We start from the raw sequence: 72,089 nt of genomic DNA, 5'->3' as shown, positions 1-72,089 counted from the left end.
AGGTGGGGTGAAACTGAAGGGAGCGACAATCTGCTGCTCCCTGCCCGCTAAGTTAAAAAGTTCCCACGCAAGACTCACGATACACTGTGTATCGTGAGTCTACCGTGGGAACTTTTTAACTCAGTGGGCAGACATCAGCATATTGTCAATTATTAACCCTCCCGCGCAATATACCCTCACCTCTTTTATGAATGGGGATTTAGTTCCCCTTTCTTCGAGGACCGACCGGAGGTTCCGCTGTCACCTCTGCGGGCCGCCCTCGGTGAACGTTTTCAAGGACCTTTCTTCAAGGACTGAAAAAATGTCCGCTATTCGGAGGTTTTCGTTATTTGGATCTTCGGATAAAAGGTTGTGCACCTGTAGTAGAATTAGGCCTTTTGGCCCATCGAGTCTACTCCACCATTCAATCATGTAGCAATATTACAACATTTTGAGATTTTAAAAATCAAGTCTGCAATTTATCCCATCAGATAAAGCATACAAAGAAGTTTAATTTGACACCTAATTCACTTTTATATCTTCAGTATTAAAAAAGATATGGCCATTTTCATACTCGGAAATTAACATCTTGTTCCCTATTGCTTTTCCATTGACTTAACACAAAAGCTATGATCGAGGACAGTCAAAAGCCCATAACTTTCTTAAAAATTAAAAGAACTGAATGAAATTTTCAGTTATTATAGATTGAAGCATTCTGAAACAAATATAAAACATCTTACTTGGATGACCTGAAATCAAGGCATATAATTAGTTAGTTACCTAATTGTAGTTAATTACAAAATTGACCGTTGTGATGGAAATCGTAATAAACACCCAGACTGCCTTGAAAATTAAAAAATGGGATATTCTCAAGATCAGAACTTTAATATTATTGTATTATATGCTGTAAGTCCATAACAGATAGGTAAATAAATTACAATTTCTAGCAATAGACCAAGTCTTTATGGAGAAGATCAGTTGCTAGCTGGTACATTGGCATATCATAATCAGTAGCATCATCATACTCCTCAGATTGCAACCAATAAGCAACTCTGTACACCTTGTTTTTCCTCAACTTTTCAATGTTGGCATTGTAAACTACAAGTTTTTGCTCTTCAAACCACGCATGACATGCCTTTCTGTCCACTACTTTCCCATTAAGAATGTCCTGTAGATTCAATTTCTTAAGAAAATGTTTTTTTTTTAAAATAGCCTAAGTATCCAAATAACAAACTAATCCCATTCACACACAAATTCACAATATAACATGATTTTAAATCTCACTTATATGCAAGGAATAGTGGTATGCAAATTTAATGTTTAATTCCCATGAATTAATCTAGAAACATTCACTTTCAATATAATCAAAATTATAATTATTTTGCACAATATCCCTGTTGTGGATATTTAGTATAAAAATATTGACTATGGATAGACAATTACACAACATATAGACGATTTAGATGCTCTTATGACATGATTGTCCAAAGTAAAAGAGGATTTATATCATCTTGCAAGTGTGGGAATGTGATTGATTGGAACGTTGCATTTGCCGTGAATTTGAACCCAATATCAATAGACAATAGGTGCAGGAGTAGGCCATGTGATCATTGCTGATCATCCCCAATCAGTACCCCGTTCCTGCCTTCCCCCCATATCCCCTGACTCCGCTATTTTTAAGAGCCCTATCTAGCTCTCTCTTGAAAACATCCAGAGAGCCCGCCTCCACCACCCTCTGAGGCAGAGAAGTCCACAGACTCACCACTCTCTGTGAGAAAAAGTGTTTCCTCGTCTCTGTTCTAAATGGCTTATTCCTTATTCATAAACTGTGGCGCCTAGTTCTGGACTCCCCCAACATCGGGAGCATGTTTCCTCCCTCTAGCTTGTCCAAACCCTTAACAATCTTATATGTTTCAATGAGATTCCCTCTCATTCTAAACTCCAGAGTGTATATCGGCAGGAAAGACACTGCTGAATCATATGAGGCCCAAATAACATTTTTGCAACATAAGATTAGATTAAAGCCACCCCAAGAAGCAAGATTGTATGTAAAATACAATACGACTTACCCTTCGTTTTGTCCTGTTTTTGTGATCCGTCACGTTGTGGGCGTTGAGGGCGTTCAAAATCGCTTTTTACTTTAATCCAACTATTAAATTGTCCAGCAATTTCTTTATTAAAAAAAACGGGAACGGATGTCCGATCGATTTTTCTTCATCGACTAGCAGCCTGAGGAAATCCCTCTCCGACAAGCGATACAAACCTGCATTTTAATCCCACCCCCTTCCCTCAAAGACGCCAAAGTCACGCACACGACCAGTGGCAGAAATGCAGCGCTGCTGAAGGTAGGTTTTGTAACATCGCTAAATCATGGCTGATCTCTAGCTCTTAATCCCATTTTCCCGCCTTCTCCCCATAACCTTTGACACTCGTTCTAATCAAGAATTTGTCTATCTTTGCCTTACAAATATCCACTGACTTGGCCTCCACAACCCTCTGTGACAATGAGTTCCACAGATTAACTACCCTCTGACTAAAGAGGTTCCGCCTCGCCTCCTTTCTAAAAGAATGCCCTTTAATTCTGAGGCTGTGACCTATGGTCCTAGACTCTCCCACCAGTAGTAACATTCTTTCCACATCCACTCTATCTATGCCTTTCATTATTCTGTAAGTTTCAATGTCCCCCCTCAACCTTCTAAGCTCCAGTGAGTAGATGCCCAGTGCTGTCAAACGCTCATCATATGCTAATCCACTCATTCCTGGAATCATTCTTGTAAACCTCCTCTGGACCCTCTCCAGAGCCAGCACATCCTTCCTTAGATATAAGCCCAAATTTGCTCTCAGTACTCCAAATGCGGTCTGACCAGCTCCGTATAGAGCCGCAGCATGTCGCTTGTACTGAGACATTGTCATAGAGTGACACAGTGTAGAAACAGGCCCTTCTGCCCAACTTGCCCATACCGGCCAATATGTCCAGCTATACTAGTTCCACTTGCCTGCACTTGGTCCATATCCCACCAAACTTGTCCTACCCATGTACCTGTCTAACTGTTTCTTAAACGTTGGGATAGTCCCAGCCTCAACTACCTCCTCTGGCAGCTTGTTCCATACACCCACCACCCTTTGTTACCCCTCAGTTTCTTATTAAATCTTTTCCCCTTCACCTTGAACCTATGTCCTCTGGTCCTTGATTTCCCTACTCTGGGCACGAGATACAGTTAAAGTACAGTTTTGTCATCTATTCAATCAAATCAGATAATACTATACGTAAATCCAATCAAGCCAAACTCCAGTACAATAGGATAGACACAAAATTCTGGGGTAACTCAGCGGGACAGGCAGCATCTCTGGGTAGAAGGAATGGGTGACGTTTCAGGTGTGACGCAAAACACCACCTATTCCTTCTATCCACAGATGCTGCCGTCCTCCTGAGTTACTCCAGTATTTTGTGTTTATCAATGGTGTTAACCAACATCTACTGTTCCTACACATTCCTATCCAGTACAGGGTTCTATATACAGTATTCAATACAGGTAGAGGGTCTAAAGAAGGGTCTCGACCTGAAACATCACCCATTCCTTCTCTCCAGAGATGCTGCCTGTCCCGCTGAGTGTAAACCAGCATCTGCAGTTCCTTCCTACACATTCCTAGAAAGGAGATTTAAAAGAGTCGAGTGATTTTATCGCATGGCGGTAGATCCCTCTCTGGTAAGAGCTCGTGAAGAGTCACCACACTCCAGCACCATCTTGCAATGAAGACTAGAAATGTGAGGTCCTTGTTGGAAATGTCTCTTTTTATTATCCTTGGTGCACATCTGTCCATACATTCTCCTCCATCCCTTTCCCCAAATGAAAGTTGTTTTCTGCTGCCCACCAAATTCCACTGAGGTTACATTGAAGTATTTTCACAACTTTTCTCGCCCAGCAGCATTCCCTTCAATTTCTCATCTTCTAAGATTTCATCTTCACGTCAATCCATCAAGCATTATTTAATTTGAATTCACTGCCTCCTGTATCCTTGCATTTAATCCTGCATATGACCTGCCACAATACAGACCCTGCGCTTATCACGTTTCAGTAGCTCTTGACATCAATTTCCTCTTTCCAGCCTTAATACTGTCTCTACCTGCATTGTGGAGGAAAGAAGTTAACCATTTCAGTGGTTACCAATCTGTTCCATACATATGTTAAGATATCTGTTTTAAAATAATTAGTGCTAATTCCTGGTAACCCATTGATACTTTACTAGCAGTCCTGATCAGCTCCTCCATAATCAAACTGTGTTTTTCTTGTTTTACCATTCCTCTGTACTTTATTAATGTCCACTAAAATATTTTATTACTTCATTTTTGGTGGCCATGCATATGGCCAAGGCTGAATGCTCTGGAAGTCCCTCTGCAAATCTCTCCAACTTTTTAAGACGATCCTTAAAATCTACCCTTGACCAAATATATTAATCACCTGCCCTGATACCTTGTTTGCCTTGATGGCAGCTATTGCTAGAAGGTCATGCATCATTTTGGTATGTTAGAAACATAGAAACATAGAAATTAGGTGCAGGAGTAGGCCATTCGGCCCTTCGAGCCTGCACCGCCATTCAATATGATCATGGCTGATCATCCAACTCAGTATCCCTTACCTGCCTTCTCTCCATACCCTCTGATCCCCTTGGCCACAAGGGCCACATCTAACTCCCTCTTAAATATAGCCAATGAACTGGCCTCAACTACCCTCTGTGGCAGAGAGTTCCAGAGATTCACCACTCTCTGTGTGAAAAAAGTTCTCCTCATCTCGGTTCTAAAGGATTCCCCCTTATCCTTAAGCTGTGACCCCTTGTCCTGGACTTCCCCAACATCGGGAACAATCTTCCTGCATCTAGCCTGTCCAACCCCTTAAGAATTTTGTAAGTTTCTATAAGATCCCCTCTCAATCTCCTAAATTCTAGAGAGTATAAACCAAGTCTATCCAGTCTTTCTTCATAAGACAGTCCTGACATCCCAGGAAGCAGTCTGGTGAACCTTCTCTGCACTCCCTCTATGGCAATAATGTCCTTCCTCAGATTTGGAGACCAAATCTGCACGCAATACTCCAGGTGTGGTCTCACCAAGACCCTGTACAACTGCAGTAGAACCTCCCTGCTCCTATACTCAAATCCTCTTGCTATGAAAGCCAACATACCATTTGCTTTCTTTACTGCCTGCTGCACCTGCATGCCTACCTTCAATGACTGGTGTACCATGACACCCAGGTCTTGCTGCATCTCCCCCTTTCCCAATCGGCCACCATTTAGATAATAATCTGCTTTCCCGTTTTTGCCACCAAAATGGATAACCTCACATTTATCCACATTATACTGCATCTGCCAAACATTTGCCCACTCACCCAGCCTATCCAAGTCACCTTGCAGTCTCCTAGCATCCTCCTCACACCTAACACTGCCCCCCAGCTTAGTGTCATCCGCAAACTTGGAGATATTGCCTTCAATTCCCTCATCCAGATCATTAATATATATTGTAAATAGCTGGGGTCCCAGTGCTGAGCCTTGCGGTACCCCACTAGTCACTGACTGCCATTGTGAAAAGGACCCGTTTACTCCTACTCTTTGCTTCCTGTTTGCCAGCCAGTTCTCTATCCACATTAATACTGAACCCCCAATGCCATGTGCTTTAAGTTTGTATACTAATCTCTTATGTGGGACCTTGTCGAAAGCCTTCTGGAAGTCCAGATACACCACATCCACTGGTTCTCCCCTATCCACGCTACTAGTTACATCCTCAAAAAATTCTATAAGATTCGTCAGACATGATTTATCTTTCGTAAATCCATGCTGACTTTGTCCAATGATTTCACCACTTTCCAAATGTGCTGCTATCCCATCTTTAATAACTGGCTCTAGCAGTTTCCCCACTACCGATGTTAGACTAACTGGTCTGTAATTCCCCGTTTTCTCTCTCCCTCCCTTCTTAAAAAGTGGGGTTACGTTTGCTACCCGCCAATCCTCTGGAACTACTCCAGAATCTAAAGAGTTTTGAAAGATTATTACTAATGCATCCACTATTTCTGGAGCTACTTCCTTAAGTACTCTGGGATGCAGCCTATCTGGCCCTGGGGATTTATCGGCCTTTAATCCATTCAATTTACCCAACACCACTTCCCGACTAACCTGGATTTCACTCAATTCCTCCACCTCCTTTGACCCGCTGGCCCCTGCTGTTTCCGGCAGATCATTTATGTCTTCCTTAGTGAAGACGGAACCAAAGTAGTTATTCAATTGGTCCGCCATATCCTGGTTCCCCATGATCAACTCACCTGTTCCTGACTGCAAGGGACCTACATTTGTTTTAACTAATCTCTTTCTTTTCACATATCTATAAAAGCTTTTGCAGTCAGTTTTTATGTTCCCTGCTAGTTTTCTTTCATAATCCATTTTTCCTTTCCTAATTAAGCCCTTTGTCCTCCTCTGCTGGTCTCTGAATTTCTCCCAGTTCTCCGGTATGCTGCTTTTTCTGGCTAGTTTGTACGCATCATCCTTTGCTTTGATACTATCCCTGATTTCCCTTGTTATCCATGGATGTACTACCTTCCCTGATTTATTCTTTTGCCAAACTGGGATGAACAATTTTTGTAGTTCATCCATGCAGTCTTTAAATGCCTTCCATTGCATATCCACCGTCAACCCTTTTAGAATTAATTGCCAGTCAATCTTGGCCAATTCACGTCTCATACCCTCAAAGTTACCTTTCTTTAAGTTCAAAACCATTGTTTCTGAATTAACAATGTCACTCTCCATCCTAATGAAGAACTCAACCATATTATGGTCACTCTTGCCCAAGGGGCCACGCACAACAAGACTACTAACTAACCCTTCCTCATTACTCAATACCCAGTCTAAAATAGCCAGCTCTCTCGTTGGTTCCTCTACATGTTGATTTAGATAACTATCCCGCATACATTCCAAGAAATCCTCTTCCTCAGCACCCCTGCCAATTTGATTCACCCAATCTATATGTAGATTGAAGTCACCCATTATAACTGCTTTGCCTTTGTCACAAGCATTTTCTAATTTCCTGTTTGATACCATCTCCAACTTCACTACTACTGTTAGGTGGCCTGTACACAACACCCACCAGCGTTTTCTGCCCCTTATTGTTTCGCAGCTCTACCCATACCGATTCCACATCCTCCAAACTAATGTCCTTCCTTTCCATTGCGTTAATCTCCTCTCTAACCAGCAACACTACCCCACCTCCTTTTCCTTTCTCTCTATCCCTCCTGAATATTGAATATCCCTGGATGTTCAGCTCCCAGCCTTGGTCACCCTGGAGCCATGTCTCCGTGATCCCAACTATATCATAATCATTAATGGCTATCTGCACGTTCAACTCATCCACCTTATTACGAATACTCCTTGCATTGAGACACAAAGCCTTCAGGCTTGTTTTTACAACGCTCTTACCCCTTATACAATTATGTTGAAAAGTGGCCCTTTTTGATTTTTGCCCTGGTTTTGTCTGCCTGCCACTTTTACTTTTCACCTTGCTACCTATTGCTTCTACCTTCATTTTACACCCCCCTGCCCCTCTGCTCTTGTACCCATCCCCCTGCCACATTAGTTTAAATCCTCCCCGACAGCACTAGCAAACACTCCCCCAAGGACATTGGTTCCATTCCAGCCCAGGTGCAGACCGTCCTGTTTGTACTGGTCCCACCTCCCCCAGAACTGGTTCCAATGCCCTAAAAATTTGAATCCCTCCCCCTTGCACCATTTTTCAAGCCACGTATTCATCTGCAATATCCTCCTATTTCTGCTCTGACTGGCCCGTGGTACTGGTAGTAATCCAGAGATTATTACCTTTGAGGTCCTACTTTTAAGCTTATCTCCTAGCTCCCTAAATTCATCCTGTAGGACCTCATCCCTTTTTTTTACCTATATCGTTGGTGCCAATATGCACCACGACAACTGGCTGTTCACCCTCCCCCTCCAGAATGTTCTGCAGCCGTTCAGTGACATCCCTGACCCTTGCACCAGGGAGGCAACATACCATCCTGGAGTCTCTTTTGCGGCCGCAGAAACGCCTATCTATTCCCCTGACAATTGAATCCCCTATTACTATTGCCCTTCCACTCTCCCCCCCCCCCCCTCATGTGCCGCAGAGCCACCCATGGTGCCATGAACTTGGTTGCTGCTGCCTTCCCCTGATGAGCAATCTCCCTCAACAGTTTCCAAAATGGTATACCTGTTTAGGAGGGAGATGACCGCAGGGGACTCCTGCACTACCTGCCTACTGCTTTGCTGACTATTGGCCACCCGTTCCCTTTCTGTCCTCTTACCTTTTACCTGCGGTGTGACCAACTCACTGTACGTGCTGTCCACGACTTTCTCAGCGTCGTGGATGCTCCAGTATGAATCCAACCGCAGCTCCAATCGTTCAATGCGGTCTGCCAGGAGCTGCAGCTGTACACACTTCCTGCAAACATAGTCACCAGGGACACCGACCATATCCCTGATCTCCCACATGTTGCAGGCTGAGCAAACCACGGGGCCAATCTCCACCGACATATCCTACTCCCAATTTAACTATATTAAATATTAAAAAACACAAAAACTTTATCCGTTAACCTTTACTAATAAATAGTGTACCCTTAACTCCCAGAATCCTTAGCCTAAAGGCAAAAATGTAAAAAAGTAAACCAATCAGAGGCTTCCTCTGAACCAATCAGAGGCTTCCCCCAGACTCCTTCTCTGGAACGTTGGCGATTTGGTCGCAGGTTCCAGCGCAGGTACTCCTCCCCTCTCACCAACGGCTCCCTGGGCCTCTGTGGAAACAAGCCCCGCGGTGTATTTTATACTTACAGCGCAGGTACTCCTCCCCTCTCACCAACGGCTCCCTGGGCCTCTGTGGAAACAAGCCCCGCGGTGTATTTTATACTTACAGCGCAGGTACTCCTCCCCTCTCACCAACGGCTCCCTGGGCCTCTGTGGAAACAAGCCCCGCGGTGTATTTTATACTTACAGCGCAGGTACTCCTCCCCTCTCACCAACGGCTCCCTGGGCCTCTCTGCCTTAGAAGTATGTAAATACAAGTTGTGGATCCTATTCAAATATTTGGAGTACTTTATTAGCATAACCTGTTACATTAGATATTGGTCCCATTTCAAAGGAAGTAACAGTAACTGAATGTTCATGTATGTGATTTGCAATAACATGCAAAGCCCAAATAGTTATTCTGTTTGCCAGTATGTTTCTTTATGCGGAGCAGTGGGGGCACGGAACGCATTGCTGGGGTGGTGGTGGAGGTGAACACGATTATAGCGTTTAAGAGCTTTTTAGATTGGCATGTACATGTGCAAATATAAAGAGAAATGGATCATGTACAAGAGTCAAGTAAAGAATCAAGAATGTTTTCTTGTCATATGTTCCAGAGTAGAAAAATGAGATCAGTTTAACGGCATCATGTTCAGCACAAACATTGTGGGGTTGTTCCTGTTCTGTACCATTCTATGAATCCTTTTCAAAGGCTAGAGTCATAAAGAGGTACATAGTGGAAATAGGCCCTTCGGTCCTTTGAGTCATCAATTGCCCACATATTAAACCTACATTAATCTACCATTCATATTATTACCCCCAGATTCAATCACTAACCTACACATGAGGCACATTACACAGTAGCCAAATTACCTACCATCCCATACATATTTGGAATGTGGGAGGAAACTGGAGCATCCGGAGGAAACCTATGTGGCAACAAAGAGAATGTACAAACTCCACGCAGACTGCAGTGACAGAAGGCAGCAGCTCTACCAGTGATGACACTAAGCTGCCATGGAGGGGTTTAGTAGTGACTGGATCACGAGAGAAACGGAGTGCCAGCATCTAACTCCTGAATTCTTCACAGAGCAACTCCGTAGAAGAATAAACAGGTCAACTGAAAAAAGAGCAGAGTATGGAAGAAAAAATAGGAAAAAAATTATGACTGGAAGCCAAGTATCTGAAGTAAAAGTGACGACGTCTTGAATCTCCAGGAAACTGAGAACATTGACACAAAAGGAGAAGTTCATCAATCCCAGGAAACTGCAGATGCGGATCTGCAGATGCTGGAATCTAGAACAAAAAATAAAATACTGGGGGGACTCTACGGGCCATTCACTGACTGTGGAAGGAAACAGTCAGACAATGTCTGTGGTTGGACCCTTCGGTCTGATGCTTCCTGACAATGCTGAGCTCTTCCCGCAGTTTGTTTCTTTGGAGGAATAAAGAACCCCAGCCCTGTAAATTCTGGAATAGTAAACAAAGCTGGAGGAAGCTTCAAAGGTCAAGTATATCCTGCCTTAACAACATCTGCTTCTCCACAGAGTAAGCCATCATTCAAATCAGATCAAGACAGTCTCCACCCTGAACAAGTGCAGCCATCCTTGCACACTGTAAGCATACTGGACAAAGAAACTAATCATCACTGTATTTTATCATTAAAAAATGATTTTACATTTTCAATTAATAACATATCATAAGCACAACATGTTGTATTGAAGAAGGGTCTTGACCCGAAACATCACCCATTCCTTCTACCTAGAGATGATGCTTCTATCTAGAGATGAGTTACTCCAGCATTTTGTGTCTATCTGTGATGTATTGCAACATTAATTTACTTTGCAAGGTCAAGGCTGACCTGTTATTTTACTGCATCTCAACAGCGATTAAATGTGGGGGATAAAAAGCCACCAAGTGCTGGAGTAACTCAGCAGGTCGGGCAGCATCTCTGGAGAACATGATAGGTGATGTTTTGGGTTGGGACCCTACTTCAGCCTGAAGAAGGTACTGACCCAAACCATCACATATCCATGTTCTCCAGGGATGCTGTTTGACCTGCTGAGTTACTCCAGCCCGATGTAGAGGGGGAGAATCCCCACCAGGGCCCCCCTCACGACCAGAAGGCAACACCGACCGCCAATTAGTGTCCGGACGGTGGACCAGGGCGATGGTAACCAGCTTTTTTTTATTTATCAAAAAATGTATTCAACTATTAAAAAATAATATTTACACTCCAATAAAACAAACCAGAACCCATCACCATAATACAATACAAACAAATATCCTAAATAAACTACTATACAACTATATTACAATCCTCATTGAGGATGCATTCAACCCCCTGCGGTGCCCAGTGGTCCCGGAAATACCCCAGGGTGCCCATGGACAGGGCGTAGTATGGTAACCAGCTTATTTATCTATTTATTTATTTGTATTCAAAACATTTATTCAATTATAAAAAAATAATATTTACACTACAATAAAACAAGCCAGAACCCCCCACCATGATACAATACAAACATATATCCATAAAAGACTACTATACAATTATGTTACAATCCTTATTGAGGATACATTCAACACCCTGCGGAGCCCAGCCGTCTCGGAACTCCCTCAGGGTGCCCGTGGACAGGGCGTATTCCCTTTCTAACCTTAAACCCCTTTCTCACGGGGTGACTTGACGCGAGAGGTAACCAGAGTTTAACATCGTGGGAACCTCGTGCGATAACAGTACGGCATTCGTGGACCACCGTGGCGCTAACGGCAGGTAATCGTGTAACTTGGTGACTCGGGAGAAAATTCAAGCAAGCTTGAATTTCTCCAAGAGTGACTTGTACACTTGTGGTTGAGCATTGCAAATTTTTATGAACGTAGTGGCCAGTGCGATATCTGTAATAACTCTTGCGGTTACCGTGGGAACTCCTGCGAACGGTGAACCCGGAAGCTGGACAGAGGGGACAGAAGGTGAGTAAAAATTGTCTTCTGTGGGATTGAATTTAAAAAGTAAAGATTTGCATCTGCATATGGACATCAACTTATTCATGAGTTATGTTAATGTGATTCAAGAAAATGTCTAATCTTTAAAAGGGACTTTACTGAAAGGTCCCGAATTTTTATGGTCCGTGAGAAATTTTTCACATGTACTTCTTTGCGAGATACAGCTCGGAGTCCTCACCGACTAGCGATCGATGCCTTTCCGAAGCAGGGTCCGGAACGCTACCAATCAATGTTCTCCGGAGACCCGTGTAAAGGAGTGAACTGCACATGCTGGTTTAAAACGAAGACAGACACAAAAAGCTGGAGTAACTCAGCGAGTCAAGCAGCATCTCTGGAGAAAAATAGGTGTTGTTTCGGGACGAGACACATCTTCAGACTCAATTCCGATTAGGATGTCTGAAGAAGGGTTCCGATTCGAATCGCCACCTATTCTTTTTCTCCAGAGAAGCTGCCTGACACGCTGACTTACTCCAGCTTTTTATGTTTTTCTTCCCAGATCTGACTTACCTGCTGAGTTACACCAACATTTTGTGTCCTTTTGTGCATATTAACCAGCATCTGCAGTTCCTTTAGACATGACCTAACTTCAGGTTTTAGAGATATAGCGCGGAAACAGGCCCTTCGGCCCACCGAGTCCGCGCCGACCACCTATTCTTATACACTCCAGGGACAATTTTACAATGTTACCGAAGCCGATTAACTTACAAACCTGTAATCTCTGGAGTGTGAGGGGAAACCGGTGCACCCATAGTCAGGATTGAACCCTGGGGCTGTGAGGCAGCAACTCTACCATTGTGCCGCATGTAGTCAGATTTAATAAATTGCTGGTGTTGCTTCCAAAGACAGAGGCACTTATAATATTAGATCAGAATTGCATCTTTCCGCTAATAGAGTCAATTATTAGTCAATTAATAATAGAATCAATTATTGTTGGTGACATTTCACCTACGAATATCAGACTATTTTCGCAGAGGTAAGGGCTAATTAGGCATAGCAAAAGGTATGAACACTTTTAAACATTTTTTTCTGACTATTTTGTCAAATGCAAATACAGGGAGAATGATCAAAGCGCTCACATGGCTCACTCTGTTAGAAGCGTTCTGAGTTTAAATGTTCCGTGTATTCCTTCTTAAAGTATAAATTTTTGTGTGGCCAGGGGTGCGATTGAGAACAGCTGGGAAAGGGCGGAGGGGGCGTCACGAATAACAGCGTTTCCCTGGCCATATTATGGCCCATTCCCCAACCGTAACATTAATCAAGCTCTGTCTAACTCCGCCTTCACACCATCCCCCTGTGAGATGGGTTAGTCATCGCTGGGCGGGCTGTGGGCCGAATGGCCTGCCAATGGGAGTCAGAGACTTGACACTGAGATCCATTGTGCAGGAAGGAACTGCGGATGCTGGTTTTTACCGAAGATAGACACAAACGCCACCTGTTCATTTTCTCCAGAGATGTTGCCTGACCCATTGACTTACTCCAACATTTTGTGTCTGTGTTCACTATGAACATTGAATTATTTAATTTTAGGTAACTTTACACTCTCTCTCTCTCCCCCCGCCCACCCCCTCCCCCCCCCCCCCCCCCTCCCCCCTCCCCCATGCAGTAAATGTTGGTTAACCAGTCCAAGTTTTGCAACGCTGGGTCCCCTCTTGGGATCACACTATCCCTAGCCAACAATTGGCCTATCAGGGAACCAAATATAGACATAAAATGCTGGAGTGGCTCAGTGGGTCAGGCAGCATCTCTGGAGGAAAGGGTTAGGCGACATTTCGGGTCGGGACCCCTCTTCAAAATACCCTGCTGAGGTCATCTGTTGTTGGCCCTGATTTGTCCCGGTCTTTTCTTGCTTCCAGTTCCCCCCTACAATCATCCCGAAGAAGGGTCCCGACCAAAAATGGAATCTATTCCTTTTCTCCAGAGATGCTACTTGGCCCGCTGAGTTACTCCAGCATTTTGTGTCTGACTTGCTGATTCAGACAGTTTTTGATTATCAAGGATTCTGCACTGACTTTAAACTTGGGCGCAACTAACATCGTCTTACTACCGTGGGAACTCTTTAACTCAGCGGGCAGGCAGCAGTTAATTGTTGCTCCCTTCAGTTTCCCAGGGGGTCGGGACAGGACTGGAGTTGGGAAGGAAAGGTGGGGGAATCGAGGGAGAGGAGGGGAAGACAGATGGGGGTGTCTTCATTTACTGGCGGCGGGTGTCTGTCACTGAAACAGGCAGGTGAGATTTCACATCCACCTTGTGTGTGCCTCTCTCTCTCTCCCTCCCTCCCTCTCACACAGGCTGAGAGACTCTGCCTCTGTGAGTGTACATCTCTTTCTCCCCCTCCCACACACAGTAAGACCGAGGTACTGTGCTCAGTCCATCTGTGTCTCCCACATACACAGATAAACTCTGCTTTGTGTGTGTATATACGTCTCCCTTCATTTCTCTCTCTCCCCCCCCCCCCCTCTCTTTCTCCCCCTCCCCCACCTCTCTCTCTTCCCCCTCCCCCTCCCCCCCCCCTCTCTCCTCTCTCCCCCCCCCCCCCCCCCTCTCTCTTTCTCCCCCTCCCCCCCCACCTCTCTCTTTCCCCCCCCCCACACACAATACACACACGATGTATTCTGCTTAGTCTCTCTTCGCTCCCACACACACAGATAGACCAAGGTCATGTGCGCAGTAAAGTCACGGCATTAGTACAGGCATGTCTCCAAATGAGCCAATTCAACCAAGGGAGGATATTTATAGTGTGTGAAAAAAAAGTGACATCATTTGTGCCACGTGATGATTTAATTACACTTGACAGTTTACAATGTCATTCAAGATTTAACGGGAAAGCTCGGGAGACGGACAAGTCACTCGCACAAATAACAAAAATGCCGAGTACCGTACCGGGGGAACTCTTTGTACCCCCCCCCCCCCCCCCCCCCCCGTTATATCGTGTGATATCGTGCTAGACCACGACCACGTCACTCTGGTTACATCTTGCGTCAAGTCGCCCCGTGAGAAAGGTCTATTACCCGGGCACGGACGTAACCCCAGAAAAGGGGCAGACAGCCGGCTCGGGTAGAGCCCTCCACCGCCTGGCTCCTTGACTCGCGGATGGCCAGCTTGGCCAGGCCCAGGAGCAAGCCAAACCAGGACATCTTCAGCCCTACCCTCTCCCCTACGCACAGGGTGTTGGTAACCAGCTTGGAGGGGATTATGGTATTGAACGACGAGCTGTAGTATATAAATAACAGCCTGAGGTAAATGTTTTTATTGCCCAAGTGGTCCAGTGCGGAGTGGAGAGCCAGTGAGATTGCATCCTCTGTTGACCTATTGTGACGGTAGGCAAACTGTTGTGGGTCGAGGTTGTTATTGAGGTAGGAGTTGATATGCACCATAACCAACCTCTCAAACTACTTAATCAGATGTTAGTGCCACCAAAGATACTAGAGCAAGCCTTCTACGATCTTTGAGTGCCACTGGTCGATAGTCACTGTCACCTTACCCTTCTTGGGCACCTGTATAATTGATGCCCTCTTAAAGCAGGTGGGAACCTCAGACCTCAGTAGTGGGAGGTTGAAAATGTCCACAAAAACCCCAGCCAGTTGGTCTGCACAGGTTTTACGAACTCGACCGAGTATACCATCAGGTCCAGACACTTTCCGCGGGTTCACCCCCCCTGAAGGATCTTCTGACGTTGGCCTCTGTGACTGACTGTAATACCAGTATGGGGGCTCGGAAAGGCACATCATTGTTCTCCCTATCAAAGTGTGCGTAGAATGTTTTGAGCTCGTCAGGGAGTGATGCTTCGCTGTCGCTTGAGCTGCCTTTGTAGGGGGTGATGGCATTCAAGCCCTGCCACAGTTGCCGAACATCTGCCTCATCCTCCATCTTGGATCAAAAGTTCCTTTTAGAATTTTTGATGGGCTTGTCAAGGTTGGATCTGGACTACATATAGACCTCAACTTCACCATACCTGAATGCCCGGGATCTGGTCCTCAGAAGAATGCGGGGTGCGCTGACTGGCTCATCCAAGGCGTCTGGCTAGGAAACACTCGGAAGGTTTTTGTAGGCAAACAGTCCTCCACACATTTTCTTATGAAGTCTATAACGACTCTGGCGTATTCATTCAGTTGCCGAGTCCTTGAACATTACCCAGTCTACTGACTCCAAGCAGTCCTGTAGTTGTTCCTCTGCCTCACCAGACCAGCTCTGTGCAATCCTCACCTCTGGGGGTGCGCTCTTCAATTGCTGAATTCAATCAGGAAGCAGCAGCACCGCTGAATGGTTGGATTTCCCAGTGAGGACGAGGGATGGAGCGATAGGCATCTCTGATGGTCGTATAGCAGTGGTCAAAGGTGTTTAATCCTCTGGTGCTGCAGGAGACATGGTGGCAGTTCGGGAGTGATCATCTCAGATTAGCTTTGTTGCCAGATTTGGTGGGAAAAGGCTTCGGGGTACGCTGACTGGCGCTTGTTGACCACGGCGTGTAACTCCTCCAATGCAAGACAGATGTCTGCCTGGGGTGGGATGTAGACCGCAGTCAGGATGATGGAGGTGAATTCCCTCGGGAGGTAGAAGGGGCAGCACTTCACCGCCAGATGTTCCAGGTGCGGTTACAGCGCTGGTTTCTGCTGTTTCTTTTATACAGTTAAGCTGAGAACTATATTTGATGATTTTCTGCTGTGCTGTTGGCAACATGTCGTCACAGACAGGTGCCATTTTAAGTCATCTCTAATGCAGTAATTTGGAGAAAAATCTGAATAAATGTTGTGGCATCTGTTCCAGATCTGACTGGCAAAGTCACATTCTCTAGGAAATGGCAAATGGTTTCATTTCCAGCGCATCAAAACCTTTATCTAGGGTAGATAGAGACTGTCTATCCAATCCATGTCTCACGTACAGGAGCTTGAATGTGCAATCATTCAGACTTAAGAACATCTTGTTTCCCATGGCAGTGAGACTCGTGAACCGTCAGCTCTTTCACACTCCGCTTCCGCCGGTTCTGCCACATACACATATTCTTAACTACCTTATTCAGTTATTGGCCTTCATTATTTTTGTTGTACCACTTCAGTTTGCACTACAATCTGTTGTTGCATACGTTCTATTATTCATGCCAACCAGGAACTAGTGAACCATTGAATTTCATTGCACCCTGCTGTCTATGATCACAACAAAGTAAATCTGAGAATGTTGCTGCAGTTATGTTTATTGTATTCATATTTTAGACTTTTAGATCATAGTTTCTTTGCCGTGTAAGCAAATGAAAAAACAAATTCTAATTATAAAATATTATAAAGAATGCCAGTCATGAAACTGTTTTTGTGGTCATCTATGATCATTATTACTGTGGTAAGGTTTTCAGACACATCCTGTCTGATTGAAAGCTAGTTTTAACACCCCCATTCCCCCCCCCCCTCCTATTTTAACACGCATCGTGTGAAAACGAGTCATGATTAAGAAAATGTAATCAAAAGCTTTTTATAAACAAATGTAGTAAAGCTCAAATGTTCCTTTGATCAAGACTGCATCTTTGCATTGCATGCCTGAATAAAATGTGGTAATGGTTTCTTTTATTATTTTCAGGCCAGGTGAAAGTTTACAGAGCTCTGTTTGCATTTGAGCCCAGAACAGTAAGTACATTGTTTTTGTTTCTGAAAACAACAGCTGATTTGTGTGTGGTACAAAGATCTAGAAATAATTAGAATTTATATTTACATGTGAGTGCTTTGTTTCGGATAATACAAATTCGAGCACTGTTTGCCATAAAACACAAATCCTCAAGTATTTTTTTTAATATGTATGAATTAAATCTTACATTGTTTAGCATAACCATGAAAGCAAGTTTGTGGGGAAAACCATATCATACAAGGTAAAACGTATATATAAGACAAAGGAATATTAGGGTGGGGGGGAGTGATAAAATGAGAAAAACAAGTTTAAGAAAATAAAAATGGCTAAGCAATACAATAAATCCTCATTATAACGGACCATGGGGGGAGGGGGGTGATATGTTATCCGTTATTGCCAATTGGCTGTTTGTCGCGGAAATTGACAGAGGCAAAATGGAGACCAAGTTTTGCATCGAGGCTTTATTGCATGATATCATAGAGCGATAGCTGCAGTTAACTGCTCACCAGTTCTTTGTCTTAGCAGCAGAATTAGCCGAAAGTTATACAGTGCAGTAAACAGCGTTGTTTTTGTTAGATACAATTATACGAAAACATACCTCGTCCTTGGCTATATGGTTTTCCTGTTATTACTATCTACTACATGGGTATTAATTATTTAATTAGTCATAATATACTTTTTGTTTATGTTAATCTTATTCAACAATGGATGGTTAATACAAGTCAACCATAATATAAGAGCATCGTGACATTATTCTCTCATCTTTCAAGCAGACCGCACCACTGCCCCCTCCCTGAGCCAATCATAAGCCCCCATTGTCTGCAACGTCTCTGCACTACTAGCGGCAGGGGGGTGGCCTACCCAACGATTGCTGTTTTGTTTTGTTCACCAACGCTACGCTTTCCCATAGAATGACCTGAGAAAGGCTATGCTCCCAGACAATAAATATAGGTGCAAGATAACGTGCCTGAAATTTGTTTTGCAAGATTCTCATGATCATCTCTGCAGCTGGTCAACAAGAGATGGCAATTGCCACAACCGCTCACCCTTTTGTTATCTTATTTAATTTCGACCATAATTAAGTATCTGGAGATTTTCATTTTTGTTCCACACCATTATATCCAAGTATGGCGGTATTGTGTGTAGTTGAAACAAAGGACTGCAGGTGCCGATTAATACATACAACAAACACAAAGTGTTGTAGTAACTTAGCGGTTCAGACAGCATCTATGAAAACCAAGGATAGGTGACGTTGGGACCCTTCTTCAGACTGATTCAGTCTGCTGAGTTACTCCAGCACAATGTGTCGTTTCAACGAAGGACTAGAAGCCCATGCCTCTAGTCTGCACCAGCCAGCCCTTCTTCACCCGCAACTGCAATGTCAGGTTGAAGCGGCTGTTGTTGCAGCTCATGTTGTAGCCCCTGGGGACAGTACCTCAGGCTGCCCCCACTGACAGGACGCACTCGGTCACTGTGGGGGATCCCTCCCCTCTCACCTACTGCTGCTTCATCCGATCAGCCTGTCACTTTGTCTGCTCCCCACCGCCGCTCTCTCCTGTCGCTCTGTCCACTCCGCCTCTTCTCTCTTCCCCTACTCCACCGCCACCTCCTTCTACTTTTCCCCCACAGTTGCCGACATCTTCCAAGGGGAGGGGAGAGGGATGAGGCCGAGTGGGTGGAATGATGGGAGGAGGAGGGGGTGGAGTGGGGAGCAGACAAAGCGATAGGCCGATAGGACCGAGCGCGGCTAGTTGTTGGTGGCAGCCTGAAGAAAACACGGTCCCCAAGGGCTACAACATGAACCACAACAACATCCAAGAAGAGTTCGCTGGTGCATCTTGCGAGCTGAGGGTGGAGTCGGCATGTTCTGTACATTAAAACCACTGTTACAAAGGGGTCTGTAAAATCGAGGGCTTACTGTATTGTATTCAAAGCACAATCCATTGATTTTTAATGCACTTTGAGACCAGAGGATATGACCATGCAATACAAATTCGGTTCTTGGTGAAATCTTTTAATTTAATGTTGTATAAATGTTTATGGCAAGTTGTGTTCATTGCTTTGTTTACTAATTTAATATTTTCTCGTTTTTTTATCAAATTCCCACAGTGGTCATTATTTCTTCAACTACAATGTGTTGTTTAATGATTCCAATGTAGTTTTGGCAATTTACATTTTTACAACAGGGCACCAAGAGTTTGAATCTTGATATCTGAAATGTTGTTTGTGTATTTATTCCCCACTTCCATTTAACATACTATTGAAGCTGTTAACATTTTTACATGTGCAGGACCTGTACACTGAATGCTGCAACTGTGTTCATTTCAACAAAATAGACTTGAAAATCAGCTTTTCTCTCCCTTCATTTAAATTTAGCAAAATATGTGGCTACTGCAATGAAGGAGAAGCAATACCTAAAGGGAGTATTCTTATCATTTCAAATAGTTCCCCATTTTGTTAAAGAAAACATTGTGACTAAAATTGTATAGTAAGCTGTTTTGAAATAGTTTTCAGTTTGTTACAAAAATGACTGATTCCCCTCACGTGAGGCTACTATGATGTTACCAGTATCTTCAATGGGAAATGATATGTGTCAAAGGCTTAGTGAAGCTGGGGAGCTCAATTGCTTTTGTGGGATTTGGAGGAATTGCCTTTCAAGTAAATTTGGATCAAATTTGTATACAGACCTTGCAAAAAAAATGTTTTGGTTCTGGCAACCAGAACGTCTAGATCAGTGTCAATATTAGTTTGAAAGCATGACTAGTATTTCCAATAGAAGTTCTTTGAATTATTGATATTACTGGAGCAATCTTATGCCCAATATATATATATCTATATATGCACTACTGCTACTGTATGTACATATATATATTTTACTGTTCCATTATTCTATGTTCGCTCTTCTGGGTGAGATGCCAACTGCATTTTGTTGTCTCTGTACTGTACACTGCACAATGACAATAAAGATTGAATCTGAATCTGAATCTAGCCCACGATCTGCTCTTCTATTCTCCTCACCCATATCCTGTCCTTATGGCACTTTCTTATGCCAGTGCAGCAGATGCATTGCCTTTCTTTTCACTTTTTCCTTCCCTACCTCGAGAGACGCAAGCATTCTTTCCAAGGGAAGTGTCCGAGAGTCAATAGAGTAAAGTGTATTTAATTGTCAAATGTATCAACAATAGAACAATGACAGTCTTACTTACAGCAGCATAATAAGCCTATATATAGAATACTCATAAAAAAACTAAAATTCAATGACAATAACCACAATAGAGAAAAAAAGATAATTGGATGCAACCCAAGAAAATTCAGGTTTATATTGTGTAGTGTGTAAGAGTTTGATGGTTGCTGGGAAGAAGCTATTTTTGAACCTGGTAGTCATGGTTTTCAAACTCCTTCTTCCTGATAGGAAGAGTGAAATGAGTGTGTGGCTAAGATGATGTGGTCTTTAAAGATATTGGTTGGTATTTTGAGGCAGTGCCTCCTGTAGATCCCTTCAATGTTGGGGAAGTCAGAACCTATGATAGACTGGACCGTGTCTACCACTCTCTCTAATCTTCTTACTTCCTGGGTGGTCAAGTTGCTAAACCAGGCCACAATGCAAACAGTCAATATGCTCACTCCATTCCACCCGAATCACTTCGAGAGACTATTTATTCATCAACATATCGAATCTCCGCTCACTTTACTCACCCTTCTTCTCATCTAATGTATTCAGTTAGTGCTTATTATGTGTGATTTTCATTGTATTGGAGTTGAAACCCAAACTAGGTCAGTTGCAGAGGCAACCCTGACCTTCTTGGTGCCTGTTATTTTAATTCATTTCCCATTGCCACTCTGACTTATCTGCATTATTGAAATTAGATCCAAGAGTAGGGTGAGAAACAGTACCTCCACTTCTCAGCTTTATGGACTGAGTGTTATTGTCCAGCTTCTAGTAACTCAAATACTCTGTCTATATGCTGGGTGGCAGTGTGAGCTGCGAGGAGGATGTTGGGTGACTTGGTTGGGTGAATGGGTAGATGCAGTATAATGTGGATAAATATAAGGTTATCCACTTTGATGGCAAGAACAAGAAGGCAGATTATTATCTGAATGGTGTCAGATTAGGAAAAGGGGATGTGCAACGAGACCTGGGTGTCCTTGTACATCAGTCACTGAAAGCAAGCATGCAGGTACTGCAGGCAGTGAAGAAAACAAATGGCATGTTGCCGTTCATAGCAAGAGGATTTGAGTTTAGGAGCAAGGAGGTCCTACTGCAGTTGTAGAAAGCCCTGGTGAGACCACACCTGGAGTATTGTGCGCGGTTTTGATCTCTTAATTTGAGGAAGGACATTCTTGCTATTGATGGAGTGCAGCGTAGTTTCACCAGGTTAATTCCCAGGATGGTGGGTCTGACAAATTATGAAAGAATGGGTCGACTGGGCTTGTATTCATTGGAATTTAGAAGGATGAGGGGGCATCTTATAGAAACATATAACATTCTTAAGGGATTGGACAGGCTGGAAAAATGTTCCCGATGTTGGGGGAGTCCGGAATCAGGGGGTCACAGTTTAAGAATAAGGGGTAGGCCATTTAGGATTGAGATGAGGAAAACCCTTTTCACCCAGAGAGTTGTGAATCTGTGGAATTCACAGAAGGCAATGGAGACCAGTTTACTGGATGTTTTCAAGAGAGTTAGATTTAGCTCTCGAGGCCAATGGGATCAAGGGATATGGGGAAAAAACAGGAGCAGGGTACTGATTTTGGATGATCGCCATGATCATATTGAATGGCGGTGCTGGCTCGAAAGGCCGAATGACCTTGTCTTGCACCTATTTTCTATGTTTCTATAGAATGATCACTTCTGCTGTAATTCATCCAACAATGATGTTGGCTCAAAGAAAGACATTGATTCATTTTATTATTTATTTTCACATTTTGACCTGCTTTTTGTAATACGTCATACTTCTTTGTCGTTCCGTAACAACTCCCTTTTACAACTCATCCCTACAACCCACACCTCGACCTATCACAGATGTTCACTTTGTCCAAACTTTCCTCCATCTGCAACTTGCAATGAACATTTGTTTCTCTCTTACCCAGCTCTCATGAAAGTTCTTTTATCCAAAACATTGATTGTGTTACTTTTCATAGATGCTGCCTGACCTGCTGGAAGTTTATTGTTCTTAGAAACATAGAAACATAGAAATTAGGTGCAGGAGTAGGCCATTCGGCCCTTCGAGCCTGCACCGCCATTCAATATGATCATGGCTGATCATCCAACTCAGTATCCCGTACCTGCCTTCTCTCCATACCCTCTGATCCCCTTGGCCACAAGGGCCACATCTAACTCCCTTTAAATATAGCCAATGAACTGGCCTCAACTACCTCTGTGGCAGAGAGTTCCAGAGATTCACCACTCTCTGTGTAAAAAAAGTTCTCCTCATCTCGGTTTTAAAGGATTTCCCCCTTATCCTTAAGCTGTGACCCCTTGTCCTGGAATTCCCCAACATCGGGAACAATCTTCCTGCATCTAGCCTGTCCAACCCCTTAAGAATTTTGTAAGTTTCTATAAGATCCCTCTCAATCTCCTAAATTCTAGAGAGTATAAACCAAGTCTATCCAGTCTTTCTTCATAAGACAGTCCTGACATCCCAGGAGTCAGTCTGGTGAACCTTCTCTGCACTCCCTCTATGGCAATAATGTCCTTCCTCAGATTTGGAGACCAAAACTGCACGCAATACTCCAGGTGTGGCCTCACCAAGACCCTGTACAACTGCAGTAGAACCTCCCTGCTCCTATACTCAAATCCTCTTGCTATGAAAGCCAACATACCATTCGCTTTCTTTACTGCCTGCTGCACCTGCATGCCTACCTTCAATGACTGGTGTACCATGACACCCAGGTCTCGCTGCATCTCCCCCTTTCCCAATCGGCCACCATTTAGATAATAATCTGCTTTCCCGTTTTTGCCACCAAAATGGATAACCTCACATTTATCCACATTATACTGCATCTGCCAAACATTTGCCCACTCACCCAGCCTATCCAAGTCACCTTGCGGTCTCCTAGCATCCTCCTCACACCTAACACTGCCCCCCAGCTTAGTGTCATCTGCAAACTTGGAGATATTGCCTTCAATTCCCTCATCCAGATCATTAATATATATTGTAAATAGCTGGGGTCCCAGTACTGAGCCTTGCGGTACCCCACTAGTTACTGCCTGCCATTGTGAAAAGGACCCGTTTACTCCTACTCTTTGCTTCCTGTTTGCCAGCCAGTTCTCTATCCACATTAATACTGAAACCCCAATGCCATGTGCTTTACGTTTGTATACTAATCTCTTATGTGGGACCTTGTCGAAAGCCTTCTGGAAGTCCAGATACACCACATCCACTGGTTCTCCCCTATCCACGCTACTAGTTACATCCTCGAAAAATTCTATAAGATTCGTCAGACATGATTTACCTTTCGTAAATCCATGCTGACTTTGTCCAATGATTTCACCACTTTCCAAATGTGCTGCTATCCCATCTTTAATAACTGACTTTAGCAGTTTCCCCACTACCGATGTTAGACTAACTGGTCTGTAATTCCCCGTTTTCTCTCTCCCTCCCTTCTTAAAAAGTGGGGTTACGTTTGCTACCCGCCAATCCTCTGGATCCAAAGAGTTTTGAAAGATTATTACTAATGCATCCACTATTTCTGGAGCTACTTCCTTAAGTACTCTGGGATGCAGCCTATCTGGCCCTGGGGATTTATCGGCCTTTAATCCATTCAATTTACCCAACACCACTTCCCGACTAACCTGGATTTCACTCAATTCCTCCACCTCCTTTGACCCGCGGGCCCCTGCTATTTCCGGCAGATCATTTATGTCTTCCTTAGTGAAGACGGAACCAAAGTAGTTATTCAATTGGTCCGCCATATCCTGGTTCCCCATGATCAACTCACCTGTTTCTGACTGCAAGGGACCTACATTTGTTTTAACTAATCTCTTTCTTTTCACATATCTATAAAAACTTTTGCAGTCAGTTTTTATGTTCCCTGCCAGTTTTCTTTCATAATCCATTTTTCCTTTCCTAATTAAGCCCTTCGTCCTCCTCTGCTGGTCTCTGAATTTCTCCCAGTCTTCCGGTATGCTGCTTTTTCTGGCTAGTTTGTACGCATCATCCTTTGCTTTGATACTATCCCTGATTTCCCTTGTTATCCATGGATGCACTACCTTCCCTGATTTATTCTTTTGCCAAACTGTGATGAACAATTTTTGTAGTTCATCCATGCAGTCTTTAAATGCCTTCCATTGCATATCCACCGTCAACCCTTTTAGAATTAATTGCCAGTCAATCTTGGCCAATTCACGTCTCATACCCTCAAAGTTACCTTTCTTTAAGTTCAAAACCATTGTTTCTGAATTAACAATGTCACTCTCCATCCTAATGAAGAACTCAAGCATATTATGGTCACTCTTGCCCAAGGGGCCACGCACAACAAGACTACTAACTAACCCTTCCTCATTACTCAATACCCAGTCTAAAATAGCCAGCTCTCTCATTGGTTCCTCTACATGTTGATTTAGATAACTATCCCGCATACATTCCAAGAAATCCTCTTCCTCAGCACCCCTGCCAATTTGATTCACCCAATCTATATGTAGATTGAAGTCACCCATTATAATTGCTTTGCCTTTGTCGCAAGCATTTCTAATTTCCTGTTTGATACCATCTCCAACTTCAGTACTACTGTTAGGTGGCCTGTACACAACACCCACCAGCGTTTTCTGCCCCTTATTGTTTTGCAGCTCTACCCATACCGATTCCACATCCTCCAAACTAATGTCCTTCCTTTCCATTGCGTTAATCTCCTCTCTAACCAGCAACACTACCCCACCTCCTTTTCCTTTCTCTCTATCCCTCCTGAATATTGAATATCCCTGGATGTTCAGCTCCCAGCCTTGGTCACCCTGGAGCCATGTCTCCGTGATCCCAACTATATCATAATCATTAATGGCTATCTGCACGTTCAACTCATCCACCTTATTACGAATACTCCTTGCATTGAGACACAAAGCCTTCAGGCTTGTTTTTACAACGCTCTTACCCCTTATACAATTATGTTGAAAAGTGGCCCTTTTTGATTTTTGCCCTGGTTTTGGCTGCCTGCCACTTTTACTTTTCACCTTGCTACCTATTGCTTCTACCTTCATTTTACACCCCCCTGCCCCTCTGCTCTTGTACCCATCCCCCTGCCACATTAGTTTAAATCCTCCCCGACAGCACTAGCAAACACTCCCCCAAGGACATTGGTTCCATTCCAGCCCAGGTGCAGACCGTCCTGTTTGTACTGGTTCCACCTCCCCCAGAACTGGTTCCAATGCCCTAAAAATTTGAATCCCTCCCCCTTGCACCATTTTTCAAGCCACGTATTCATCTGCAATATCCTCCTATTTCTGCTCTGACTGGCCCGTGGTACTGGTAGTAATCCAGAGATTATTACCTTTGAGGTCCTACTTTTAAGCTTATCTCCTAGCTCCCTAAATTCATCCTGTAGGACCTCATCCCTTTTTTTACCTATATCGTTGGTGCCAATATGCACCACGACAACTGGCTGTTCACCCTCCCCCTCCAGAATGTTCTGCAGCCGTTCAGTGACATCCCTGACCCTTGCACCAGGGAGGCAACATACCATCCTGGAGTCTCTTTTGCGGCCGCAGAAACGCCTATCTATTCCCCTGACAATTGAATCCCCTATTACTATTGCCCTTCCACTCTTTCCCCCCCCCCCCCTCATGTGCCGCAGAGCTACCCATGGTGCCATGAACTTGGCTGCTGCTGCCTTCCCCTGATGAGCAATCTCCCTCAACAGTTTCCAAAATTGTTCTTCTTTTGTTCCAATGTTACTGCATACGATCAAGCTAATAGGCAATAAAGCAGACCATAATTTAAAATTGCACAAATGGAAGGAAGTCTGAATTAACTTCAAGGTTAAAGTTAACTTGAATTTTATTAGAATCAAACAACTTTGTGTAAAATTGCTTGTCTAATAGTTTTTGCACTACTCTCCCACATTGCTGTCAACCATAGGTACACAAAAAAACTGGAGGAACTCAGCGGGTGCAGCAGCATCTATGGAGCGAAGGAAATAGGCAACGTTTCGGGTCAAAACCCTTCTTCAGACCATGTTTTTCACTCAGCGTATTAGACATCACTATTTGTTTGTTCATGCAATGATCATTTAATCCAAGCAAATGTTGATTTGTCATTGCTCTTAATAGGAAAATTTGGCAATCGACTTTAAAGAGGAAATGTTTCAACCCAACTGGGATCTTAAGATGTGCGGCCATCATTATATAGCTGAGTAATGACGTAACTGAAAGCAGGATATGCTTTTTGCTGCAATCACTTCCTCTACCCTACATAATTGATGCAAGGAAGACTTGTTGTCAAATTTCAGTTCATTTTTGAGCTGATATGGTGAGGTGAAATATTTGAGATCTGTTACATAAGATGAGAGTTATAGTAAACGATGTAAAAATCACATCGACAAAGAATTGTGCAAGAGTGAGTTGTGCAACAGTTTAACTGTTAACGTTGACGTTAACTGTTAATGTTAAAAAACTGAAGTGCCCCCTGCTTAAGGACAGAGAGGGATTAGTAGACACATTTCCACTAGTTGTCAAATTGAGCCTGAGTATTTTCCATGGCAAGATGTTTTGTGAGTGGAAATTCAAGATTTATGGTCACTGAGTCATACAGCATAGAAACAGGCCCTTCAGCCCAACTTGCCCACTCTGACCATGATGCCCCATCTACAATAGCCCCACCAGCCTGTGTTTGGACCATATCCCTCTTAACCTTTGCTGTCCATGTACCTGTTGAAATGCCTTTGAAATGTTGCTGTAGTACCGACCTCAACTGGCAACTTGTTCCATATACCCACCATCCTATTAAATGTTTTCCTCTCTCACCTTAAACCACCTTGTGATCATACCCACTATCCTGTTCTCATTTGGGATGGCAGAAACTGATTTATCAATTTGAATCACAGATCAAAGATAAAAGATGAACACTACAAAGCCGGGTTCAGATTTTCAACAGCTGCAGAGTTTAGTTTCTACCAGCCCAGCATTTTATTCAACTCTCCCCACTGTCCTCATTCATTTTATTCTGTTTAATCTTCTCCAGATGAATCACCCATGATGAATAAGTGCTCAACACCCTCCCTTGGCAGGCACCATCACTACTTTTGTTTTTTTACTTTCCCTACCACAAACAACCCCTGCAAACCCCCCGGCTGTAAATCAGTCTGAAGAAGGGCCCTGACCCAAAACGTCACCAATTCAGGTTCTCCACACTGTGTTACTCCAGTGCTTTGTGTCTTTATTGGGGACTCATTGCAGTTCCTTGTTTCTACATTCTACATTTTTCTGCTAATACATCCTTGTTTTCTATCTTATTCCAATTCTGACTAAACATTAACTCTGTTGTTCACTGCATAGATGAGACAGACCTGCGGTTCTAGATTCTGCAATAAAAGAAAATAACCTCCCCACGTCCACCCTGTCAGGAACCCTTATGGACAACTAGAAGGCTTATCCCCTTCTCCACCCTCCCTCCCATGAGAGCACTGTAACAATATTTCAGTGTCCAAATGTGCCACTTCAAAGATCTCCAATTGTCGATGCCTGTGTTAATGATGATTACTGGACTGATCACCACCTAATCCAGACCAGTATCTCCAATGACCTAACCCCAAAACATCATTCAACAGAAGCAGTACCACGAAAAGATCAGATTCAGATTCAATTTTAATTGTCATTGTCAGTGTACAGTACAGAGACAACGAAATGCATTCAAATGTTGAAGTGATGAAGGGCTCCACAAAGGTAGCTCTTCTCAGACAATGCCTCATGATGAATATGTTGATTCCCAGTCTACACAAACCAGCGAGTTAACAGTTTTGGCATAATGTTGTGTGCCGAACATTATGCCAAGCCCACCTCTTTGCCTGCACATAATCCATATCTCCCCATTTCATACATATCCACATGCTTATCCAAAAGGCGTTTATCGTATCTGTTTTCACCACCAACCCCGGCAGCATGTTCCAGGCACTTACCACTCTCAGTGTAAAAAATAGAATCACCCCATGCATCTCCTTTAACCTTTGCCCTTCTCACCTTAAAAACTGTGTAATCTAGTACTTGATGTTTTCATCCTGGGAAAAAGGTTCTGACTGTTTGCCCTATCCCTCAACCTCCACGCACCAGAGAAAATAATCCAAGTCTGTCCAACCTCTCCCTGTAGCTAACATAGAAACATAGACACATAGAAAATAGGTGCAGGAGTAGGCCATTCTGCCCTTCGAGCCAGCACCACCATTCAATATGATCATGGCAGATCGTCCAGAATCAGTACCCCATTCCTGCCTTCTCTCCATATCTCTTGATTCCGTTAGCCCTAAGCCCTAAGAGCAATATCTAACTCTCTCTAACCCCCTAATCCAGGCATTATTCTGGTAAAACTCCTCTGCACGCTTTCCAAAGCCTCTATGCAACAGCACTCAAGGACCTGAGCTTTTGGTAGAGGTTGAGCAGGCTAGGACTTTATTAATTGGAGTGCAGGAGGCGGAGGTATGATTATAGAGGTGTACAAAATCATGTTGAGAATAGTTCGGGTGAATGCACAATCTTTACCAAGAGTGGAGAATCAAGGACCAGTGGACATACGTTTAAGGTGAAATTGGAATGATTTAATAGGAGTCTGAGGAGTAATCTTTTGACACAGGTTCTTGGGTATATGGAGGAGGTTATTGAAGTAGGTAATATAATAAAATTTAAATGTATTTGTGCAGCTATAGGGATAAGTATAGTTTAGAGGGATATGGGCCAAATGCAGGAAGGCGGGACGAGCACAGATGAGGTACGTTGGTTGGCATGGACAATGCTCAAAATGCAGCCTAACCAATGTCTTAAAAAGCTGCATCATGTTTTCTTGACTCGTATACTCAATGGCCTGACCAATTAAGATAGGCATACCATATGCTGTCTTTACCACTCAATATATTGTGTTGTCACTTTCAGGGAGTTACGGACTTGGACCCCATGATCCCTCTGTACATCAATGTTGTTGAGGGTCTTGCCATTAGTTGTATATTTTCCCCTAATATTTGACCTCCCAAAATGCAATGCCTCACACTTGCTCAGTTTAAACTCCATCTGCCATTTTTACACCCATTTCTGTAGGTGATCTTATGTTCCACAGCATACTGTGACAGCCTTCCTCGCAGTCTGCGACCCCAGCAAACTTGGCGTTATCTGCAAACCTATCTTAACTAATCCATCTATGCTCATGTCCAAGTTATTCACATTAAAACAACAGGTCCCAGTACAGATCTCTGTGGAATTCCACTGGTCACTGACCAGCTTTAATATTGTCTGTCCATCACACCCCTCTTCTATCAGCAAACCAGTTATGAATCCATATAAGCAAGTCACTTAATCTTATGCATCTTAAGCTCCTGGAATGAAGGTCTTTATCAAAACATGGACAGGTTAGGAGAGTGAGCAGAGATGTGGCAGATGAACTTCAATATAGCAAAATGCGGAGTCAGGCATTTTGGTAATAAGTATAAAGGCGTAGATTATTTTCTAAATGGAGAGAGAATCCAGAAATCGGAGGCGCAAAGGGACTTGGGATGCTGTTGCAAGACTCGAAAAAAGCTAATTTGCAAGTCGAATCAGTAGCAAGGAAAGCAGGGCTGCCAACTCTCACGCTTTGCGCGTGAGAATCACGACCTCAAGCAAACTCACGCCCTCACGCCGATCAGAAATGTCTCACGCTCTGTGATGAAAAAATCTGTGATCAACGAAAATTTCAAAACTCGGATAAACTGCATGGTCCGCGGGTGTTGGAGAGCCGGGGCTGCGGGAGGGATGGGAGCGGAACCAGCGGCGGGAACAGATGCGGGGAGCCGGGACTGGCGAATGTGTTTGCGACGCTGTCGAGTGTTTGCGGCGCTGCGAGTCGCTCGCTGCAGCTCTGGCCATGGAGCACTACGGACAGTGCGAGTGTCCCGGGCCGCGGAGCCGTCGGAAGCGTCGCGCCGATGCCGCAAGAGTCTTTGTGCTGAAGGGACAGACTCTCAAAGGGAGGTGGAGAGAGAGAGAGAGAGGGGATGGAGACAGTGGGGGGAGAGAGAGAGGGGGGGGGATGAGAGGAGAGAGAGGGAAGAGACAGAGGGGGCGTGAATGAGAGAGAGAGAAGAGGGGGGGGAGAGAGAGAGAGAGAGGGGGGGGAAGTGGGGAGTGGGGGGGATGGAGGGAGGAGAGGGTGAGAGGTGAAGGGGAGGAGAGAGAGAGAGAAGGGGAAGAGAGAGGGGTGGTAAAAGAGAGAGGGGGAAGAGGGGGAAAGAGAGAAATGGGGAAAGAGAGAGATGGGGGGCAAATAAGAGAGGGGAGAGAGAGTTAGGGGGAAGAGGGGAGAGAGTTAGGAGAAAGAGAGGGGAGGGGGGGAGAGAGAGAGAGAGGGGACGAGAGAGAGGGGGAGAGAGGTGGGACGGAGAGACGGGGAAGAGAGAGGGTGGAGAGAGACAGGGGGGAGAGAGAAGAGAGGGAAGGGGAGAGAGGGAGACAGGGGAGGGAGAGAGAGGGGGAGAGAGACAGAGGGAGAGAGGGAGAGAGAGAGAGAGAGAGAGAGAGAGAGAGAGGAGAAGAGAGGGGGGGGGGGGAGAGAGAGAATTTCTGTGGCAAATTTGCCCAGGTGACCGGCATGGATCAGGCTGCGAGTCGGTGCATCCTGGAGGACAACCAGTGGCTGCTGGAAATAAGTACCAAGCACTGGTTAGAAACGGTGGAAGATAGTGGACTTCAAATGGGGGTGGTTGGAGAAAGCATCCTGCTTGCCTGCTAGATTTTCACTTACTGTAACTGCAGGAAAAATGTTCCCGATGTTGGGGGCGTTCAGAACCAGGGGTCACAGTTTAAGAATAAAGGGGGGGGGGGGCCAGTTAGGACTGAGATGAGGACAAACTTTCTTCACGTAGAGAGTTGTGAATCTGTGGAATTCTCTGCCACAGAAGGCAGTGCAGGCCAATTCACTGGATGTTTTCAAGAGAGAGTTACATTTAGTTCTTGGGGCTAATGACATCAAGGGATATGGGAAAAAAACAGGAAAGAGGTACTGATTTTAGATGAACAGCCATGATCATATTGAATGGCAGTGCTGGCTCGAAGGGCTGATGGCCTATTCCTGCACCTATTTTCTATGTTTCTATGCTTGAGTATATGGCAATAAAACTCGATCACTTGATTTTGAAGCATTCATGCATGGTGGAGGTATAATATAGTCATAGAGTGATACAGTGTGAAAACAGGCCCTTCGGTGCAACTTGCCCACACCCGCCAACATGTCCCAGCTACGCCACCTGCTTTTGGTCCATACCTCCAAACCTATCCTATCCATGTATCAGTCTAACTTTTTCTTAAATGTTGGGATGGTCCCTGCCTCAACTACCTCCTCTGGCAGCTTGTTCCATACACCCATCACCCTTTGTGTGGATAAAGTTACCCCTTAAAAAGTTACTTCTTAAAAATACTTCATACAAAAAACATTGAAATCATACTTCTACAGTGCACTAAAACATAATTTTAATACATCAAATTTCAAAAAGTTCCTACCCTTTTTCCACACCCTCTCCCCACTCGGTTGCTCCACTCCCTCACCGGGTACCCCCAAGGCCAGTGATCAGTGATCGCACAGCCTCCCCCCTTTCAAAAATGCTCCAACCAATTTAAAGCATATATAGTGCATTCAAGTGTAAGTTCTAAGACTCGCTATAGTATGCACCATATTGCACAATTTCAAGCTGAAAAATGCAAATGTTCCATACCAATGGGAGGGGGCACCCTCCTCCCTCCTCCCACCACACCCCCCCCCCACCGGTCGCGATGCTCCCTCGGGCTTGATCTCTCGCAAATTTCTCACTCCCAACTCTCACCCAATGTTGGCAGCCCTGAAGGAAGGCAAATTCAATGTTAGCATTTATATCAAGTGGACTGGAATACAAAAACAGAGATGTAATGCTGAGACTCTATAAGGCGTTGTCCAGGCCGCGTTTGCAGTACTGTGAGCAAATGTGGGCCCCATATCTGAGGAAGGATGTGCTGGCTCTGGAGAGGGTCCAGAGGAGGTTTACAAGAATGATTCCAGGAATGAGTGGGTTAGCATATGATGAGTGTTTGACAGCACTGGGCATCTACTCGCTGGAGTTTAGAAGGTTGAGCGGAGACCTCATTGAAACTTACAGAATAATGAAAGGCATAAATAGAGTGGATGTGGAAAGGATGTTTCCACTGGTAGGAGAGTCTAGGACCAGAGGTCATAGCCTCAGAATTAAAGGGCGCTCTTTTAGAAAGGAGGTAAGGAGGAACTTCTTTAGTCAGAGGGTAGTTAATCAGTGGAATTCATTGCCACAGAGGGCTGTGGAGGCCGGTGATATTTTTAAGGCAGAGATAGACAAATTCTTTATTAGAACAGGTGTCAAGAGTTATGGGGAGAAGGTAGGAAAATGGGATTAGGAGGCTGAGATCAGCCATGATTGAGGCGGTGGACTTGATGGGCCGAATGGCCTAATTGAACTTCTATAACTTGTGAACTTGTGAAATGCCTTTAAAATCTATGTAGAATGTGTTTACCTGTAACGAGCTGCACATGATATTAGTCCCCTTGTGATCACTGAAGCTAATAACCAGGTCAGTTAGTTAAAATCGCATATTAGGGGCTATCTAGTATTGTCCCTTTTTTAGTTTCATTATTTTTACCATCGAGTTATTTTTGAACTCGGTTAATGAATTTATCATTGGGGGATTTGAATGTGCCCTTAGCTTTTCTTATGCACGACCATAATGACTTGGTTACTGTCTTGGCATTTGTGACCTTATGAATATTACCTTGATGTTAAACTAGCTGATACAGGTGCACAACCTTTTATCCGAAAGCCTTGGGACCAGACACTTGTCGGATTTCGGACATTTTCGGATTTCCGAATGGAAGATTTTTAGCGTAGATTCGGTAGGTAGCGCGGGCGGCTTGAAAAGTCTGGAGCGACTGCCTCCTCCCCAGAGACCGGGGAATCATTGTAAATCATTGCATAAATGTTAGTCAGTTAGTTTGGAGGGATTTATGTGGTGGTGGTGGGGTGGGTGGGTGAAGTGGGAAACTTTAATTCTTAGTCCCCTACCTGGTCGGCGACTCCCAACATCGCGGAGCTGGATTTGGAGCGCCTCGCAGCCAGGGGTAGAGTTGCCGGGGTCGGAGCTACAACCGGCGCCGCCCGCAGCCCCAGCTGGGAGTTGGCGGCCACAGCGCTGCGGAGCTTACTGCACGGCGACCCGGTAAGGCATTGACTGCTCCCCGCCTCTCCGACCAGGTAGGGGACTAAGAATTAAAGTTTACCCCTTCAACCCCCCCTTCACATAAAAACCCTCCAAACTAACTGACTAACATTTAAGCAATGATTTACAGATGTTTAAGTGTCTCCCCGGTCTCCAGGGAGGAGGCAGCCGCTACAGTAGTACAGACCTGGGTTGACCGTGGGTCGTTTCGGGTCAAGTTTGGCGCCAGACGCGAGCTTTGGTGTGCAGACGACATCCTGGGGGAAATCCTGGGGGAAAATGGCCGGTTTTCGGAGTTTTTCGGTTTCCGGAACACCGGATAAAAGGTTGTGCACCTGTACCAGGTCATGGTGAGCTACAATTTTGTGCAATAATTTGGAAATCTGTGACTTTTGCTTTTTGTTTCATCATAAACCAGTTGATCATTGATCGCCTTCCTCTACCTGAGATTTAATCGGCTGAAAAATAGTTTTTAGCCTTGGTATCCTATTTGTGATGGACCAAGAAGAGTTTTAAATCACCATGCTAAATATTCGCACCAATCTCAGCTGTAGAATATACCACCTAAAACAGCACTACAGGGCATGACATGACAATAAATGCTGTTCTTTCCAATGACAAGCAGTTCCTGAAAAATGAAAATACAAAAAATATATGTGAACCAAACTAAATATTGTTTTTCATTCATGTTACCATGTACACCTCATGGACTCACAGTTGACTGATCAAGGACAGAGCTGATTAATAAAAGCATTTTCAATTTGTGAGTTGCAAATTAAGCAGTCAAAATAAATTGTTTTCATTTTTCAATCTACTTGGTTTCGTCAAAATGAAAAAGTTGCTAAACGCAAGTTGTGTCTCTTTGATGCTTTTACTGACTTGTTTTGGCAGAAACTTTATTTCCGATTTCCATTGAATGCAGTGATTTTAGCTTTGAAATTTGGCTCTATCCCTTACTTTACAAGCTTTATATAAAATCTGCCATATTATATTTGTTTATATAAAATCATTCCATATTAATTTTTATTCTTTCAAGTGTGGGTACATACTGGTCCAGCTCTTCAATTCCGACCAAGATGCAATATCAAAGCTAGTCTAATTTGCCCAAGTTTGGCTCATAAACCATTCCTATCCATGTACCTGTCTTTTAAATGCTGTTATAGTACCTGCCTCGACCACCTGCTCTGACAGCTTGTTCCATCCTTTGTGTGAATAGGCTGCCCCTCGGGTTCCTATGAAATCTTGACACTCTCACCTTAATCTTCTGTTTCTTGATTTCCCTTCATTAGGTAAAATACTCTGCATTTGCCCTATCTATTCCACTCATGTCAATGATATTTTCTAACAAAAATGTTTCTAAACTGTAAGACTAAATTTTCCATAAATACCTTCAGATAATCCCTTTATTAATAGAAAGGTTCCCATCACAGTCTATATGAACACTGGCTATTTTTGATGGGATAATTCTATAATTCTTGCTCTTGCTCCATCTGTGACTATTTATTTTTTTCTAAAATCATTTTGTTTTTCAGAACAATATTTCAATATTATTTAACCTAAAAATATTTTCATGAGGCAAGATATGATTTCAAACAATAATAATATGATGGAAGCATTGGGTTTATTAATATAGTAAAGTTACTGTTATGGTGAAGACTACTTCCATTGTGGTTGTTAATGATATACTTTGACTACTTATTCTTCAACCTCCTGCACACTCCTGAGCTTAAATTTGACAGTCAGATCAAGGCTGTTGTTAAATCAAGTTTTTTCCATTTGAGGCAGCTGGCCAAAATAAAGCCAATTCTGTCAAGGCAGCACTTTGAGACGGTAATCCACGCCTTTGTTACCACCCGGCTGGATTACTGCAATGCACTGTATGTGGGGGTTAGTAGGTCCTCCATCGCCCGTCTCCAGATGGTACAGAATGCAGCTGTACGTCTTTTAACTGGCACACGTAAACATGAGCACATTTCGCACATTTTAGCCTCACTCCACTGGTTGCCTATTCAGTTTAGGATCCATTTTAAAATTATTTTATTTGCTTTTAACTCCCTAAATGGTCTTGCCCCGCCCTACCTATCTGAGCTTCTACACCCTTATACACCCGCCCGCTCTCTCAGGTCAGATAATCAGCTGCTCCTGAGTGGGCCTAAAACTAAGCGGAAGCTCAGAGGGGACCGTGCCTTTGCTGTGTCGGCACCAAAATTATGGAACGATCTGCCTCTCTACATTAAACAGGCCCCTTCTCTGTCTGTTTTTAAATCACTTCTTAAAACCCATCTCTTCTCCGTGGCCTTTGATACCCAGTAAGATGTCGACTTTATTTACTTGATTTAATTTCTTATTTTGATTGCTTTATTGCGTGGTTATTATTTTTACTCATGTTTTATGTCTTTTAATTTATTGTTGTATTTCATATGTAATGTTTGCGCTTTATGTGAGTTGTTATGTTGTCTGTTTATGATGTCTTGTTTATTCTTCTGTACAGCACTTTGGTCAACATTGGTTGTCTTAAAGTGCTTAACAAATAAAGTTGGATTGGATTGGACATGTTAGTGTTGCGGGACTTTAAGATTATTGTGTTTTTCTGGTAATTGACCAGTGAAGTTTGAAAGAATATAGATGCAGGATTTATTATGGAGGGCATTACTAATTTCTTTTGGGACATGATGCAGAAAATCAACATTTAAACCAGAGTCATGAGGCCGAGATCAATACTAAAATTATATTGGATGGATGATAAAATCATGGATTTGGAGAAACAGAAAATTTGGTGGTCAAATAAGATTACAGACCATCCCTGGGTTACAAGTACCTGACTTATGGATACCTGCACATTCGAACGAGTTCCGATAATATTAATACATCCAAAAGTCTGGTGTCTGTACATAAGTTTATTCCAAAGAATAGCAGAATTAGTTTCCTCTCTCCATTTTTAATAGGTGCTATTTCTTGCCAGTCCTGTGTGTGCTTTGATAACATTCATTACAGTTCTGTGGAGTGCAATATTGAGTGGTCTTCCCAACTTGGAGACAAAATCAACTATAGGACATCTATAAAATCGAAACGCGTGGGTTACCTAGCAACAACCTTACTTCCACATGTAGAGGATGAATACTAACACGGATGAGTTGAACTGAATCAACTAACAATCTGCCAGAGGGACTCAACAAGTCGAGCAGTATATGTGTACACAGTAGGAGAAGGAACGTTTCAGGTTGAAACACCACATCAGGACTTCTTGCCTCTCAGATACTGCTCGATCACGGAGTTCCTCCAGCGGAAGATTTGTTGCTCCACGTTTGTGCATCTAGAACAGCGTTTCTCAACCTTTATACCCTTGAAATAATTTTCAAGTCGCAGGGAACCCCTACATAAAAATTATTAGATATCTTTAATAATCTCCTTCTTACTCTTTTATAAACTTACGGCAAACATAATATATTTTTCTGATAACTGGTTTAAGCAAAAAATTACGCGGTTTTCTCAAGTATATTGACAGTGCAAAAAAAAAACTGAAATCAAACTGCTTGTTAAGGAGACCTCATAAGGAGGTTTTCATTCACACAAAAAAATCTACCATATCTGTAAACATGAATCCATCACATACAGCTCCTGTCCACTGACCACTAAAGGCCGTTTCACACTGGTGCCGTATAAATGTTACTAAATATATTCCCTATGATTATTATACTTTTAAATGATATAACAGATTGAAGACTTTATTATAATACCCAAGAATTTTCCAAGAATGTGCCGTATGTATATAATAAAATTACGAATATGAAATTCAACACAAAAATGATTCAAAAAATGCATTTACATATGGTAAGCCTATTTATCACAATTTCTCTCGGAACCCCTAGCAACTTCTCGCAGAACCTTAGCGTTCCGGGGAACCCCGGTTGATCTAGAGTCTCTGACTGAATGGCTGATTCACTCTTCTGACCTTTTGCGTTGCTCTGTGGCTACATAACGTAAAACATTTGTGAGCTTACACGTGTATTATCAGTTGGGTTCACTTTGTATTGCTTAGTTTATTTGCATTGAGATATTTTTTAATTTCTTCCTTTTTTTTCTTTTAGCCAGATGAATTATATTTTGATGAAGGGGACATACTTTATATTTCAGATAATGTAAGTTTCTAATTGATTTGTATCTCCTAGATTGATTAATCAAATATTTTTTATGATCTTAAATAGATTTTTATTTTAACTATAATTTTGCTTTAAGAGTGATCCCAATTGGTGGAAAGGCACATGCAGAGGTCGAACAGGATTAATTCCAAGTAACTATGGTAAGCAAAGGAATAGAGTTTTTATATTTGATTTTGCAGCAGACTGAAAATGTCTCGGATATTTATTGTTGAAGTCTTTGAATACCAGTGCATCAGTGCTTTGTCTTGAATGATTTTGAGCCTATTGAAAGTAATTAAAAATAAAAAGAATAAGAATTAGACCGTTCAGCCTCTTGTGCTTGCTTTGCCATTCAATAAGATCATGGCTGATCTTTACATCAGCACTTTGTGACTTTTAGTGTAGAGATGCAGTGCAGAAACAGGCCCTTCAGTCCACCGGATCCACAGTGACCAGCGATTCCCGCACATTAACCCTATCCTACACACACTAGGGACAAATTACATTTATACCAAGCCAATATACCTACAAACCTGTACGTCTTTGGAGTGTGGGAGGAAACTGACAATCTCGGAGAAAACTCATGAAGGTCCTGGGGATAGACACAAAATGCTGGAGTAACTCAGCGGGACAGGCAGGATCTCTGGAGAGAAGGAATGGGTGACGTTGCAAGTCGAGACACTTCTTCAGACTGATGTCAGGGGAGTGGGAGATATATAGATAAGGACGTGTAAGGTAAAAATAGGATAACGGGAATGGTGATCAAGGAAAATTAGAATAGATCAATGTTAGCTGGAGGAAGTTAACAACAAAGCAAACAACAAGAGCTGTGGTAGCGAGTCTGGGTTTAAACAAGGTCGTAGCATCAGAGAGCAGAAGGAATCACAGGGGGAGCAGCAAGAGAGGATGTTGCTGAACTCTCGTCGGAGAGAGGAGGAGAACTTCTTTAAAGTAGACATACCATGAGGAGATTTTGCAGTGGTGCATAAAAATGTGTAGGAAGGAACTGCAGATGTTGGTATAAACCAAAGATAGACACAAAATGCTGGCATAATTCAGCAGGACAGGCAGCATCTCTGGAGAGAAGGAATGGGTGACGTTTCGGGTCAAGACCCTTCTTGATGATGTTTCGGTTTGAGACCCTTCTGTACGTCAGAATCGAACCCGAGTCCCTGGCGCTGTAAGGCAGCAACTCTACCGGTGTGCCGCCCACTTCCTTGCATTAACATCCATTTCATTCAATAACATTCAATTCACATAGCATCCATTTGTATCTGATATTGTTTAAAGTTGACTTGTCATTCATTGTCATTACCTTTGTCATATTGTCTGATTATCAACATTGACTAGAAATTCAACTGGATCAGTCAGATAATTAATGTGGTTACAGGATAAATCATAGACTGGATGTCCTGATGCTCGTGATAGCCAAACATTTTCCGCCATCTGCAAGGCAGCAGTAGTGTGGTGAAATAGTCTTTAATTGCCTAAATGACAGCAGCACAAAAATTCCTGGGATGTTGAGGATATTTCTGGCAAGAACACCACCCACAATTACTCTTGAAAAGGAGATGGCGAGTCACCTTGAACAGCTGTAGACAATGGATTTGTTTTTTGAGGAGAGATTAAACAGACTAGGATGATACTCTAGAGCAGGGGCCTCCAAACTTTTCAGCATGAGGGCCACATTATATATTTGGCAAAAATAAAGAGAATAGACAATAGGTGCAGGAGTAGGTCATTCGGCCCTTTGAGCCAGCACCGCCTATTTCACTGTGATCAGGGCTGATCATCCACAATCTGTACCCCTTTCTTTCCTTCTCCCCATATGCCTTAACTCCGCTATCTTTAAGAACTCTATCTAAGTCTCTCCTGAAAGCATCCAGAGAATTGGCCTCCACTGCCTTCTGGGGCAGAGAATTCCACAGATTCACAACCCTCTGTGTGATTTTTTTTTTTCCTCATCTCCATTCAAAATGGCTTACTCCTTATTCTTAAACTGTGGCCCTGATTCTGGACTCCCCCACCATCGGGAACATGTTTCCTGCCTCTACCGTGTCCAAACCCTTAATAATCTTGTATGTTCATTATGAGACCGGAACTGCACACAATTCTCCAGGTGTGGTCTCACTGGGGCCCTGTACAACTGCAGGAGGCAACTGCATCATGTCTGTTTTGCTGTACGGACTCGATTTTGGAGGGAATATTCCAGTTCTGTTGCACAAACAGGGGTAGTGGATAGACAAGGTAGCCGATGGCGTCCGCGGGCATGGAATGGACTGTGGTCACGTGCGTTTTCTCTGAATCAGAGATAGAGAGGGCGTGAATGTGAAGGGAAGAGTTGGGGCTCGAGCAGAGGAAAGTGGGAGCTGGTTGTAAACTGGTAATGAGTGAGATGAAGCGTTAAAGCGGTGAACGAGAGCAGGAAGCAGCACCAATACAGACATGATGTACCTGAGAGAGAGAGAGAGGTGAGGGAAGGATCTGGCGACGACTGAAACAAAGAATGATCTACGTATTCTACAGGGAGAGAGACAGAGCCTGAGCACAACCGGCTCCCACCTGGAACCAGGAATTCGGTTTGAACCCATTCTTCCAAAGATCCGTTCCGAAGAAAACAAATCTGTTGTTTGGAGAGCAAATGCTGCAAACACACTACAAATTCTCTGAGTCGCCGGACTTTAGGACCCGGGGGAGCCCAGAGCTCAGAGCTTGCTGCGTACCAGATAAAATCTCGTGGCGGGCCGGATGTGGCCCGCAGGCCAAAGTTTGGAGACCCATGCTATAGAGTTTACAAAACAAAAGTCAGGAGAGTCGAGTGTTTTATTGTACCTAAATGGAACAATGAAATTCTTACTTGCAGCAGCACAACAGTTTTGTAACACAGGACTCAATATATAATATATGAAACAAATATATATTTTAAAGGATTTAATAAATTTAAAAAAAACCAATATATTGCAAAGAACTAAACAAAGCCCGAAGCCCCTAGTTCAACAAAGGCAGTTTGTAATCTGTTTAGTTGGAGTTTGTAGTGTTCATTAGCCTGGTGGTTGTTGGGAAGAAGCTGTTCCTGAATCTAGATGTTACAGTTTACAGACTCCTATACCACCTTCCCAGTGGCAGGAATGAAATGACAGTGTGGCCAGGATATTGTGGGTCCTTGATGATGCTGGCTGCCTTTTTGAGACAGTGGCCCCTATGGATGCCATTGATGGTGGGGAGATCAGTATAGGTGATGCTGTACTGACAGGCTGTGTTTTTGTAATCTCCTTCGGTCCTGGGCGTACGAGTTGCCGAACAGGGCCATGATGCAACCGGTTAACATACCTTTTACCGTACACCTGTAGAAGTTCAAGAGAGTATTCATTGACATACCAAGTCTCATATAATCATAGCCATAGAGCATGGAAACCGGCTCTTCGGCCCAATTTGCCCATGCTGACCAGATGCCTTAACTGCACTAGTCCCACCTGCCACCGTTTGGCCCATATTCCTTTAAACCTTCCCTACATGTACAGTGGCTTGCAAAAGTTTTCATACCCCTTGAACTTTTCCACATTTTGTCACGTTGCAACCACAAACGTAAATGTATTTTATTGGGATTTTATGTGATAGACCAACACAAAGTGGTGCATAATTGTGAAGTGGAAGGAAAATGATACATGGTTTTCAAATTTGTTTACAAATTAAAAACTGAAAAGTGTGGCGTGCAAAAGTATTCAGCCCCCCTGAGTCGATACTTTGTAGAACCACCTTTCGCTGCAATTACAGCTGCAAGTCTTTTGGGGTATGTCTCCACCAGCTTTGCACATCTAGAGACTGAAATTTTTGCCCATTCTTTGCAAAATAGCTCAAGCTCAGTCAGATTGGATGGAGAGCGTCTGTGAACAGCAATTTTCAAGTCTTGCCAGAGATTCTCAATTGGATTTAGGTCTGGACTTTGACGGGGCCATTCTAACACATGAATATGCTTTGACCTAAACCATTCCATTGTAGCCCTGGCTGTATGTTTAGGGTCGTTGTCCTGCTGGAAGGTGAACCTCCACCCCAGTCTCAAGTCTTTTGCAGACTCTAACAGGTTTTCTTCCAAGATTGCCCTGTATTTGGCTCCATCCATCTTCCCATCAACTCTGACCAGCTTCCCTGTCCCTGCTGAAGAGAAGCATCCCCACAGCATGATGCTGCCACCACCATGTTTCACAGTGGGGATGGTGTGTTCAGGGTGATGAGCAGTGTTAGTTTTCCACCACACATAGCGTTTTGCATTTAGGCCAAAAACTTCAATTTTGGTCTCATCTGACCAGAGCACCTTCCTCCACATGTTTGCTGTGTCTCTCACATGGCTTGTGGCAAACTGCAAACGGGACTTCTTATGCCTTTTTTTCAACAATGGCTTTCTTCTTGCCACTCTTCCATAAAGGCCTGATTTGTGGAGTGCACGACTAATTCTCCCACCTGAGCTGTGGATCTCTGCAGCTCCTCCAGAGTTACCATGGGCCTCTTGGCTGCTTCTCTGATCAATGCTCTCCTTGCCCGGCCTGTCAGTTTAGGTGGACGGCCATGTCTTGGTAGGTTTGCAGTTGTGCCATACTCTTTCCATTTTCGGATGATGGATTGAACAGTGCTCTGTGAGATGTTCAAAGCTTGGGATATTTTTTTATACCTAACCCTGCTTTAAACTTCTCCACAACTTTATCCCTGACCTGTCTGGTTTGTTCCTTGGGCTTCATGATGCTGTTTGTTCACTAATGTTCTCTAACAAACCTCTGAGGCCTTCACAGAACAGCTGTATTTATACTGAGATTAGATTACACACAAGTGGACTCTATTTACTAACTAGGTGACTTCTGAAGGTAATTGGTTGCACTGGATTTTATTTAGGGGTATCAGAGTAAAGGGGGCTGAATACTTTTGCACGCCACACTTTTCAGTTTTTTATTTGTAAAAAAATTTGAAAACCATGTATCATTTTCCTTCCACTTCACAATTATGCGCCACTTTGTGTTGGTCTATCACATAAAATCCCAATAAAATACATTTACGTTTGTGGTTGTAACGTGACAAAATGTGGAAAAGTTCAAGGGGTATGAATACTTTTGCAAGCCACTGTATGTACGTCCAATTGTCTTTAAAATTATGTTTTTTAATTGATGAAATATTTGTGGATCCTCGGCCTTCCTCTTCCATAGTCACCAGTCAGTTCCTTACTTTTACTGACATTGAGAGCAAGGTTGTTGTTCTGGCACCATTCAATCAGACGATCGATTTTCCCTCTTATACTCTATTGTAAATTATAAATCAATTATTTATATTATAGGGATAATTATGGGGATAAATCAATTATAAATTAATTATTTATAATTGTCCAATAACTATGGTGTCATCAGCAAATTTAAAGATGGATATGGAACTATATTAGAGTACACAGCCATCGGTGGAGTGTGAATGGAGCAGGGGCAGAGTACACAGGCTTGAGATGTGCCTGTGCTGATGGTTATTGAGGTGCAAGTGTCGTTGCCAATTCGTACCGATTGTGTTCTGTTTATAAGGAAGTCGAGGATCCAGTTGGACAGTTTGGAGGGGATGATGGTGTTGAATGCTGAGCTGTAGTCTACGAACAACAGCCTGATATATTTGTTTGTATTGGTCAAGTGGCCTATTGCAGAGTGGAGAGCTGCATCCCCTGTTGATCTATTGTGGCAGTAGACAAAATGTAGTGGGTCCGGGTTGTTGTTGAGCTAGGAGTTGATATGCACCATGACTAACCCCTCAAAACCGTTAGTGCCACCAGTCAGTAGTCATTGAGGCATTTCACCTTAGTATTCTTGGACACCGGTATTATTGATGCCTTTTTCAATCAGGTGGGAACTGCAGACATCAGTGATGAAAGGTTGAAAATATCCACAAACACTCCAGCCAGTTGGACGGTGTAGGTTCACACTCCTGAAGGATCATCTGATGTTGGCTTGCAGGCAGGTGGCACTGGTGTAACATAGAAACATAGAAAATAGGTGCAGGAGTAGGCCATTCGGCCCTTCAAGCCTGCACCGCCATTCAATATGATCATGGCTGATCATCCAACTCAGTATCCCGTACCTGCCTTCTCTCCATACCCCCTGATCCCTTTAGCCACAAGGGCCACATCTAACTCCCTCTTAAATATAGCCAATGAACTGACCTCAACTACCTTCTGTGGCAGAGAGTTCCACAGATTCACCACTCTCTGTGAAAAAACATGTTTTTCTCATCTCGGTCCTAAAAGATTTCCCCCTTATTCTTGAACTGTGACCCCTTGTCCTGGACTTCCCCAACATCGGGAACAATCTTCCTGCATCTAACCTGTCCAACCCCTTAAGAATTTTGGAAGTTTCTATAAGATCCACCCTCAATCTTCTAAATTCTAGCGAGTACAAGCCGAGTCTATCCAGTCTTTCTTCATATGAAAGTCCTGACATCCCAAGAATCAGTCTGTTGAACCTTCTCTGTACTCCCTCTATGGCAAGAATGTCTTTCCTCAGATTTTGGGACCAAAACTGTACACAATACTCCAGGTGTGGTCTCATCAATGCCCTGTACAACTGTAAATGGAGCATGTTGGCCAGCATGAGCAACTTGGGACGAGGAGCCTGTTTTCACTCTGTGACACTATGACTATGTGATTGTGATTGTAATACCATTGAGGTCTATGGGGACCTGAGAAGACACATCAGTATTGTCCCTATTGAAGCATGCGAAGAATACATTGAGCTCAACTTGGTGTGATGCCTTGCTGTCGTTTGAGCTGCCACGTGATTTTGTCATGTAGGAAGTGATGGCGTGCAAATCATGCCACAGCTGCCAAACATCTGCCTCGTCCTCCAGGAAAGAGTGAAAGTTCCATTTAGCCTTTTTGATTTCCTTTATAAGGAGTTTACTATGAGGTAATCACATTGAAATGTACACAACATTTGTGGGGAGCTTGAAGGAGAGTTGATATTTTCCCTGACTCTGGTATCTAGCACATGAGATATCAGTCTCAAAATGTGGGATGATCATTCAAAATGGGGCTAAGGAACATTTATTGACTGAGAGAGTAGTGAATCTTCGGAGAGTTGGCAAGGGCAGGCTGTTCGGTGTATTTCAGATGGAGATAGAAAGATTTTTGGATATTATTGAAGGATATTTTATTAATGCAGTAAAGTGGTGCTGAGCAAAATGTCAACCGATCTTGTTGAATGGCTGAGGAAACACAAGAGGTTAAATCATCTTCTGCTTTTTTGCTGTTTTTAGTTCCTTCCAAGAGACTCAACACTATTCAGGAGAAAGCAACCCACTTGATTGTCACCCCATCTACATTAAATACCCCTACCACTGGTGAACAGTGACTGCAAGTGTGTACCATCTATACAATGCCGCATGTGCTGTTCTGATAGTATCTTCGATCTCAACCATTAAGCAAGATAAAGACCAGCTGGCAAATGGGAATGCCACCACCTACAGGCTCGCTTCCAAGTCGCATATCCGTCTGGCTTGGAGATATATTGTCATGACTTCATTGACATTTAGTCTGAATGTTTGAACTACTTATCCAACAGTACTTCACCAAAAGAACTGTAACAGTGCAAAATGGTGGCTTACGGGCAAAAACGGGAAAGCAGACTATTATCTAAATGGTGGCCGATTGGAAAGGGGGAGATGCAGCGAGACCTGGGTGTCATGGTACACCAGTCATTGAAGGTAGGCATGCAGGTGCAGCAGGCAGTAAAGAAAGCGAATGGTATGTTAGCTTTCATTGCAAAAGATTTGAGTATAGGAGCAGGGAGGTTCTGCTGCAGTTGTACAGGGTCTTGGTGAGACCACACCTGGAGTATTGTGTACAGTTTTGGTCTCCTAATCTGAGGAAAGACATTCTTGCCATAGAGGGAGTGCAGAGACGGTTGACCAGACTAATTCCTCGGATGTCAGGACTATGAAGAAAGACTGGATAGACTTGGTTTATACTCTCTAGAATTTAGGAGATTGAGAGGGGATCTTATAGAAACTTACAAAATTCTTAAGGGGTTGGACAGGCTAGATGCAGGAAGATTGTTCCCGATGTTAGGGAAGTCCAGGACAAGGGGTCACAGCTTAAGGATAAGGGGGGAAATCCTTTAAAACCGAGATGAGAAGAACTTTTTTCACACAGAGAGTGGTGAATCTCTGGAACTCTCTGCCACAGAGGGTAGTTGAGGCCAGTTCATTGGCTATATTTAAGAGGGAGTTAGATGTGGCCCTTGTGGCTAAGAGGATCAGGGGGTATGGAGAGAAGGCAGGTACGGGATACTGAGTTGGATGATCAGCCATGATCATATTGAATGGCGGTGCAGGCTCGAAGGGCCGAATGGCCTACTCCTGCACCTAATTTCTATGTTTCTATGTTTCTATGTTTTTGAAGGGCAATTGAGGATGGTCAATAAATGCCAGCTTTACCAGCCAAACCCACATGCATAAAGATAAGAGACTAGAAAGTCACTTTTGAAACAGAGGATCTTTAGTAATGGCTCTGCTGCAAATGCAACTCTAATACCTTTTTCTTGAACTGATGGAGCTAACAGTATTGCGTAGTCCCCTCTCTGGTGATGATTTTCAAGTCCATGATGGATTAATTATTCCCTATCAGTTAAATGTGCTCTGAAATTTTACGTGATGATTTAATATTTCTGCAGCTTCCACGATTAAGAAAAAATAATACAGTTTTCATGAGAAAAGTAATTTCCAAGTTCTTTCCACAGTTGCTGAACACGTAGAATCGATTGACAATCCGTTACATGAAGCTGCCAAACGCGGTGAGTCCAACAGCAAACCAAATAAGCAAAAGTTTCAACCAGCAGGAAATGGAATCACCAAGAAGTACATTTAAGATCTACATTTTCAGTTCTTATTCTTAAACAAATCTGAATATTCTTTAGATGTTTTGCTAAATTTTTCTTAAGAAGTGGAGTAAAAGAAAGGGAAAAAATGATTGCAAGAAATGTTATTATCTGTACTCTATTTGTTTTTTATGCACAATACTGTCTTCACCATAAGGCATGTCCTCTGCATTTTCCCAGAGACTGTCCCCTATGTAATAATTTAGAAGGTATTTTGTGAAAAGGACTTGGATTATGCCCTTCCTGATTGCTTCCTTCTGCCTCCTGCACTAATTTGGCATTGCACTCCATTTCACGCTCCTATGTGCTTTTGGTCCTCTAGATTTCCATCAAATGTCACTAATAGCCTATGGAAATCGTCAGAATATTTTAACAATTTGAAAGTATGACACGTAATTGTGTTTTCTGATTACTTCAGGATTTGACGGTGCAGGAAATGCATCTCTATGTAATATTACATTTGTATTTTGTAAATATTCTGGGGACATGCTTTTCAAACTAGTTAGTGAGTAGGTTTTTTTCCCCAGTGGGAGCCAAGAAGTGCAACAAAGATTATGCCTCCTGGAGTTAGTATTGGAGTTATGAGTATCAGATGTTAAGAATTTCCCTTAAATGTACTTATGTCAAATTGCGAACCTGATACAAAATCTACCCAACAAGAAAAATGTGGGCTGAAATATATTTGGGTGGTCTGGGTGGTCATCACACTCTTGGTAATCATTGCTCTGGCCATACAGATTTTCTACAGCTTCCTGATGGCTAAGTATTCTTGTTTATTTTCAACACTGTCTGCTGTTAAGTAGATGTGCAGTATATTAAATGGCTTATTTATTGCTATTTTTCCATTTACTTTTAAGAACTTGTCTTTTTTTTCCAATGTGAAGTATGAAATTCTAGTGATGCTTTTGATATTTCAGGGAATGAAAGCTGGTTAAAGGAATGTTTAGAAAACAGAGTGGCAGTGAATTCTTTGGACAAAGCTGGAAACACAGCTCTTTATTGGGGTTGTCATGGAGGACACCTGGGTAAGTGTCTCTTCCTGCGTACAGTAAATTCATCATCTTTGTTTAGATGTTGCATTCTGGTTATTGTGGTGAATGGGCGACAAATTTGATCGAGGTACTTTCTTGTTTACTCCTGCTTGCAAATTCTTGGCAGTTCTTTTGCATAATTAAGTATTTAGGAAGTAACAAAACCTTTTCCCTCAAACAACACTACCAATATAGATTGATTAAATGTAAGCATGTTGAGTGATTTGGTTAGAGCCGTGTTTCATTAAGTCTACCTTAATTAAAGCTCATGGAGTTAAAACAAATGTTTTACAAGTATTTATTAACTTGTCTCTTCAAATCAATGATCTTCATCTGTAAGCTGGAAGTGTGGTTGTCTGACTGAAACCTCTGAAGTTAATAATACAAGGTGAACCATTTTAAGAATGATAAAAATGATTTTTACATACATTGAAGGTAAACATTGTTTTTCGCATTATTTGAAGTTCAACATAGAACGGTACAGCAGAGCAACAGGCCCTTCAGCCCACAATGTCAGTACCATCCCATGATGCCAATATAAATAAATCTTACCTGCCAGAGGATGACCCATACCCCTCTATCCTGCATTTAATTGCATTTTCCTGGATAGACAGTACTTAATAATTTGTTTGCTCTGTCACATTGCATATTCTTCTTAAAATAATCTATATCAGTTTTTTTTCTTTGGGACTTAAAGTCACCATGTGATTTAATTGTAAGGACAAGCTAACCATTATGTATAAATTGAAAACACACAAAAAGAAAATCACTTTTCTTTTGCCCCCTCCCACACCGACGACTAATGAAATCAGAAGATTGACATGCCTCATTATTTAATAATGTTTTAAAAGCCTATTTATATGTACCTGAACCAAGGTTAGGCAGAAATTTTAGCCATCACGATAGATATGGTATAAAGCAGAGGTGATATGAACAAACTAATACTTCATAGACTCTAAATATTCTTAGTAACAGTCTAGGTAGGATAACCAAACCAGACTGGTTTTCAGTAATCTGGAAATACATTGGTGGCTGACTAGCTCGCTTAATTTGTCAGTAGAACCTGAAAGGGGAGTACCGCCACACCAGCCTGCAGTTCTTCCAATTTATCATATCATTCTCCAATCCTCTACCTTACCCTCAGTCTGAAGAAGGGTCTCGACCCAAAACGACACCCATTCCAGTGATGCTGCCTGTCCCAGCTTTTTGTGTCTATTTCTCCCCTATAAAGTTGGTTAGCACCAACTAGCCAAGTGTGGCTTATTTACTAGAACCCCTTGCTGCTAAGCTGCAGAATTGTATTTGTTTGAATCACAGCAGTACCAAGGTTTCAAATAATAATATCACACCTCCATTGCTCAGCACCATGCTTTCCTGGATGAAGTAGAAAATAAGAGCAATCATTGTATACTTGTTTAACTATCACTGTACACTTGTTTAACTATTGTCTGTTTGTTTTATCTAGGAATAGTAAAGCTTCTGCTTTCCCAACCAAATATCGAATTAAATCAACAGGTATGTCAATTATTTAACTTGAGGTTCATGTCTGAAATAATATGGGTTTTGATCAGTAAGCCTCACAGTTTCTGCAGTGATTTTAACTCCATAAGTATATTTCAGAGCTTACTGATGTTACTGAGCTACAAATATCATGACCAAATTTTTCACCAATTATAATGGCTTAATAGTAATGTAGGGAAACTCTGACTTTGCCCTTATTTGCTGTGGTCCCGCCAATTGATTCAGCACTGAACTAACCACGACAGCTTGAACAAAAAGATAACTGAAGAATTTGGGGGCTAGCTAGTAGAATGACAGTGTAACAAGTTTTTTGCAGTGTAACAAGTAATAATTACTCATCTTTCTGCTCTGAAGCAAGGATTCTTAGAAGAATATGAGTCATAAATTTAAAGATGTTTAACTTTTGTTATGCCTGCTTTTCTTCCTTTGTCTCTTTCTTAATTCCATGTATACTTTTTGATCTTTATTCCATGTCCAGTTTTTACCTCCTGCTTTGCTGTGTCTCTCAGTGAATGTTCTTCGGTGTGGTGGTTGAAGATGTTCACTGATGGCCTTCCTGCTCGCAGACTGCACAGATCCCATTTAGAGAGACCTCATTAGATTAGTACTTGATTGCTAGAAATCTTCACGGACCATCCCTCGAAAAAGTCACAGGATAACTGTATATGAGGTAAATGCCGATGGTTGTTCACAGCAAAATCCAGGCAGTTCAATCTACCATTACTCCATTTCTCAATTGAAAGTGAGAAGACAGGCGAAAGCTGGAAAATAGTCTATTTCATGCTTACTTGTGTCTGTAGAAATGTCCTATTTTCTCTCATTTTAATTCCCATATTTAAAGTTTTATCATTGTGGTGATGAATTAAAGTTAATTCTAAATTGTGTATGTGATTTTATAGTAAGATGTTGACTTACATTTGGGGGAGGGGGGATTTTGTTTATGTTTTTTTTTCTTCATTTTTTTACAAGATTTCTTGAAGTTTACGATGTAAAAGAGGGAGCTGGAACTGCTTTATGTTCCTCTGTTCCAGGCACAAGTATTGTCCGTGTTTTCTTAAAGGGCACTGATGTGTGAACTGAAAATGTGTGAAAAATAAAATGAAGAATATTACATTAATACAGAGCCTTCTTTAAATTCAGCTAGAGTCATAGTTACACAGCATGGAAACAGGCTAAATGGCCCAACTCATCCATGCTGACCAAGATGCCTGATCTAAGATACTCCCATTTGGCCCATGTGTTATTTGCCAGTTTTTTTTTAAATATCAGTGGCAGTGGTGTTGGAAGAGTAATATTTTCCTGCTTTCCCAAATGGCAAAGCATGATGGTTTCTAACTTGCTGATATTATTACAGCTGAAATGGTCAGATTATTACTTCCTGGTGATACTCTTAAGATATGATTGACACCTTCAATTACATACACTGGTGTAACTTTGGGTTGCTTTCCATTTGTATAGAATAAATTGGGAGATACGGTTGTGCACGCTGCTGCATGGAAGGGGTATGAAGATATCCTAGAGTTATTACTTTTGAAAGGTAAGTCTCCTTGGAATTATCTTAAAGTACAATGTGTTTAATTGTTATTTTCATCAATGCTATCCTACATCCAACATTCATACATTACTTTTTCCTATCCGTTTTTTTTCAATCATAAAGGGGCCGTCCCACTTGGGCGACCTAATCCGCGAGTTCTGGCGAGTTTGCCCTCATACTCGCAGCATGGTCGACACAAGGTCGTAGGAGGTCTTTGTAACTCTCCTTCTTGCTCGAGAGGGGTCCCCGTGTACTCGAGGCCTCAGCTAGGTCACGGCGTATTTTTCGACATGTTGAAAAATGCCCGCGAGTAAAAAAAGGTCGCCATGGAAAAAATCAATACTTTTTTACTCGTAGGTTTAGTAGTAGTAGGTCGGCATGTTAGTCGTAGGTAATCGAGGGTAGTCGAAGGTAATCGTAGATAGTCTAATGTCTGCAATAAATATAATGTTTCTGCTGTAATAGAAAAAGAGACATAAATTAGGAAGTGGAGTTGATTGCCATGCAGTATGGATTGGGATACTGGAATCTTACAACTAGGTAAAGGAGGTAATAGCACTTTGAAGGCTAAAGGTATTTCCATTATAAATGTGAAAATTGAAATTCATGACATAGAAGTTTAATGTCAAGGAACAAAAATATAATGATAGAAAGTATTGTCGACAGGTTTTTATTATAAAAGCTCTCTATTCTCAATGCTGAAATGATATTGAAGCAAGAACAAAATTTATGAGTTGAGTATAAGAGTCAGGGAATCATGTTGCAACTTTATAAAACTTTGGCCCGGACATATTTGGAGTGCTGTGTGCAGACCTGGCCGGCCCATTACAGGAAGAATATGGAGTCTTTAGAGAGAATGCAGGAGAGGTTTACCAGAATGCTGCCTAGATTAGATATAGACTGCAAGGAGACATTGGGTAAGCTTGGATTGTTCTCTCCGGTTGATCGGAGGCTGAGGGGTGACTTGAAAGAAAATCATGAGAGGTAGAGATAAGGTAGATAGTCAGAACCTTTATCCCTAGTGGAAATGTCAAAGACTAGAGGACATAGCTTTAATACCAGAGGGGGAATGTTTACAGGTGATGTGTGGGGCTTTAATGTTTGACAATAGACTATAGGTGCAGGAGTAGGGCATTTGGCCCTTCAAGCCAGCACTGCCATTCACTGTGATCATGGCTGATCATCCACAATCATTACCCCGTCCCTGCCTTCTCACCATATCTCCTGACTCCGCTATCTTTAAGAGCTCTATCTAACTCTCTCTTGAAAGCTGAGAACCTGTTGGGTGCCTGGACCACCCTACTAGAGATGGTGGTGGAAGCAGATATGATAGTGGCAGATAAGGGGCTTTTAGATAGGCACATTAATAATCAGGGATATTGATCACGTGCAGGCAGAGGAGATTAGTTTAATCTCATCATATTCGGCATAAATGTTGTCGGCCAAAGGGCCTGTTCCTGTGCTGCACTGTTCTGTGTTGGCCTGACTGACAACATGATTGATTAATTGATTAATAGATACAGCATGGAAGCAGGCCCTATGTCCCCCTATGCTGACCATCAATCACCCATTATCCCACTTTTGGATCCACTCCCTACACACTGAGGCAATTTACTGAGTCCAATTAACCTGCAAACCGGCAGATCTTTGGAATGTGTGGAGAAACCAGAGCACCTGGAGGAAACCCATGTGGTCATAGGAAAACATGCAAACTCCACACATACAGCACCCGAGATGAGGAATGAACCTGGCTCACTGGCACTGAGCGGCAGCAGCTCTGTCAGCTGTGCCACTGTGAATGATATGCATTATTGTCTATTTTGTCCACAGGTGCCCGAATAGATCTGAAAAACAATGAGAAAAAAGTGCCGCTTGATATGGCTACCAATCCACAATGTTCTTCTCTTCTTAAGAAGAAATCTGGGCAAGGTAAGATAATTCAATACACAATTCTGTGATTGGAGACTCTATGTAAAATGGAAATTTGTGAAACCTATGTCCAAACTTTTTCCTTGATGCAATAAAGGTTGAATTCATTCAAGATGCAACCGTAGCAGTCAAATATTTCCAAGAATTTTAGTGTCGTCAAAAGAGTCCAAATATAAAGCAAATTAATTTTTTTATGAAAATTGAACGGAGGTTTTCTGACAAGAGACCTCACAAAACCCGTGTATCGTATGCACGGAAGGAGCGTTTCAGTCTTGACAACAACTCAACAACTTGTACCCAACTTCATTGATTCCTTGGTTCTTCAGCAGCTTCTGATTGTCATAATTCCCACTGGCTTTGAACAAAATACTTATTTTATGGACAGTGTTTAAGAAAGAACTGCAGATGCTGGAAAAATCGAAGGTAGACAAAAATGCTGGAGAAACTCAGCAGGTGAGGCAGCATCTATGGAGCAAAGCAATAGGTGATGTTTCGGGTCGAGACCCTTCGTCAGACTGATGTGGGGGGGGGGGGGGGGGGGGCTGGGAAGAAGTCTACTGTTTCTAGACCTCACTATCTCCATCGTAGGTAACAGACTACTGACCGACATCTACTACAAACCCACTGACTCCCATGGCTATCTGGGCTACACTTCTTCCCACCCTGCTTCCTGTTAGGACTCTCCCCTACTCTCATTTCCTCTGTCTCCGCTGCATCTGCACCCAGGATGAGGTGTTCTAAACCAGGGCATCGGAGATGTCCTCAATCTTTAGGGAATGGGGGTTCTCCTCTTCGACTATAGATGAAGGAGTCACCAAGGACTCCTCTATATCTGAATATACAGTGGCTTGCAAAAGTATTCATACCCCTTGAACTTTTCCACATTTTGTTACGTTACAACCACAAACGTAAATGTATTTTATTGGGATTTTATGTGATAGACCAACACAAAGTGCATAATTGTGAAGTGGAAAGAAAATGATAGATGGTTTTCAAATTTCTTTACAAATAAAAAACTGAAAAGTGTGGTGTGCAAAAGTATTCAGCCCCCCTGAGTCAATACTTTGTAGAACCACCTTTCGCTGCAATTATAGCAGCATGTCTTTTGGGGTATGTCTCTACCAGCTTTGCACATCTAGAGACTGAAATTTCTGCCCATTCTTCTTTGCAAAATAGCTCAAGCTCAGTCAGATTGGATGGAGAGCGTCTGTGAACAGCAATTTTCAAGGTTTGCCAGAGATTCTCAATTGGATTTAGGTCTGGACTTTGACTGGGCCATTCTAACACATGAATATGCTTTGATCTAAACCATTCCATTGTAGCTCTGGCTGTATGTTTAGGGTCGTTGTCCTGCTGGAAGGTGGACCTTCAGCCCCAGTCTCAAGTCTTTTGCAGACTCTAACAGGTTTTCTTCCAAGATTGCCCTGTATTTGGCTCCATTTATCTTCCCATCAACTCTGACCAGCTTCCCTGTCCCTGCTGAAAGAAAAGCAGGGGGGGGGGGGGGGGGGGGGGGGGGGGGGGGGGGGGGGGGGGGGGGGGGGGGGAGGGGGGGGGGTGGGGGGGGGGGGGGGGGGGGGGGGGGGGGGGGGGGGGGAGAGAGTGCCTTTTTACTTCAACCCAAACCCAAACAACTATTTGCAGGCAGTGTTTTTTTTTACCTCTAACCATATTTTCATTTTCAAACCGAATTAAGGGTACTCACAGTGCTGTAGACATTTGTCAGTGTCATTCAAAGCTGTGATTGAGGCACACCACTTGCAGATACTGATTGAGGCACACCACTTGCAGAGACTGATTGAGGCACACCACTTCCTGGTTTTATAGTCCCTCCCCCACCCTCCAGCAGGGGCAGCAGAGAGAATGGGGAATGTTGTAAAAACATTAATATCTAAACCATTCCATTGTAGCTCTGGCTGTATGTTTAGGGTCGTTGTCCTGCTGGAAGGTGAACCTCCGCCCCAGTCACAAGTCTTTTGCAGACTCTAACAGGTTTTCTTCCAAGATTGCCATGTATTTGGCTCCATCCATCTTCCCATCAACTCTGACCAGCTTCCCTGTCCCTGCTGAAGAAAAGCATGCCTCAGAGCTCTGACTGAGGCACACCACTTGCAGAGACTGATTGAGGCACACCACTTGCAGAGACTGATTGAGGCACACCACTTCCTGGTTTTATAGTCCCCCCCCCCCCTCCCTCCAGTGGGGGCAGAATGGGGAATTTTGTAAAAACATTAATATCTCTGTCAATTTTCATCGACGGGAAAAATCCTCGGCACACATGAGGCGGAGTGGGGCTCTGAGCGAGGTGGCCAAAAATGACGGCCGTAGGTGGCGGCGTAATCTCGGAAATCGCAGCACAGGAAGCCAAAACCGGTCAAGAACAGACTTTTAGTAATATAGATATGGACACACTGATCTGTTTTGTAGTCAATGCCTACTATGTTCTTTTGTGCTGAAGCAAAGCAAGAATTTCATTGTCCTATCAGGGACACATGACAATAAACTCACTTGAACTTGATATCTCGTAGCTCCGGTCGCAGTCCCCATCCCCCACTCGTAACAAGGACAGAGTCCCCCTTGACCTCACCTTCCATCCTACCAGCCGTCACATACACCAGATAATCCTCCGACATTTTCGCCACCTCCAACGGGATCCCACCACTGGCCACATCTTCCCATCTCCTTCCCTTTCGGCTTTCCACAGAGACCGCTCCCTCCGTAACTCCTTGGTCAATTCATCCTTTCCCACCCAAATCACCCCCTCCCCTGGTACTTTTCCTTGCAACCGCAGGAAATGCTACACTTGTCACTTTACCTACCCCCTTGACTCCATCCAAGGACCCAAGCAGTCTTTCCAGGTGAGGCAGAGGTTCACCTGCACCTCCTCCAACCTCATCTATTGAATCCGCTGTTCTAGGTGTCAACCTCTGCATCAGTGAGACCAAGCGCAGGCTTGGCGATCGCTTCGCCCAACACCTCCGCTCAGTTCGCATTAACCAACCTGATCTCCTGGTGGCTCAGCACTTCAACTCCCCCCTCCCACTCCGAATCCGACCTTTCTGTCCTGGGCCTCCTCCATGGCCAGAGTGGGTCCCACCACAAATTGGATGAGCAGTAGTTTACACCCCAGCGGTATGAACATTCTCCAATTTCAGGTAGTCCTTGCTTTCTCCCTCCTTCCCCACCCCTTCTCAGCTCTCCCACAGCCTACTGTCTCTGCCTCATCCTGATATAGTAGTGGCCAGAGGATCTGGGGTGACTGAAGTGACTGGGGTGACTGAAGGTGAGGAACTGAAGGAAATCCACATTAGGCAGGAAATGGAGTTGGATGGACTGATGGGACTGAAGGCTGATAAATCCCAAGGGCCTGATGGTCTGCATCCCAGGGTGCTAATGGAAGTGGCTCTAGAAATCGTGGATGCATTGATGATAATTTTCCAATGTTCTATAGACTCCGGATCAGTTCCTGTGGATTGGAGGGTAGCTAATGTTATCCCACTTTTTAAGAAAGGCGGGAGAGAGAAAACAGGGAATTATAGACCAGTTAGCCTGACATCGGTGGTGGGGAAGATGCTGGAGTCAATTATAAAAGATGAGATAGCCGAACATTTGGATAGTAGTAACAGGATCGGTCCGAGTCAGCTTGGATTTACGAAGGGGAAATCATGCTTGACTAATCTTCTGGAATTTTTTGAAGATGTATCTAGGAAAAGGGACAAGGGAGAGCCAGTGGATGTAGTGTACCTGGACTATCAGAAAGCATTTGATAAGGTCCCCACATAGGAGATTAGTGGGCAAAATTAGGGCACATGGTATTGGGGGTAGAGTGCTGACATTGTTAGAGAAGTGGTTGGCAGACAGGAAACAAAGAGTAGGGATTAACGGGTCCCTTTCAGAATTGCAGGCAGTGACTAGTGGGGTACCGCAAGGCTCGGTGCTGGGACCGCAGCTATTTACAATATACATCAATAATTTGGATGAGGGGATTCAAGGTAACATTAGCAAAATTGCAGGTGACACAAAGCTGGGTGGCAGTGTGAACTGTGAGGAGGATGCTATGAGAATGCAGGGTGACTTGGACAGGTTGGGGGAGTGGGCAGATGCATGGCAAATGAAGTTTAATGCGGATAAATGTGAGGTTATCCACTTTGGTAACAAAAACAGGAAGGCAGATTACTATCTAAATGGCGTCAAGTTGGGAAAAGGGGAAGTATAACGGGATCTGGGGGGTCCTTGTACAGTCTATGAAAGTAAGCATGCAGGTACTGCAGGCAGTGAAGAAAGCAAATGACATGTTGGCCTTTTTAACAAGAGGAATCGAATATAGGAGGTCCTTCTGCAGTTGTACAGAGCCCTAGTGAGACCACACCTGCAGTTTTGGTCCCCTAATTTGAAGAAGGACATTCTTGCTATTGAGGGGGTGCTGCGTAGGTTTACAAGGTTAAATCCCGGGATGGCGGGGCTGTCATATGCTGAGAGAATGGAGCAGCTGGGCTTGTACACTCTGGAGTTTAGGATGAGAGGGGATCTCATTGAAACATATAAGATTGTTAAGGGTTTGGATATGCTAGAGACAGGAAACATGTTCCCGATGTTGGGTGAGTCCAGAACTAGGGGCCACAGTTTAAGAATAAGGAGTAAGCCATTTAGAACGGTGACGAGGAAACACTTTTTCTCACAGAGTGTGGTGAATCTGTGGAATTCTCTGCCTCAGAGGGCAGTGGAGGCTGGTTCTCTGGATGCTTTCAAGAGAGAGCTGGATAGGGCTCTTAAAAATAGTGGAGTCAGGGGATATGGGGAGAAGGCAGGAACAGGGTACTGATTGGGGATGATCAGCCATGATCACATTGAATGGCGGTGATCACATTGAATTTGGCTCGAAGGGCCGAATGGCCTACTCCTGCACCTATTGTCTATTGTCCATTGTCTTCCTTTCTTCTTCTCGCCCCCTCGTCCCCACATCAGTCTGAAGAAACGTCTTTTATGGACAAGGTAGTTTTCTAAGATTAATTAGCACGGCTATAAATGAAAACAATAAAACCATAGTAACTTTTATAAGATTTTGTTTTGAATATGGTTATTTGACTTTGATAATACTTTTAACCAATATTTCATCCACATGCAATGTTACAATTTTTTGGAAATCTGGAACTATCTTCAGAAAGGAACTGTTTGAAGATCTAACTGCATTTCGTTGTCTCTGTACTGTACACTGACAATGACAATTAAAGTTGAATCTGAATCTGAATCTAAAGTTGCTTGACAGTATTCCATTGTTGTCTTGAGGACCTTGGCCAGTTAGTCTTTCTCTTCGAAAACCATAGGCCTTCAGAAGCTTGCTCTAGTACCCAAATTTGGTCATGAGACTGAGTTGAGTAGTTTTCCCAGAATCGTTTGTGGTTGCCTGAATTAGATTACCACAACCACGATTTTGTATGGATGGGAAATACTAGGATGGTTTTTGCTAAGGTATGCTAGCACAACTAACCACACTATGCCAAGCATTTTCCTGTGGGCTACTCTATGCTGAGTTCCAGTTCAGTCAACTGAAGTCCACCATTTAATTCCTTGGAAAGGCCAGTGAAGAAATAAAAATGTGTTGCAATTAAGCTGGACATGCCACCTGCTGACCAGGCACAGAAATGGCCAACTTCAGCTGTAAGGAATATATTGATTAATTGAAGTTCTTATAATTCTTGAGTTTAAATGTATGCTCAAGTTCTTTTAATGATTTTTTAAATCTTTTAATTATTATGTTTTTAAGCATAACTTTTTTTTGACAGCTAACGAATGTTTCGATAAGTTGGGTTACATTCATCCTTATTCAAAGTTCTTGGCCACTTTAATATTTGGAAAGTTTGGGGTATGACATATTTAACTGCCCCTATTTTTTGTGTGCATGTTTTGCATATATTCAACTCCAGCCTTTTCCCCAGTATACGATGGTATTATCAGTATGTAATGGCATTATGTAATGCAAGGCTAAGATGGTGCAGAAGGTCAGCATTGATGTACAGAAAGATATTGGGGCCTAAGTTCATGTCTCCCTTAGTGGCAAAACACGATGCCTGGCTTGGCACACCAGAATGATGCTTGGATTGGCATACCAGAACGATGCCTGGATTGGTGATATTCGTGACAGGGATAGGTTGGACACACTTGGATTGTTTTATGCTTGAGTATTGAGTATGCTTCCTTTCATAGTATTGATGTAGCATAAGAGTCAGGAAGTCATGATGTAGCTTTAAAGGACTTCGGTTAGGCTGCATTTTGAGTATCGTGTTCCGTTCTGGTTACAGGAAGGATGTGGATGCTTTGGAAAGGATGCAGAGGGTGCTTACCAGAATGATGCCTGGGTTGGGGATATTTGGTACAGGGATAAGTTGGACACACTTGGATTGTTTTCCTCCCTGATTTTTTTCCTCAAAGAATGTTGTGTGCCTGGAACGTGCTGCCAGGGGTGTTGGTTGACCCAAAGCAACAGTAGTATTTAAGATACTTCTGGATAGACATACGGATATGCAGGGAATGGAGGCATGTGGATTATGTGCGGGCAGATAAGAGTTGGTCTTGGCATCATGTTTGAAATTGCGGGTGAAAGAGCTGCTTCTGTGTCCTGTGTTTTATGCATTATTTCTAGAGCTTGCCAGTGCTTTTTGAAAATCCAAAGAGACTCTTGCTCTTATGTGCTGTAGAATGCTTCATGAACATTCCCATCTCTATTTCGCTTTGGAAGTGTAATGCAATGATTAGGTTCTAAAATCTTATGCAAACTCAGATCATGTATCCATTGTAATTACTTTTTCATTTCCTTCCACATCTATTTATCCTGCTTTACATACCAATGTTGTACTTTTATTTGTATAGTTCCATGTTATCACTTATTCTTGCCATCTGATTTTGTAACTTTAATTTATTTTTCTTCTCTGCATTTCCCTTTAATACCTTTTGCACCACTTTTGTTTTGAAGAAGGGTCTCGACCCGAAACATCACCCATCCTTTTTCTCCAGCAGTGTTGCCTGATCCGCTGAGTTACTCCAGCATTTTGTGTCTATCTTTGGTGTGTACCAGCATCGGCAGTTCCTTTCTACACATTTGTTTCTTTGTTAAGTGTCTCACTACTCACCAATTTCTCTCACTTTTCCCTTTGAGAGGATTTTCGTACATTTTGAGTCAACCTTTTTGCTGTGATTCAATTGCAATAGTTATGCCCGTCCTTTTGATTCACAAAGATGGATTTATTCCTATTCAATTCTGTTTAATTCCTGCTGATCTAATTTGATTCTTTAATTTGCAGTTTCCATTTCAGTTCATGTGAAGTTCTCCCTTCCCCTCGACTGAGAAATCGTATAAATATGCCAAGAAGTGAAACCTTCAGTCCACAGTTGCACTATGAGTTCCAACAAGGGTCATACATTTCAACTCCTTCCCACCCAAAGCTTTGTTTCATGGTGTGTGTAACTGTGACATCAGGGGGATCATGGTATGGTTCAGCATGTCTAACCTGAGACCTAAAAACAAAATCAAGGCATGAACTGGAGTTTTTGTCATTAAATGACCCCTATTCTAACTTTCACCCACTTAAGTACTTCTCTTGTTCCTCATTGCCACCCTGTAAATCGATACCACTGTCCTCGTACATATCCCTCGGATACATTATTGACTTGCTCCTCTTGTACTGCTTTTTGTTCTCTCTGGATAGCATCTAGTTTTACCCTACTTCTTGGCTTTACCTTTTCCTATCCTGCACCTGTTACTGTTGGTTGTATGACGGCATTCACTGGTGTGCCTTTGTCCACACTAACTACAGGGTGTGGTGACTTGTTACTCAACCTCCAAATATTTTCTGGACCAATGAGTGCTTTCTGACTCGGCAAATGTGCTGCCCTAGAGATACTAAGGATGTTCGATTGTTCACATTTCCCCATGTGCGCACATCTGAAGGTTTTCTGTGAAATGTATTTTTCGTTGAGAATCCACTAACGTAGGATAAGGAAATTAACATATTTCACACCAATTACCGTCTTCAAACAGATTGTTGCCTCAGCATCAAATAATCCTATACAGCTCCTGGTATTGAAATTATATTTCTTAACAGAGAAGTATAGAAATTTTAATTTTATTTTCAGCATCCTGGTGTGGACGATTTCTGTACAGCTCGTCATCCACCTATCTCTCCCGGCTCAGTTATTGTTGTACCTCACACATTCATAATGCCAAACACGGGGAGATTCACTATGGTATCACTGTCCTGTCATGTTACTTGGAGTACAACCCCATCCATTGAATCTTTGTTTCCCAAAGGTTTAATTGCAAAAGCTGTTCTAGATAAAATCAAATCACATTGGTATTATTTAATATTTTAGAGTAATTTAGCAGAAATATAGTGATGGAATGGCCCGTGACTGGAAATGTAACATTTTGTGCTCTGTTACTGTGACGTTGCTCACTGCAGAAGTAGATTATTTGCCCATTCTAAACTGGCTTGCACCATTCTTCCATGTTTTGTGGCATATGAAATAATAAGCTGCAATTCTAGAAATGCTGTGACTGCTTAGAAAATGCATGATGGATGCATGAAAAAAGAAAGATTAGTTTCTCAAAGCTACTTATTTTCATGAAAATTGATTTTTTTAAAAAATAATAATTCTGTTTATAACATAGGAATTGCTCAAATATGTTTCTTTTGGGATTAAAACTGTTTGGTGACTCAATATGACCCAAAATGCATGAACTTCACTGACCAGCATTATTGGGTTTCTCTAATAAACGTTACATTGAAATACATTTTGTTGGTTTCAGCGCTGAGTTCCCTTTTGACGTGTTACAAGTTCTTGCGAACGTCAGCATGAAGCCCAGTAAATGTGATCCCTGCAGCTTGCTCTTAAAGGGGCACCCACAAGCAGTACTCTTCCAGCTACGGGGCAATGTCACTGCAGAAGGGATCTGCAGTAAAAGGGGTGTGTTCCTTGCATGAGTGAGTGTAACCTGGGCATGTTGCAGAACAGCATGTTCTCTGCGCAAGAGGTGAAGGCAGTAGGGATTGGGTGTGAAGTGGAATGGAGACTCACCTGGTCTGTTAACTCAGGATTCCCATATTGACATGAATGCAGCACATGAGAAAGATTGCAATGCAGGCTAATCCCATTGCATATACTGTAGTCTCCATCAATGTGGAGTTGGGCTGACCTCCATTAGGCAAGCTGCCAGGAATCAGGCGAGGAAGCCTTGATCTTGATCTCCATAGGCAAAGGAGACAAAACGTATGTAATGTATTTGAGATCAGGAGACACTGCTGTGGAGTAAAACTGCAGGTTGAGTTTGGGTTGACCCACTAAAGAGCATGGTTTTGGGGGGAAATTATTAGTAAAATCAGTAATTTTATCTCATTTTTTTAAAATTAGTACTTTGTATATAATATCAGGTTGTTTTTTGAATGAAAATAAATTCTAAAGTAAATGTAATTTCTGATGAAAAATTAAGAGATGTATTTCTCATGTGGTATTACTGCATCCAGAAGTGTGTGGAGAAAAGTTCTATGGTGTTCAACATATTTTTCCTCCAACCTGCAACAGATATACAGCTCTGCTTTGTCTTGACATTTTAGTTAAAGCTTATTCTCATTCTTTTAATTGTATTTATTTAACAATTTTTATTTAAACTGAAACTAAGTTGTTGGCACTTCGTAAAAAAAAAAGTAAAGATTTTCCGATATTTCTGGTCTAATTCAGTTCACCCATGAGCCAGGACTGAAGAAGCTTTGATCACCTAAAACAATTCTTTTGGATTTTTTAGATACCAGGATGTCCAAAATGCCTGCGATTTTGGTCTCATTATTATCGATTCTCAATATATTATACATGGAACAGTATAGCACAGGAACAGGCCCTTTGGCTCATAATGTCTATGCTGAACATAATGCCAAGTCCAACTAATCTCATCTGCTTGCATGTGATTCATTTCCCTCCATTCCTTGCATATCGATATAAATTCCAGGTTTATGTACACCTAATTTTAATGCCAATATTATATTTAACCTCAAATACACCTGGACCATTTCCGATACTTCCCTACCATTCCTTGACCTCACTATCTCCATTGCAGGTGATAGACTTCTGACCGACATACACTATAAACCCACTGACTCCCATGGCTATCTGGACTAAACTTCTTCCCACCCTGCTTCCTGTAAGGACTTCATCCCCTACTCCCAATTCCTCCGTCTACGCCGCATCTGCTCCACGGATGAGGCGTTCCACACCAGGACATCTGAAATGTCCTCATTATTCAGGGAACGGGGGTTCCCCTCCTCCACCATAAATGAGGCTCGCACCAGGGTCTCTTCCATATCCCGCAACACTGCTCTCTCTCCCCATCCCCCCGCACTCGCAACAAGGGCCGAGTCCCCCTAGTCCTCACCTTTCACCCCACCAGCCGTCACATACAAAAAGTAATCCTCCGTCAGTTTCGCCACCTCCAACGTGACCCCACCACTCGCCACATCTTCCCATCTCCCCCCATATCTGCCTTCCGCAAAAGACCGCTCCCTCCATAACTCCCTTGTCAATTCTTCCCTTCCCTCTCGTACCACCCCCTCCCCGGGCACTTTCCCTTGCAACCGCAAGAGATGCAACACTTGTCCCTTTACCTCCCCCCTCGACTCCGTTCAAGGACCCAAGCAATCGTTCCAGGTGCGACAGAGGTTTACCTGCATCTCTTCCAACCTCATCTATTGCGTCCGCTGCTCTAGATGTCAGCAGATCTATATCGGTGAGACCAAGCGGAGGTTGGGCGATCGTTTCGCCGAACACCTCCGCTCGGTCCGCAATAACCAAGCTGACCTCCCGGTGGCTCAGCACTTCAACTCCCCCTCCCACTCCGTCTCCGACCTCTCTGTCCTGGGTCTCCTCCATGGCCACAGCGAGCAGCACCGGAAATTGGAGGAACAGCACCTCATATTCCGTTTGGGGAGTCTGCATCCTGGGGGCATGAACATCGAATTCTCCCAATTTTGTTAGTCCTTGCTGTCTCCTCCCCTTCCTCAGTCCCCCTGCTGTCTCCTCCCATCCCCCAGCCTTCGGGCTCCTCCTCCTTTTTCCTTTCTTGTCCCCGCCCCCGATCAGTCTGAAGAAGAGTTTCGGCCCGAAACGTTGCCTATTTCCTTCACTCCATAGATGCTGCTGCACCCGCTGAGTTTCTCCAGCTTTTTTGTGTACCTTATATTTAACCTCCCTGTCTTGGATTTTCATTAATCCGGATGTGACAGATATTAACTATCACCAATTTTTGTCATAGTCTCTGAGAGTTTTGGTGATCATCCATACTAATCTGGTTCTAATGTGGTTATTTCATAGTATTTCTCCTGCAACATTTAACTGCTGGTTATTTTACTACATAGTGCTATTGGTTATGTTTATAATATCAACTACTAGTTATTTATATAGTGCCCTCGATGTGGCACAATGTCTCGAAGTTTCACAGGAGTATCAGCGAATGCACTTTTAAAGTGAGCAACATGAAGAAATAGGGTAGATGACTAAAAGCTTAAAGGAGAAAAGGGGTAAAGGGACAAGTAAGGCTTGGAGAGGAAATTGCAGAGCTTAAGATCTTGACACAAATACCAATGGCAGCATAATTAAATGTATAGCTGATCAGAAAGTCCATATTAGGGTTGGTACGGACATAATGGTTATAGAGTTGAAAGGTATTAGAGTGATCTATAAATTGGAGAAATGTATCCAGGGAAGTGTTTGAAATCAAGAAATAAATTTTTAAAGATCAAGGCATTGAAAGATACAGTGTCGAACCAGGCCCTTCAGCCTACTGAGTCTAGGCTGATCATCGATCACCCATTCACACTAGTTCTATGTTATTCCAACTTTTGAATCCAGTACCGACACACTAGGGGCAGTTTGTCTATAAACTTGTACGTCTTTGGAGTGTGGGAGGAAACCAGAGCACCCGGAGAAAACCCATGCGGTCACAGGGAGAACGTGCAAACTCCGTACAGACAGCACCCGTAATCAGCATTGAACCCGGGTCTCAGGCGCTGTAAGGCAGCAACTCTACTGCTGCGCCACTATGCCGCCCATTGTCAAGTTCACACAAAATAGACCATGGGAGGCTGGCTACTGGAATAGTCTAAAGTAATAAAGTTTCAACACCAGATGGGGCAATGTAGAAGTGGAGCTCAGTCATGCTACCAACGTGAGGATTGTTATCTTGAAAATTATTCAGATAAGTGGCATAAAATTTACTTAGAGGTCAGTTGTAGTGCCAAACACAGTCAGATTTAGGCTTAGACTGTTTTTAACAAGAGGATTGTAGTATGTAACTGGGACCTAGGATATTGTCTCTGGTTTTCTCAATGTTTTGACTGGAGTCAATATTTGATGCCATTTGAGCAGTTTGACACTTTGAAGAGAGGGGAATTGAGAGAGATAATGGCAAAATTGTTGACATGCTTGTGGAAACTGGCATTATGTTTGGATGCTGGTGAATACAGAATAGATGGTGGCAGCACAGAGGTGCAGCTGATAGAGTTGCTGTCTCACAATGCTAGAGACCTGCACATTCTCCCTGTGATCGTATGGATTTCCTCTGCATGCTCTGGTTTCCTCCCATATCCCAAAGACATGCACTTTTATAGGTCACTGAATTTCCCCGAGTGTGTAGGGAGTGGATGTGAAAGTGGGGATAGCATAGAACTAGTATGAACGGGTGATCAGCATGGACTTGGTGAGGAGAAGGGACTGTTCTCTACTGTATCTCTAAACTAAGCTAAAAGATACAGGAAGAACTGCGTCCAGTGTAGTCCCCATCCAGCTGAAGGAAGTGCTCAAGGAAAGTGGTTCCCTCAACCCTCTCAATACCTGCAGACGGGTAGAGATGGAATAATCTACCTTCATCAAAATAACTTTGAAAGAGCACTTTGATATTCTGGGAGGGCTGGAAATCTTATTGGAAAGACTCCAATGAGTAGATTGAAGAAAGGTTAGCATAAAATTATCAACATTCAAAGAGCTGAGAGCTCCAGTAATAATAATTAGCGATGTGCTGGTTTACAGGGACAGCACTATGAGAAGACTGGCAATAATGGCCGAGGAAAATGTCACGATGACCAACAATTCGTAGTAATTTTGCCCAACATTTCACTTGGTTTTGCCATTGTCAATTTCACACAAGATTTTTTTTTAAAAAGGCTTCTATCAAAGAAGAATGCAGCATTTTATTTTATCCTAATAAATCCATCTGCACATAAAATAATTTGAATGTGGTGCCAAACTACTCAATTCAAGTATAAACATGTGTGATTCTGTAAATATTTGCAAATTAGTTATTTAATTTAATGGGTATGAGATTTAATAACCACTTTGGCTCCTATCATTTCCTCCTCCAGTTGTTTGTCATCCCACACTTTACAAGGTGGTAGCTTTTATCTGGAGCCTTCAAAGTTGAGAACTATTTGTAGCGTTGTTACAAAACCTACCATCAGCAGCGCTACAGAACTCCCACTGCCTGTGCGAGTATGAAAATGACCATAGCTTTTTAAATACTGAAGATATGAAAGTGAATTAGGTATCAAATTAAAGTTCTTTTAATGCATTATCTGATGGGATAAATTACAGGCTTGATTTTTAAAAATCTCAACATTTTGTAACATTCCTACTATTTGTAGAGTTGCAATTAACTATCACCGTTTATAAGGAGCAAAGAATTGTCAACATGGTAACTTCATAACTTTAGCCATTAATTGCAAACTGATTTTGGATAAATGGCATTTATAAAATGTATTTCAAATGTTTGAAAAATAGTGTTGCAGTTAACTATCACAGTTTATAAGGAGCAAAGAATAGTCAACATGGAAAGCTCATAACTTTAACCATGTATTACAAACTGATTTTAGTTAAATTTCATTTGTACGGTATATGTCAATTATTTGAAAAAATAATTAATTTAAAGTACCTGACAGATAATGAGAACCCTGCTAATCAGAAAACTATCCTTTAATTGTTTGGAATGCTAGCTAAACTAAGGGTTTTTGGTTTGTCGGGTCACTCCATAATGCGCCTCGGGGCTTTGGTTTAGTTAAGTTTGGCAGAGCAGTGATTATGTGTGGTAGGTCTCTGCCAAAGAGAGAAGGGATGTGAGGGTATTTAGAATATAGAACAGTACAGCACAAGAACAGGCCCTTCGGCCCACAATATCTGTGCCAAACATGATGCCAAAACCATCACTTTTCTACCTGCATCTAGTATATATCCAATCTCTGCATATCCATGTCCATATTCAAAATTCTCATAACCCGGCTTCCTGACCAATAGACCCCAATCAGTGAGCATAGGGGACAGATTATCCACTACAATAATCCTCAACACAGGGACTCTACAAGATGTGTTCTCAGCCCCCTTCTTTACTCCTTGTACACCCACAACTGTGGAGCCATGTACAAACCAAATTAAATTTTCAAATTTGCAGGCAACACCACCATTGTGGGCCAGATATCCAATAAGATGAGACAGAGTATAGGAAGGAGATCGAGAACATGGTGTCAAGACAACAACCTTTCTCTCAATGTCAGCAAGACAAAGGAGATAGTGATTGACTTCAGGAAGCGAAGCGGTACACATACCCCAGTTAGCATTGATGGTACCGAAGTAGAGATTCCTAGGAGTCAATATTGCCAACAACTTTTCCTGGACCACCCATATTGAAGTGATGACCAAGAAAGCACACCACCACCTGTACTTCCAATAGACAATAGGTGCAGGAGTAGGCCATTCGGCCCTTCGAGCCAGCACCGCCATTCAATATGATCATGGCTGATCATCCACAATCAGTACCCCGTTCCTGCCTTCTCCCCATATCCCCTGACCACTATCTTTAAGAGCCCTATCTAGCTCTCTCTAGAAAATATCCAGATAACTGGCCTCCACTGCCCTCTGAGGCGGAGAATTCCACAGACTCACAACTCTCTGTGAGAAAAAGTGTTTCCTCGTCTCCGTTCTAAATGGTTTACCCCTTATTCTTAAACTATGGCCCCTGGTTCTGGACTCCCCCAACATCGGGAACATGTTTCCTGCCTCTAGCATGTCCAAACCCTTAACACTCTTATATGTTTCAATGAGATACCCTCTCATCCGTCGAAACTCCAGCATGTACAAGCCCAGCTGCCCCATTCTCGCAGCATATGACAGTCCCGCTATCCCGGGAATTAACCTTGTAAACCTACGCTGCACTCCCTCAATGTCCTTCCTCAAATTACGGGACCAAAACTGCACACAATACTCCAGGTGTGGTCTCACTAGGGCCCTGTACAACTGCAGAAGGACCTCTTTGCTCCTATACTCCTCTTGTTATAAAGGCCAACATGCCATTCGCTTTCTTCACTGCCTGCTGAACCTGCATGCTTACTTTCATAGACTGACACATTACTTTCTTAGAAGGCTTAGGAAGTTTGGTATGTTCCCTACAACTCACAATAACTTCTACAGATGCATCATAGAAAGCATTTTATCAGGATGCATTGCTGCTTGGTTTGGGAACAGCTCCATCCAAGACATCAAAAAATTGCCACGAATTGTGGATGCAGCCAAAACCATCACACAAACCAACCTCCTTTCTATTGACTCCATTTATACCTCGGCAAGGCCAGCTACATAATCAAGGACGAGCCACACTCTGGCCACTCCTTCTCCCCCCACTCCCATCAGGCAAAAGGTATAGAAGTGTGAAACACACACCACCAGATTCAGGGACAGTTTCTTTCCAGCTGTTATCAGGCAACTGAATCATCCTACCACAACCAGAGAGCAGTGCTGAACTACCATCTACTTCTTTGGTGACCCTCAGACTATCCTTGATCGGACTTTGCTGGATTCACCTTGCACGAAACGTTATTCCCTTATCGTGTACCTATACACAGTAAATTACTTGAATGTAATCATGTATTGTCTTTCTGCTGACTAGATAGCACGCGACAAAAAGCTTTTCACTGTGCCTCGGAACACATGACAATAATAATCTAAAAATTAAACAACCACCAACCCTGGCACCACGTTGCTGGTACTCGCCACCCTGTGTATATAAAACAAAAAAGTTGTTTCGCAAATCTCCTTTAAACTTAATCCATTTTTTAGTTATTTATATGTTGCCTTTATTAGAACATTTAAACTACCTACAAACTTGTAACTTAAAGCACTTCTCCTTTCAGGTATCATAATGGCTGCAGGTAATGCAGAGGAATATCTTGACGATGAGGACTCTGATTAGAACACATCCAAAGTTGGAGCGTCAAACGTATCAATATTCCATTGGTTTGTATGTTGAGTATGTTTTGCTTGCAGTTTTATGATAACAATGGGGGGCCAAAGTTCATGAAATTCAGGACAGAAATACATGATTATCATGGAATGGTCATACTTTTGTGTTGATCATCAGATTTCGATTTAGGCAACCATTCGGATTTTTTCTCAACGCTCACTACCCCTACCCTACACCCCCAACCGAATATAAATGAGTTTGTATTGCAAGTTTTTTTAATTGGAAGAATTGGATTGAGAGCAATTGAATTAATTTTAAACATATAACATATGGATTTAAAGCAAACTTTTGTAACAAAATTGACATACTCAATTAATTTTATTGTCGAATGCTTTTTAAAATAATATATGCAACCTGACAATCAAATAAATGTGTTTAAAAATCAGTTACTGTACTTTTTTCTCTGCAAATTTCCATGCAGGCTAATGTACATATTTAATGCATTATGCTATAAAATGTTTGTTTGTCTAATCAGCACAAGGCACAAACCATAAGTTATTTTCTCCTACATAACCGTAATGCTCCAACCTTAGCTGCAAAAAACTTGGATATAACTATTCGTTGTAAAATAACAAAAGCAGTTTAATGGATAATTTAAAGTATCTTGGGATAACATTGGAATTAAATTTTCATACACAACCTACTTCCAACAGCTGCCATAATTCTGCTGTATTCTATATATCCTATAAAGAATTGCCTTGTGACTACAAGTATGAACTTAATGTATGAAATACATATTTGTGGGGCTTCTTAATTTACTACTGATTGCCATATAAAGCTGATGCAAACAAAATGTTTTTATGCTACTGTGCCTTCTGAAAGTGGTGGACTGGCTGCTGAGATGATTTAGTGAAGAGTATTATAGCATATTACATGCTCCTTCTCGCATTGAAACTATCATTACACTGTATCGTTGCATACTTCCACCAAGTATTTTGATTCTGAAAAAATCTCATTAGGAATAAGTAAAAAAACAATTTAACTTGATATGTGGCACTTTTTTGGTTTTTCACAAGTCATCATTACCATTATATTGCTATTTTTTCCACAGTCATTGTTAAAAAGATATAAATGTAAATATTTTTGAATACCCATATTTGGACTCGTAAAAATCAGTTGAAATATAAAATGAGCCATTACATTTGCTTATGGTTTGAATACTGTACTTTTACCTCATGATCATGTTCAATATACATTATTGAAAAATTGTACTAAGACTATATGATTATTCTCCTCTTGCCTTGCTTTGGAACAAGGAGAAGCCCCAGTGGTAGATAAAATATGATTAGATGGTTTTGCCCAATTTCCAATATGTTGAATATGTAGGCACTTGCCAGCATTGGAAAGAGAACAATGACACCACATGATTAGACCAACACTCTGACAGATTATATGCTTGGCCTCGTTCAATAAAATAAATTTAAAACTGGAATAATGGAAAAACCTCCGATATCTTGATAAATAAAACTATACATCTGCCTTACACTGAAGTGTCCTGGCTGTTATTATCGCTCAGATCAGTGTGTATCTTGTCATTTGGTCACCAAAGCGCATTTGTTACTTTTTATCTCTTTTAATTAGTTTCATCTGTTATGTGTTGCAATCGTAAATATAGAAACTTAAAGAATTACAAATCTGATCTCTGACAAAAGTTAAACTTCCAAAAATGTCTTATTCAGTGTTTTTCTAATTATTACGCTTGTATCCAGTGAAAATTGTGCATTGTAATTTTAAATATTAGATGTCAACATACCCTTTCTACAAATGTAAGATTTTAAGCCCTAAATGACCTTTGCCGGTATTGAATATCTGGTCAATGATCGGTCGCGTAAAAACTTTAAAGTGCAATTTTGAATATTTTGCAACATAATTTAAGAATTGTGATGTCAGTTCCTCATTCTTTAGTTCTGTACTTGGAATAAATTTTGAAGAAAATAACATTGGAGTTTTATTTATAACACAATGTACAGCTGAACCATGAAATGTTTCTTTCCTTCAGATCACTACATCCATCAATGACATTTAGAAATTATTTCATCTTTGTAAAGAACTTGTGATATGTAAGCAGGATTAGGCATGTTTCCTGCTCTGCCATTACGTGAGATCATGACTAATCTTTTACTTCAGTGCACTATAGAAAATAGACATTAGGTGCAGGAGTAGACCACTCACTGTGATCATGGCTGATCATCCACCATCAGGGGCTTTGCCCCTTTCCCTGAATTCCCTTAATATGTAAAAACCTATGGATCCCAATTTTCAATATGTTTGATCACAAAACCTCCATATATGGAGAAACTCAGCGGGTGCAGCAGCATCTATGGAGCGAAGGAAATAGGCAACGTTTCGGGCCGGTTTCGGCCCGAAACATTGCCTATTTCCTTCACTCCATAGATGCTGCTGCACCCGCTGAGTTTCTCCAGCTTTTTTGTGTACCTTCGATTTTCCTGCATCTGCAGTTCCTTCTTAAACACTCCAGATATTACAGTTCAATATTGTGCATCCTAATTTTGGTCACTATATTTTTTCTATGGCGCCTCAATGGTACAGTGGTGGTTTATTTGTCACATATTCAAATGCACAGTTAATTGTTTTAAACATATATTACACATGCTGGTGCTGCCATGTTTTGGCACCATTATTCAAAGTCCAATGCGTGCATGCTTGATGTACTGGAGCACGTCCCACAAACCAACGTTCCTCTCCTATCCTCACCCTTGCCAAAAGTCTGCTGAAAGTCCAAATACACCATATCAATTGGCCCAGTTTGTCCATTTTGCTGGTAACGGAAATACTTCAAAAGAAAATTATCCTACTTGCTTTATTAATATCATGATGATTTGGCTAAATCTTATTATTTCCAAGTGGCTTGTTGTAATTTCCTTGATGAATTCCAGCAATTTCCCCACTTTTGATGTCAAGTTAACTGGTCTATAGTTCTCTGTTTT

At 42.6% G+C, this 72,089-nt stretch overlaps 1 protein-coding gene across 1 annotated transcript; it reads left to right on the top strand.

The window, feature by feature from the left end:
- The first annotated feature begins 15,766 nt into the window (after positions 1–15,766).
- Positions 15,767–71,079, top strand: ostf1 (osteoclast stimulating factor 1). The gene is made up of 10 exons (XM_055630965.1): positions 15,767–15,773; positions 17,350–17,396; positions 37,861–37,911; positions 38,009–38,072; positions 46,665–46,718; positions 47,720–47,827; positions 49,299–49,348; positions 50,813–50,891; positions 52,719–52,817; positions 69,032–71,079. Exons 1-10 carry the CDS (start codon positions 15,767–15,769, stop codon positions 69,088–69,090), a joined length of 618 nt encoding a protein of 205 aa, XP_055486940.1. The 3' UTR covers positions 69,091–71,079.
- Positions 71,080–72,089: the final 1,010 nt, after the last annotated feature.

Source organism: Leucoraja erinacea, chromosome 3, assembly GCF_028641065.1.
Source record: "Leucoraja erinacea ecotype New England chromosome 3, Leri_hhj_1, whole genome shotgun sequence".
NCBI classification, from domain to species: Eukaryota; Metazoa; Chordata; class Chondrichthyes; order Rajiformes; family Rajidae; genus Leucoraja; species Leucoraja erinaceus.
Note: the sequence above shows the minus strand (reverse complement) of the source record. Positions and strands in the feature narration are given on the sequence as shown.

What these genes read in the sequence shown, in the direction of transcription:
- ostf1 (XM_055630965.1), top strand. An exon ending in ACATGAAGCTGCCAAACGCG is followed by an intron (nt 46,719 to 47,719) that starts GTGAGTCCAACA and finishes TTGATATTTCAG; the next exon opens with GGAATGAAAGCTGGTTAAAG. An exon ending in AGAGTTATTACTTTTGAAAG is followed by an intron (nt 50,892 to 52,718) that starts GTAAGTCTCCTT and finishes TTTTGTCCACAG; the next exon opens with GTGCCCGAATAGATCTGAAA.